The sequence below is a fragment of the Vigna angularis genome, chromosome 9 (assembly GCF_016808095.1).
Source record: "Vigna angularis cultivar LongXiaoDou No.4 chromosome 9, ASM1680809v1, whole genome shotgun sequence".
Taxonomy (NCBI): domain Eukaryota; kingdom Viridiplantae; phylum Streptophyta; class Magnoliopsida; order Fabales; family Fabaceae; genus Vigna; species Vigna angularis.
In genome coordinates, this window is record NC_068978.1 from 26,352,437 (window position 1) to 26,416,159 (window position 63,723).

The window sequence follows — 63,723 nt, forward strand, 5'->3', positions numbered from 1 at the left end:
GCTTGTTAAGCTTTTAATTTTCATGAACATTACTAGATAGAGGATGTTTTCTATAAAGTGAAACATCTACCTAATTCTAACTTAAATGTTTTTGTGAAATAAAATTTGAGCTTTATTTGAAAAAAGAAATTGCAATAAATCATTCAAATGCAAATCTAAAAATTAAATATAGTTTTAACTTAGTTTTGAGAGTGTCATGACTTATATCGTATTCGATTAAATGGATTAATGTGAAAATTTTCACACTGCCAGTACCATCGTATGTTCTAGTCAATGACTTAGGTGTTTAATTTTGTTTCAAAAACGGACAGACAATTAATAAATACGTTAATTTAAAAATGGATCTAAGATGGATTAATTAAAAAAAAAAGACATATCAATTCATTTTTTCATTTTAAGAAAATATATATTTTTTATTTTAATCAAATTACTTTAATGAAAAAGTTTGTTGATTTGAACTATAAATTAGATAAAAAAAAGAATTAATAATTAACATCAAATATTATCAACCAATGAAAAAAAATTGTTTGGTTTGTTTTTTTTTAAGAATATCTTATTATAATATAAACAAATTAAGAAAGATTAATAAATAATTGTACATAAAATATAATAATAATAATAATAAATTAAACAATAAAAAATATTTTCAATTAATAAATAATTGAAAAAATATATAATATTCAAAATTTAATAATGAACATTTATTTAAATCAGAGGGAAAAGTTTTAAATTGAACTTATTTTCAAATTGTAATTTTCAGTTCCAACTATGAATTTGTCTTAGTTCCAAGATTCACGAGTAAAAACAAATTTGTTTAATTATTGAGAAAAAAATATGTCGAAATATATAAGTATAAGAAAGTCTGAATAAACAATTTCTCTTAAAATTAAGGATAATTTTGTAAATATACATTGAATAGTTAAAACATTAAAAATAAAAAGAATTAAATATATTTTTTGATAAAATTTGTAACATCCCAAAAATAAGTATAAAACCATACACGAGAATAATCACATATTAACAATACTACAGATACAGTTCACCAAAAAGCGAGATACTATTATGGCCGAACGACCTTACATAACAGCAGGAAATTAAAACCGTACGCTAGCTACCACTAGACCGAACGGTTTACAAAATACACTTTTACCGAACGATCTTACAAAAGATAAAGCTAACAATAGACCGAACGTCCCTAAGGTTCGGCCTTCACTTCCGCTGCATCTTCCAATACTTCTTTCAGCAACTCTTCTCCTTCTGCTCACATCCACACGGATGATCATTGCAACAGGACAACGACAAGATGCACAAAACAAACAAAAATGATAAACAGGGTAAACTTATGTAATTTAATTTATTCCATAACAACATACAACAATCATAATTAAACCAACAACACCCAAATCATCATTCATACATCAAGGCATGCAAATAACGACCACTTGACTCTGACTGTCCAGACTGTATGAACCCTGTGTAGCTACGACGTTCGTGCACCCGGGTGATGTAGTAACTGGGATACCCTCAACAGCTGCCACCCGAGGTTAATCCGTTCCGTCCAAGTTAACCTTATGGACTAGGATCTCCTGCCATTCCAACACGTGACTTACTCCTCTCTACTTGAGAATGAGTAATCATGGAATATCAGGATGAATGCCCGCTAAGCTTTGCCCACATTCATACTTTACCAATCAATAACCACTTTCTGAGATATTCCTCCCTGGAAATACTCGTTCATAATCAAACTATTTCATTCACATCACATTTCAAATTCCCTTACACTTCATCATTAATACATTCAACTGAAATACGATCACACTCTCTCATCATAGCATAAGTTCGACTGGAATAACACTTCTTAGAAACTAACATGACTGAGCGTTACTTATTCACTTAAATAAACCGACCACTAAGAGTTCAAAACAGACACCACGAAGCCTAGGCCGAGTACTAAGACTCTAGGTCGAACACCTTTTAAAGACCAACACTGTCTGACACACAATACTAATACTGATGAGAAATTATGAGTAACGAACGCTATCGATTTTGGCTGAAGACCCTTATTCTAAAACGGTAATAATAGATTAATGAAAATGAGACCCAGCGCTTGGTTTAAGACCGAGCCCTGTAGAAACCAAACACTATCGAACGAGCGCTGCTCCAAGACCAAGTACTTATCAGAAACGAGCGCTACTGAAATCGAACGCTTGGTCCAAGACCGAACACTAATAAACTTACATAAAACGAATGAATATATATATATATATATATATATATATATATATATATATATCCAATTGCGCCACACTTATTTATACATATCTAATATTATAACACGCTCTTCATTAACGAAATTCCTTGTAGAAGAAGAACTTAATATAGACGGACGCTCAAAGGAAAACTGAACGGTTAATACGAACTCTCTACCACAGTTTACCTAATCCTATATAGTATTACAAAAAGACTCTTAAACACTATCCCTAACGCATGAGAATTCAAGTAAGACCATGCACTCACAAGAAGAACCGAACGCTCACTAATGACGCTCGACCATACTATCACATTTACTCAGAATACTACAGTTTGAAGATCAAGCCCTATCTTAACTCAATTCACAACATGTATCAGTCATCCATCCACACGTCCAAACAAGAAGTACACGCATATTTCATACTCATCAAATAATCAAACAACGTATCATGCAACCAGACCAACGTTCAAAACAAGAATTTAATCAAATTATATAAGCTTCTCTTACCTCTATACGTAACCGAACACTCAATGAGGTAGAATAGAGCTTCCCACTACCAAAGACTTAACGTTCGACAGTCACCTTTTAGGAGTACTAAACCAAACAGAAAACCAGAAACACTCAGAATTATATGATTCACTCAGGCGACCAGAAATAGAAGGTTGCATGCGAGACTAAACGAACGTGCTAAGAGAAAGAAACTCACTGGCTCAGAATCACAAACCGATCGGTTTAAACGAAAGCTCTTGACGTCGGGAGTTTTCAAACGGTGCCTGAGAGGTGATCGGAAGAAGAAAATGTGAGTTTTTTCTTAGAGAGAAGGTGAAGATTTTAGAGAGAAGGAGGAGAAAACATTTTTCAGAAATTTGGAGAAGAAGGAGAGCATGTAGATAATGGCACGACATTTGAAATTTCGCATTAAGTACTGTCGTCACCCAAAACCGAACGACCACTCTCCTGCAGTCCACTAACTGAAACGTTTCACTCACTCCTTGGCACATGGATCCCACTACTTAGGGTTCTGGGTTTTTAAGAGTATGACAAAATTCTTCTTCAAAACTTTAATATATTTTGACCCTTCAACTTTTAAAAACAAGTAAATATAGTTTTTTAATTTAAATTTGTTAAGTTTTTTTTAATTAAACGACCTTTGAAAATGACATTTGAATGTTTCAAAACGTTATTTGATAGGTAAAAAAATTTAACGCAATTCAGTAAGAACTTAACGTAATTGAGTAAGAACATAAACAATTTAAATGTCAATCGATACTTCAAAAATATTTAACGCAATTAAATTAGAAGAATTATATTTATTAATTTTTGAAATTTAAAATCAAATTATATGAAAGTTTCAAATAAAAATGAATTACAATTTCATTTTAAAGTTTAGAAACTAAAAATATATTTAACTTAATAAAAGTAATAAAACATTAATAATTTTAAAATAAAAATGTAACATTAAAAATTAATAGTTAATAATTAACATTAATAGTTTTCCTTTTCAATGATAAATTTATCTTGATTCCGGCATTATCTCCAGAGTTTTACCAATGGCTAATTTTTATTTTCAGAAAAAATATATAAAAGTTGCATATTATAAAAATACATCATTTCTAATTATCTAGATTTAAAAAGTTAGTAAAAATAAGATTTAATAAAAAAAATATTATAGCAACTGAAAAATATGAAACATAAAAGAAAAAAAAGATTATTTAGTCTTAATGCAATAAAAATATATAAATAAATGAAAATATGAAAGAAAGATATTAAAATATGTCATAGAATTCGAAAATGTAAAGGTATTTAGGTCATCTTAAAAAATATAGTATATTAAATTTAATACACTATATTTTTAAAGCATCCATAAAAAAGAATAATATATATTTAAGGTTGCTTTTGTAAGGTTATATTGAATAAATAAATATATTAGTAAATACAGAAGGTTTAAACAACAATAAAATACTTATAATTACAATTTCGAAAGTAACATTGAAAAGTTGATTATAATTAGTTTTATTATAATTTGGTAATGAAAAGAGAATATTTTAAATTAAATGGTTAAATATATATTTAGTTTTTAAATTTGAAGTAAAATTATAATTTGTTAGGTTTTAAATTTTAATACATTTTGATCTTAAATATAAAAGATGAATGAATATTATATTTTTAATCCAATTATATTATTTTTTTCTTTATCAAATTATATAAATAACTTAAATATCAATCTCAAATATCATTTAATACAAAGAAAAATTAGTGTTATTGAATTAATAAAATTATATTTATTCAATTTTTAATTTTGAGAACATAAATATATTTTAATTTAGTACATTTAATCCTAAATTAAATTATTTTCATATTTTAAAATTAAACTCCCTTATTCTATTTATGATCTGTCACACTTTTTCTCAAGCACAATTATAATAACATTTTCTTGATTTTTCTCTACTAGCCTCAGTAGTTAGCCCTTTAACTTTCCTCTACATCACTGTTAAATGTCATAAATATTTACTTCCGAATTGAAACAAATCCATATGACTTTAATGAGAGATTTTTCAATAAATAAATTAAATAATTAAAATTTAAAGTCAATACAACAAGTATAATGGATAAAACATAATTACGATTTATCACAGATATAATATTTTGTAAAATTTACGACCGTTAAGAAAAATTGGAAAGAATAACATTAATGATATAAACATAAAATTAAAAAATTAAATATTAGAATTTATAATATTTTATATATAAATATTAAGAATGACAAATACTGTAATGTGAATATTGTTTCAAATCATTTTTACTTTTTAACATGAAATTTTCGTATTAACTGAGTAAGGATATGAATATCGATAATATCCATTTTTTTAATTATATGTTTTTTGTCTCATTTATATTTTCATACTTGTCTTAATATTTATTGTGAGGACCACAGCGGAATGCACACATCAAACATATGGAGAAGGGGCACCACTGCCACGTTCACATGGGTTTCCAAAATGATAAGAAAGATAGAGATCCGGGACAACAACTGAAGCAAATTCAGCGCTGGAACAACCACAATTCAGTACGCTCATCTTCCAGGAGAAATCACGGAGCAGCTAGCTTCTCTGTCACAGCAGCTCCGTCTAGCAGGTGTCCAGTTTGGAGAAGCCACGTCCTTGAGGGAGAAGCACACGATCTTCACGTCCAAGTTGGTTGCATACAGCTCCAACATCCAGCAAAGATGAAGCAACGCGTCCAAGAACATCCAACAAGCAACACACGGATCCAGCACGTTCAGCTTGGGAGGTGTCACGGCTACACCTTGGAAGAACACGTCTAGCAGGCCTTCACTAACCAGTAAACGGTCCAGCAAAAATTGAAGGGAGTCTACAACAATGGAAGCAACTCTATCACGGCTAGCTGGATTGAATAAGCAAGCAGGAGTGGTGTCATGTTTTGAGTGAATGAAAGCACACAGCAGCTTGGCACATCCATGAAAGTTGGATGGTTTCTTGGAGAAGCTTGGTAGCAGCTCACACCCAGCACACACGTGAAAGGAGAAGGGAGCCCACGACCAAAACAAAGAAGAAGAAGACAAAGAATGAAATGGTGAAGGGAGCCCACTGGAAGGATATTCACGTATTCATTAGGCTGAAAAGAAGAGTACCCATCTTATCTTATTTGGTACATGGATGAGATAAATTTAAAAAGGATGATAATGGGAGACAAAAAGGAAGAGGCAGCAAACATAATATCCCTGTCAGCATGCTCCACACAGCTCACGTTCAGCATAGGAGAGAAGCTTAAGGACCTCATTTTCTTAGTGGTGGGGACACCCACTTCTTGCATGATTAGAGTACAATTATTGGGGAAGGGGGCAACATTTTTGGTATAGAGGAGGGAGAGTTCACGGGGAGGAACCCATTTCTTCCTCACTCTAAGAACTTCATTTCCAAAATTCTCGCCCTTCTCTCTAAGATTCCAGCACCTTGAACCGTAGGAATTCTGTTCTGATACTACCATAGCCTTCGTGGAGTAGAGGGCTTCATTTCAACCGAACATTTACGTCGTTCCAATCGGGGTGTAGGATGGTTGTGCTTGGAGAAAAACCAAGTAAGGGGAGCTGGATTACCTTCTTCATATGTATTATGTATTAGGTGTATGAATTGAATTATGCATGGTTGGTTGTGTCGAAACTGTGTTATGCCGTTTGGAATTGACTTGGGTGAGTTTGAATTGTTATAATTGATCAATGGGAAGTGATTTATGTATGAAACCTTGTATGCTTTGGGTTGGAAGGAAATCTGGAAATTTTGGGGTTGAAAAATGGGGTTTTCTGGGCTTCTCTGGAATCTGCGCGATTCTGCAGAATTCTGCAGAATGCGCGTACGTCCAATTTTGGTGATTCAAAATTGGACGTTCGTCCCAACAGTGCTCGACCAAATAGTGGTCGGCCTAACGTTCGTTCAATTCTGGTGAAACCGGACGTTCGTACAATTTGTTGAGTGTTCGGCTGTTGAGTATTAGTGAGCGTTCGACTTTTGATTATTAGTGAGCGTTCGACATTCAAGCGTAAGTGAGCGTTCGGTTTTTGGGTGTTATGGAGTGTTCGGTATTAAGTGTTTCGTTGAGCGTTCGTCCTTAAGTGTTTTCGTTGAGCGTTCGTCCTTAGTGTTCGTTGAGCGTTCGTCCTTAGTGTTTTCGTTGAGCGTTCGTCCTTAGTGTTCGTTGAGCGTTCGTCCTTAGTGTTTCGTTGAGCGTTCGTCCTTAGTGTTCGTTGAGCGTTCGTCCTTAGTGTTTCGTTGAGCGTTCGTCCTTAGTGTTTCGTTGAGCGTTCGTCCTTAGTGTTTCGTTGAGCGTTCGTCCTTAAGTGTTTTCGTTGAGCGTTCGTCCTTAAGTGTTTTCGTTGAGCGTTCGTCCTTAAGTGTTTTCGTTGAGCGTTCGTCCTTAAGTGTTACGTTGAGCGTTCGTCCTTAAGTGTTACGTTGAGCGTTCGTCCTTAAGTGTTTCGTTGAGCGTTCGTCCTTGACTTTGTGAGCGTTCGTCCTTGACTTTGTGAGCGTTCGTCCTTGACTTTGTGAGCGTTCGTCCTTGACTTTGTGAGCGTTCGTCCTTGACTTTGTGAGCGTTCGTCCTTGACTTTGTGAGCGTTCGTCCTTGGCTTTGTGAGCTCGTCCTTGGCATTATGAGCGTTCGTCCAAATAGTGTTAATCCAAATAGTGTTCGTTCAAATAGTGTTCCTTCAAATAGTATTCGTTCAAATAGTATTCGTTCAAATAGTATTCGTTCAAATAGTATTCGTTCAAATAGTATTCGTTCAAATAGTATTCGTCCAAATAGTGTTCGTCCAAATAAGGTTCGGTAAACAGGGTTCGGTTCCATGGTTATTTTTGCTCTTATTTTAAGTGTGCAATGTGTTTTGTATATATATATATATATGCTCTGAGGTAAATTCATGTGAAACAAAAATATGTGAATGCATGAGATGTGATAAAAATTACTGTGATAAATGTATTTTGTTATGTTGATATGAAATTGTTCATTTGATCACGAAATGATTATTACGGGGAGTGTTAAGTAGAGGTGTAATGTGAGTTGAGGAATATGAGTATGGTATGAATCTCATGGAGAGATTCTATAAAAATTATGGTATTAGTGTGTATGTTGATGTTGAGGGTCCCGTAGTTGGAGGTTATCCTGATACTCTAATAATCATCCAGTCTCATGTAGAGAAGGATGAATTATGTGGTGAGAGGAGCAGGAGGTCCTGGTCTATGTTCCGGTTTGGACATAGTGAGGGGACTAACCTTGTGGATGGTATGAAGTATTTTGGAAGTGTAATTGTAAGGAAAAGTAGAAGTCATCACAAGTGCATAACCTCCCGTGACCGCTCATCAACGTATCATCCGGATGAGTGTCTAGTAGGAATTGTGGTATGATGGTATATGTGAATGTCTGACTTAAATTTTATATGATGTTTTTATCAAAGCAATTACGCATGTTTTATAATTGTGGTGTTGCATGTTAGCTCACCCTTACTTGTTTGTTTGTGCTGGGAAAATTATATTTTTGCGATGATCGTATAACGTATTTGTTATACGGGAGCAGAGGAAGGATTGTCGCATGATCTGGTGTAGATGAAGGAAGATTTGGAAGAACAGTTTAGCGGGATTCAACGTTATCTCTGCAGTCAACTATGAGCTTATGTATAGATTGTGTAGGAGGTTACGGGGTGTTACTGTAATTGTATGATTAGAACATTTCAAATTTGAATTTTAAAGAGTGAATTTTGGGATGTTACATTTATCTTGATTTAAATTATTAAAGTATTCATAATTTATTAAGTAATATAATATATAAAAATATATATCTAATATTTTTTTTCTTTCATCCTAGATGTATCTTATTTTATTTTTTATGAAATCTACTCACTTTAACCTTTGCCTAACTATGTTATGTATTATCAATAAGTTTAAAACAGAACATTTCACATAAAATATTTGAGTCAACAATTTTTATTATCTCTTAAAAGTTAAACTAGTTTAATATTGAATTTTTTTTTATATCGTAATGATACTTTTCTTATATTTGAATAATTTTGAATTTTTTTATGCAATTTAGTTAAATGATATATTAAATTGTTATTAAGATACATTTTTTTTAATATTTGTATTTATTATTTATTTTTATCAGGTAGAATATTGTTTTAATTAATTATACATTTTTTCTATATAATTTCGTTAAATAGTATATCAAGTTATTTTTAAGACACATTTAATTATTTTTACTTCTTTTTAATATTTTTATTAGTTATTAAAACATGTATAGTATTATTTTAATGAATTATTATATAATTATTTTTATTTTCTAATTATTTTAATGAATTATTATATAATTATTTTTATTTTCTAATTCATTATTATCATAAGGTAATTTTATCGTTATATAAACATTTTATTTACTATAATATAATAACTTGTATATGAAAAATTCATGTTTTTATTATTATTAGTTTAGTCTTTATCTTCATACTATTTCCTTCAAGTAAGATATTATAATTATATTTTTTATTAATTAATTTATAGAAAGAAATTAAAAAGATATTTAAAATATTTGTAAACATTAATAATTTTTTTCATAGTTTTTTAAAAATATTTTTTAATTTTGTTTTATTAACTTTTTCCATCTTAATAAATAATTTAATTCTCGTAACATTTCATTTTGTACTTTAATTTGAATTTTGAAATATAAATAATTGTAATTCTTTTTAAAATATTTGATATTAAAAAAATAAAAAAATAAATCTATTTGATATTAAATATTTGATAATATTATATGTGAGGTCCGTAAATTTTTGGAAGTGGGGCATGGAAATCAACCACCCATTGCATTATTAGAATGCAATAATTGGTGTGCATTATTGGGAGGTATTATTACTGGACGTAACATTCCATGAAGGGGCCACACTTGAAAGTCACGAGGGACATATCACCTTGGCCATTGTTTGTTCACGTGAAAGCCTAACTACAGAGAATGGATTGAGGAAAGTGAAGAAGTATCAGACATAGCCAATGGACATTACTCACTTTTTTGGTGGCATTGGATAGAAAGAAAAACACAGAGACCAAACATAGAGAATTTTTCCAGAGAGAACGTACAGAGCACTCACACGGTCTAATCCAGCTGCACTTTCACTTTTGTTTGCTTGAACTTGATGGAGAAGGAACAGCTGCATGGTGAATGAAGAAGTGTCGGTTTTGAAGGTGGGTTCTAGCTAAGCATCATCCACCACCGTGAAGAAGGAGGAGCACATACGTCCACCAGCCAACTGATCCAGTAGCGACAGCAGCTCCATCAACGCAGTCCAGCACGCTCATCTTCCAGGAGAAATCACGGTGAACAGCTAACTTCTCTGTCACAACAGCTCCGTCCAGCAGGTGTCCAGTTTGGAGAATCCACGTCCTTGAGGGAAGAGCGCACGGTCTTCACGTCCAAGCTGGTTGCACACAGCCCCAACATCCAACAACACGCAAGAAGAAGTCCAGCAGCAGACGGAGGCCACGTTCTAGCAAAGCCATGGCAGCAGCTTGGACCAGCACCAGCAGAGAAGTCACGTTCTAGTATGGAGAATGAAGAAGGAAAAGGTTTGCTGCTGTATTTTAATGAAGAGCGTGAAGTTCAAAGTTGCTGGGAGAGAAGAAGTGAAGAGCTATGGAGTTAGAAGGAGATCCAGACACTTGTATTTCTAGGTTCAAAATTCACAAAGGAAGTCTTCAAGAGTGGCCATATGCAGGTGCGGCGGAGGCGAAAACCCTCTCTGGGTTGCCCATGGATGGATCGAAGAAGCAGTGACGCGGAGGCGGGATCGCAGTGGTGAGCAACAGCCAGTTAGTCGGACACGGTGCAGAGACGCCGAGGGGAGCAGACAGATCGGAGGCTGGGTCGAGGTGGCTGGATCAGTGGCGTGATGGTCGATTTGGCAGTGTTGGAGCAAAAAGGGGGTGGTTATGGTGATGGAAGAAGCTGGAGGAAGTGAAGGTGCTAGTCCGGGATATGAGGTTGCGGGTGGTGGACATAGTTGTGCTTGGAAAAACCAGGTAAGGGGAGCTAAAATTGGATATATGAATCGTAGGAATAATATGTTTGATATCATATTAGGATTATTAATATTTTGATGAATAATTTTATGTTTAGAATATCCTTCTTTGCTATAAATCTGTATGGGTAATTGTAGAACTATCATGCTGTAAATCTGGGATAAGGGGTGAAAGGTACAGGTCTCTGGGTTTTTCTCTGCTTTCTGTGCAATTCTGCTGAATTCTGCAGAATGTACGCTCGTCCCATTTTGATGAGTCAAAATTGGACGTTCGTCCAATTTGTGCTCGACCGGTCGGCCAAAGTATATGAGCGTTCGGTTTGGTGCTCTCAGATAACGAACGTTCGCGTTCGTCATTGTTAAAGTTAGAAATCTTAAACGTTCGTCCTTAGTCAAGTTACCTCATTAATGACGAGCGTCCCCTGGCTGAACGAGCGTCCCCTGGCTGAACGAGCGTCCTGTCTGAACGAGCGTCCTGTCTGAACGAGCGTCCTCTGGCTGAACGAGCGTCCTGGCTGAACGAGCGTCCGCGTCCTGGCTGAACGAGCGTCCTCGGCCTGGCTGAACGAGCGTCCTCGGCCTGGCTGAACGAGCGTCCTCCTTTGTTGGACGAGCGTCCTCCTCTGTTGGACGAGCGTCCTCCACTGTTGGACGAGCGTCCTCCACTGTTGGACGAGCGTCCTCCACTGTTCTTGGTATTCTGAGACTCTGATTGTAAGCGTTCTGTATTAATGATAAGTAGTTCGGTTTTATTTATGTTCTTTTCCAGATAGAAATTGTCCATAGTGAACGTTCGATATTAATTTGATAGTCTTAAGTTCCAATCTTGAGCGTTCGTTATTATCATGTGATTAGTAAATTATAGCGTTCAATCTGGAATATGCTTAGGTTAGATTATAAGTGTTCGGTCTCGATGATGTATCACTCAGATAATGTTCATCATAGGCAGTGTTCGGTGAGATTTGACCTTTTAACATTTGTTCAACTGGGGCTCAACCTGGCGTTCGGCTTCGAGCGTTCGGTCTAGTGTTTGATCCATGTTTGTTTTAAGAGCATTTGGTTTGGGTCCCGAGTTTCAGTGTTCGGCTCAATAGTTCATTGATTTCCTAGCGTTCATTCAAATAGGATCTAATCAAACAGTGTTCAGTGAATAACGTTTGGCAGATAGCGATCGTCCAGTAGCTTTCGTCCATTTGAGTTGGTGAACAGTGCTCGTTCAAATGTATTCTACTTTTAGTATTGGATTCTAAGTTGGCTGAATCTATGCGTATAAATGTTTGGAATATAGGATATAATGTGATATGTGTAAATGCATGAGGTATGATAATTATTGTGATGTATGTATTCTATGACATTGATATGAGATCATGCATTTATGCATGATATGAGTATTGTGGGGAGGTTTTGTAATGGTATCATATGAGTTGAGGAACGAGTATGGTATGAATCTCATGGAGAGATTCTGAAATGTTATGTTGTTAGTGTATATGTTGATGTTGAGGGTCCCGTAGTTGGAGGTTATCCTGATACTCTAATAATTCATCCAGTCTCATGTAGAGAAGGATGAATTATGTGGTGAGAGGAGCAGGAGGTCCTGGTCTATGTGCCGGTGTTGGACATAGTGAGGGGACTAACCTTGTGAATGGTATGATTGTATTTTGGAAGTGTATTTGTAAGAAAAAGTAGGAGTCATCACAAGTGCATAACCTTCCGTGACCGCTCATCAACGTATCATCCGGATGAATGTCTAGTAAGAATTGTGGTAATCTGGTATATAGGGATGTCTGAGATAAATTTTATATGATGTTTACATCAAAGCATTTATGCATGTTTTATAATTGTTGTGTTGCATGTTAGCTAACCCTTACTTATTTGTGCATGTATCGGAAAAATCTTATTTTTGCGATGATCGTATAACATTTTTGTTGTACGGGAGCAGATGTAGGATTGTCGCGTGATCCGGTGCGAATGAAGATAGAGATGGAAGACCAAATTAGAAAGATTCAATGTTTTATATTTGTAGTTAAATTTGAGCTTAAAATATATGTATAGGGTTAGGTATGAGGTTACGGGGTGTTACTGTAAATGTATTATTATTATATTTTTTTGTTGAGTTTGAATTTGATATGGTGAATTTTTGGGATGTTACATTGATGGTATCAGAGCAGTTCATCCTTAGGATGACCTTTGTGTTGTGGGTTTACCATGTATTCTCTGTGAAGAATGGAGTGTAACTGGTATGATTTACCATTTCCTTTGAGTCTATATAGTAAGGTGTGTATCTAACTAGAAGTTTTAAGAACAGAAAATGTCTTGATAAGAGTAATGAGGGTGCACACTCGTGACTTTTACCAAAGATGATTTTCCTTTCTTAATCCTGAAGGTTAGAGTTAAGAAAGAGTTAGAGTTTTAGTGTAGTTTTCTATAATAATTTCTGTTTTGTTCTTGCTTTTGTAGTGGTGTATTATGCTTTATAGTAGTAGGGGAATGCATATTCAAGGACAACTTGAGTTGTATACCTTTAGTGAATTTGGTTTAAGCTTGTGAGACAAGTTCTTTCCTCGAAGGTAGGAGCTATAAGACTAAAAGTTAAGCTTCGGAGAGGGAGTGAGGGTATTGGAGTTTAGAAGTGATGTTTTGAGTGAAGAAAATTTCAAGAAACAAAGTCAGAAGATCTTATATCGTTCGCAAGAAGTTTAGAGGTTAGATTAAGAAAGCCGTGGATAAGCATGGTTGTAGCAAAGTTTGAGAATATAAGTTGGGTTTAGTATATCAGTGACGTCAGCAGTCAGAAGAAATGGAAGTGTTGGTGAGAAACGGAGTGACGCTGTAAGAGTTTGGTAAGATGAATCTAAGTATCTATAATGGTTGGAATCTGAACAAGAAAGTGATGGATGGCCTAAAGTTTAAGTTAAAAAAACAAAAAAAAAAAAAAAAAAAGAATAGGAATTCTATAGTGAACTAAGAGGAATAAGTATAAGAAAGGAAGTAGAAGGAGAAGATTTCGAGAGACAGTGAGACAAGACAGAACATGAGGCCTTTGAGGAAGAATGAAGTATTGTTAGGATCTTAGATTAAGTGAAAATTTTGAAAGAGATGATGAAATTTTATCAGCAAGTAGATTATTCAGAGCTATGGTTAGTTGGATACAAAGGTATGTCTCTGTCGATCGGTGTCTTGAGGGAAAACCTCCTGGAAGATGACAGTTGCTTCTCAGTGTTATCACTTATGGAAGCGACTCAAGTTTCAGATCTTGCGGCGCAGGAGAATCGGAGTGTAAACCTCGTGGTTGTGAATGACTTCTTAATTTTCCTGAAGAAGTTTCTGATTTACCTCCTTCACGTGAGCGTGAAGATCACCTTAGTACTGTGTTTGAGGTTGAGAATTGAAGACGAACTGTCAAACGAGTCAAAGTCACTTGGAATAGTATAACAGGCAACCCTATCTTGAAGTTAAAGGACGATATGGGAGAAACCTACCTTGACTAGTTCTGATAGGCTTAATTTTCGAGGACGAAAATTTTTGTTGTTGGGGAGAATGTGAGGTCCGTAAATTTTTGGAAGTGGGGCATGGAAATCAACCACCCATTGCATTATTAGAATGCAATAAATTGTGTGCATTATTGGGAGGTATTATTACTGGACGTAACATTCCATGAAGGGGCCACACTTGAAAGTCACGAGGGACATATCACCTTGGCCATTGTTTGTTCACGTGAAAGCCTAACTACAGAGAATGGATTGAGGAAAGTGAAGAAGTATCAGACATAGCCAATGGACATTACTCACTTTTTTGGTGGCATTGGATAGAAAGAAAAACACAGAGACCAAACATAGAGAATTTTTCCAGAGAGAACGTACAGAGCACTCACACGGTCTAATCCAGCTGCACTTTCACTTTTGTTTGCTTGAACTTGATGGAGAAGGAACAGCTGCATGGTGAATGAAGAAGTGTCGGTTTTGAAGGTGGGTTCTAGCTAAGCATCATCCACCACCGTGAAGAAGGAGGAGCACATACGTCCACCAGCCAACTGATCCAGTAGCGACAGCAGCTCCATCAACGCAGTCCAGCACGCTCATCTTCCAGGAGAAATCACGGTGAACAGCTAACTTCTCTGTCACAACAGCTCCGTCCAGCAGGTGTCCAGTTTGGAGAATCCACGTCCTTGAGGGAAGAGCGCACGGTCTTCACGTCCAAGCTGGTTGCACACAGCCCCAACATCCAACAACACGCAAGAAGAAGTCCAGCAGCAGACGGAGGCCACGTTCTAGCAAAGCCATGGCAGCAGCTTGGACCAGCACCAGCAGAGAAGTCACGTTCTAGTATGGAGAATGAAGAAGGAAAAGGTTTGCTGCTGTATTTTAATGAAGAGCGTGAAGTTCAAAGTTGCTGGGAGAGAAGAAGTGAAGAGCTATGGAGTTAGAAGGAGATCCAGACACTTGTATTTCTAGGTTCAAAATTCACAAAGGAAGTCTTCAAGAGTGGCCATATGCAGGTGCGGCGGAGGCGAAAACCCTCTCTGGGTTGCCCATGGATGGATCGAAGAAGCAGTGACGCGGAGGCGGGATCGCAGTGGTGAGCAACAGCCAGTTAGTCGGACACAGTGCAGAGACGCCGAGGGGAGCAGACAGATCGGAGGCTGGGTCGAGGTGGCTGGATCAGTGGCGTGATGGTCGATTTGGCAGTGTTGGAGCAAAAAGGGGGTGGTTATGGTGATGGAAGAAGCTGGAGGAAGTGAAGGTGCTAGTCCGGGATATGAGGTTGCGGGTGGTGGACATAGTTGTGCTTGGAAAAACCAGGTAAGGGGAGCTAAAATTGGATATATGAATCGTAGGAATAATATGTTTGATATCATATTAGGATTATTAATATTTTGATGAATAATTTTATGTTTAGAATATCCTTCTTTGCTATAAATCTGTATGGGTAATTGTAGAACTATCATGCTGTAAATCTGGGATAAGGGGTGAAAGGTACGGGTCTCTGGGTTTTTCTCTGCTTTCTGTGCAATTCTGCTGAATTCTGCAGAATGTACGCTCGTCCCATTTTGATGAGTCAAAATTGGACGTTCGTCCAATTTGTGCTCGACCGGTCGGCCAAAGTATATGAGCGTTCGGTTTGGTGCTCTCAGATAACGAACGTTCGCGTTCGTCATTGTTAAAGTCAGAAATCTTAAACGTTCGTCCTTAGTCAAGTTACCTCATTAATGACGAGCGTCCCCTGGCTGAACGAGCGTCCCCTGGCTGAACGAGCGTCCTGTCTGAACGAGCGTCCTGTCTGAACGAGCGTCCTCTGGCTGAACGAGCGTCCTGGCTGAACGAGCGTCCGCGTCCTGGCTGAACGAGCGTCCTCGGCCTGGCTGAACGAGCGTCCTCGGCCTGGCTGAACGAGCGTCCTCCTTTGTTGGACGAGCGTCCTCCTCTGTTGGACGAGCGTCCTCCACTGTTGGACGAGCGTCCTCCACTGTTGGACGAGCGTCCTCCACTGTTCTTGGTATTCTGAGACTCTGATTGTAAGCGTTCTGTATTAATGATAAGTAGTTCGGTTTTATTTATGTTCTTTTCCAGATAGAAATTGTCCATAGTGAACGTTCGATATTAATTTGATAGTCTTAAGTTCCAATCTTGAGCGTTCGTTATTATCATGTGATTAGTAAATTATAGCGTTCAATCTGGAATATGCTTAGGTTAGATTATAAGTGTTCGGTCTCGATGATGTATCACTCAGATAATGTTCATCATAGGCAGTGTTCGGTGAGATTTGACCTTTTAACATTTGTTCAACTGGGGCTCAACCTGGCGTTCGGCTTCGAGCGTTCGGTCTAGTGTTTGATCCATGTTTGTTTTAAGAGCATTTGGTTTGGGTCCCGAGTTTCAGTGTTCGGCTCAATAGTTCATTGATTTCCTAGCGTTCATTCAAATAGGATCTAATCAAACAGTGTTCAGTGAATAACGTTTGGCAGATAGCGATCGTCCAGTAGCTTTCGTCCATTTGAGTTGGTGAACAGTGCTCGTTCAAATGTATTCTACTTTTAGTATTGGATTCTAAGTTGGCTGAATCTATGCGTATAAATGTTTGGAATATAGGATATAATGTGATATGTGTAAATGCATGAGGTATGATAATTATTGTGATGTATGTATTCTATGACATTGATATGAGATCATGCATTTATGCATGATATGAGTATTGTGGGGAGGTTTTGTAATGGTATCATATGAGTTGAGGAACGAGTATGGTATGAATCTCATGGAGAGATTCTGAAATGTTATGTTGTTAGTGTATATGTTGATGTTGAGGGTCCCGTAGTTGGAGGTTATCCTGATACTCTAATAATTCATCCAGTCTCATGTAGAGAAGGATGAATTATGTGGTGAGAGGAGCAGGAGGTCCTGGTCTATGTGCCGGTGTTGGACATAGTGAGGGGACTAACCTTGTGAATGGTATGATTGTATTTTGGAAGTGTATTTGTAAGAAAAAGTAGGAGTCATCACAAGTGCATAACCTTCCGTGACCGCTCATCAACGTATCATCCGGATGAATGTCTAGTAAGAATTGTGGTAATCTGGTATATAGGGATGTCTGAGATAAATTTTATATGATGTTTACATCAAAGCATTTATGCATGTTTTATAATTGTTGTGTTGCATGTTAGCTAACCCTTACTTATTTGTGCATGTATCGGAAAAATCTTATTTTTGCGATGATCGTATAACATTTTTGTTGTACGGGAGCAGATGAAGGATTGTCGCGTGATCCGGTGCGAATGAAGATAGAGATGGAAGACCAAATTAGAAAGATTCAATGTTTTATATTTGTAGTTAAATTTGAGCTTAAAATATATGTATAGGGTTAGGTATGAGGTTACGGGGTGTTACTGTAAATGTATTATTATTATATTTTTTTGTTGAGTTTGAATTTGATATGGTGAATTTTTGGGATGTTACATTATATTTCTTTTGTTATATTTTTTTTATAAACATTAATTAATTAATATTTAAATAATAAGAAAACATATATAAACATGATCCAATATCTCATGAAAATAAGAATAAGATAAAAATGTGGAAATTAGAATAAGATAAAAATGTTATATCGGTTAGTAGGAGTATTTGATAAATTTTTGCTTTGGCGATGATATAAGATAATAAAACCACATTGCCATCTTAATAAATATACAATAGAAATTTTAAAAAATCTTATTGAAAACCTTTTTAATTATACTTTTCTTTAGTCACATAGTTACATGTCATTTACTTTATTTTTAAAAAGATAATGGACGAGGAAGAATAAATATATAATGTAATTTAATTCACTGACTCTAAATTAAAATACATTAATTTATTATATCTTTAACTTAATAGCATATTATTATTAAAAATTATTTCAATTATTTTCAATTATACATTCATCTTTTCAGTATATCTTCTCACAATATGATACTAAATATCATCTATTTCATTCCATGCATCACATGGTTCCCATTTTCTAGCAAAAAGGTACCTTAAAAAAATGTGGCCATTATGCTGTTGTTGCAGAGTTTATTTTTGATATAATGTACTTACAACAATAGTAATTTATTTATTTTTGAAATAACGAATTATCTCTCAAAATAGTGCAGGTTGATGAAATATCAGCTAAATTTTTTGTATGAAAATTTTTAAACATAATCTACATTATAAAAATCTACCTTTTGTATCCATGGCTGCATCAGTTAATTTGGTATAATTGTTAAGTGATGCAAACATGAAAGTTCAATACCTAATTGGTTCTGTTAGTAAAACTAAGTGTAGAAAGGTAAAAGAGTAATAAAAACTCTTTCACTTGCACAACATATAAACAACAAGGATACCAAACAAAAATAATCTGTATATTCAATTACAAAAGCTAAGGCAAGCTTAGTGAAATTGTCATTACAGACTATGAATGGTGGGGACTAATGATCTAAGATTCTCATCACAGACTTAGCTCAAAACAAAATCAAAAACCCCCCACAAAAAGAACAGCTATAAGATTATATCTAGATCCCACTGGAAAGAAAACACTAAGGTGGTGTAATATATGCATGTCAACAAGAAAGAAAATAGTTGCAGTATCAACTTCTATATCTGCCAGATATATTACAGAAAATGAAGTCAATCCCATATTAATGGGTGAGAAATGTTAGTAGTGAACAACTTATGCCTAACCTTTAGTTCTCATAATGGTGATGCTACCTTTTCCCCCTTCAGTGCGAATTTTTGTTTTACCAACCACAGGCTTCCCTGAGAAGGCTGACTTGGGGTAAGCAGATGGATCATCACCACTTTGCTTCGATTTCGACTGTGCCGGCGTCCGAATGCGCTGGTTTATTTCCTTCAGAGTTACATCTCCATGGGCACCACTTGGTTTAATGAAGGCAAATGGATATGCCACAGAAGAGGCAAGTTTGGTAGGAGTATGTATAAAAGATTTCCTACCTACACATGAAAAAGAAATCTGAATTAGTGTTCATGTCTAAGAATGTCTTCAAGGATGTCTGAAGCAGGTACAAGGTAATGTTGCTTTACCATATTCTGGTGCACAACTATAACACATTGGCATATACATCATATAGCATACAAGAGAAACCAAGCAGATACTTGTACATTTAACTCTGAAGAATGTTTATGCCATGAAAAATGTCAAACCTTTGATGATAATATTACGGGTGGTTCGAGGAACATGATGCATTTGAACTGCATTTTCTTGACGTGATGGTGTGATGGTCGTACTAAGCTCTGCAGGTGTAAACAAATATTTTGAATACAACCCATAGAGGAAAGAGTAAAAGAATGAAGGAAGAAACAAAATTAGCAAACAATAGTGGGTAGAAACAATGTCACCTACCTGCAACATCAATTTGAACATCATCTGCCCCAGAGAAATTCCTGAGTCAAAACATATAATCGTCAGATTATATTTTGCATAGCAAATATCCGAAACAAACCATTGGTCCAAAGAAGCATACAATTCATCAGGACTGAAATCCATCTCAGCATCATTGAAGTACTCTGCCAGCCACGTTTCGGTTGACTCCAGGTTCACATAATCAGATGCAGATGCATTTCCTACTGTGTAATCTATAACGAATGGGGGAACATGAGCAATGATATAGAAGTAAATTATAGAGGATATCACCTAGTAAAATATAAAGAAAAATCCTGCCAGAGGTAAACCTGATGTGCCCGACATCCATTGTGACACTTCTGGAAAAATATCCTTAGCTGGTTCTTTCCCCTGCATATGTAATGAAGTAACAGGCATAAATTAAGGAAAAACCAGAAGAAAAGAATCAAGAATCAGGATAGAGTCTTCCCAATATTTAGGGACAGTTACAACTAATCACAAAGAGGACCAGAGAAAAACAGAAATCTACCCTAAATAATGATCACTTGAAACAATATAAAAAGATTCAAGAACACACATCTTTAATAAATTCTGGTATCACATAGGATTAACACTCATCCTAAATGTTTAAGTTTACAGTATTCTACATCAAGCCATCGTGATATTACAATATACATTCACTGGAAATGCGAAAAAGCCCCAACTCACAGCTGAATCCAAGGAAGGTGGTAACAAGACAAAGTGTTAAGTAATTTTGAAATTTCATCAAGGATGGTTATGAAGTCTAGCATCAGAAAATGTTGATCGAATAGTAAGAACGAGGATAAGTGACTTTAAGTCAAGGCATTGAAGATATTATTTATTCTTTTATCAATCATGAATGAAATGTTAATATCAGCATGTAATTTACTTGAGGAAAAGTTCAAATATTTGCAAGATTTTGAACAATAAGAAAATCTGTATTTCACAAGTCCTTTATATAGTGTTAGAACCATCCAACAAAACTATGAATGTGAAAAGTTAATCCCAAAAGACTGCTGTGAGCACTGACATTTTGAAGATATGACAAAGGCATCTCTTCATTGGAAAGTGACTGATCACTATCTTGGCTGTTAAACTGTAGCATCCGGCGCCTCTTGGCTTGAGAATAAGTCTCTCTGCATTCCTCATCTTCCTTTTGCATATTATCTGAATCTAAAAATCAACCATTGTTTGGATTAGAAATAGAAAACTAATAACAACAACCATAAAGAAAATACAATTGATCAATTGGCATCATCCAATGTCAAGACAATGTTCATGCCAGAGAATCATCTTACCACAATTATTGACATTATATGCCAAATCACCACAAGCCTTAACTGGGGTTGTTTCATCATCCAACATGTAGGAAAGATCTTCTTTATTTTGAGGCACATCATTCCACAGATCTTCTGAAATTTCTGCTCAAAACAACACATTTCCCTCATGCATTGACTCAGTAGAAGTTACTAAAGTTACAGGAGAACTTACCAAAGTCAGAAGTCTTATTAAGACTATAATTCTCCCCTTGCCAATCCCATGGCTCTCTAGCTCCACTAAGAACAAGAGAAGACAAGTGTCATTGTTACTAAACAACATTGGCAAAGATTAACCAACAGAGGACATAAAAAGAGATAGAAAACACAAAAGAAACCCCCAATTCAAGAGCCAAAGTAAAAATCCCATTCCATAATTCATCTCAGTCCTCAAACAATGTTTGTACACATCATTATTAATACCATAGACAAAGGGAAGATTGACAACATGGAAAACTGAAGCAATTACCACCAAAAAAAGGTTAAAATAGAACAATCAGATTACATATTAGAAATCATATCCAATGAATAACAGAAAAAGCAGAAAAGAAAAAGGAGCAAAAATGAAAAGAAAAAATCAACCGAAAAATAGGGTAAAAAAGATGACCCACCAATTTAATCAAACAAGACCACATCCCTCATCCTACATTCTTTATCCATATCCCAAAAAACATCAAACAATCTCCAGAGCAAATCAAAACCACACACACCAGAAAAAAAGAAACAGCCCAATCAACTGCCATCATCTTCAATCACTTATTCTAATAATCAAAACCAAAATGTACCTAGCAACAGCAACACAAACAACCCCAGAAGCAACACAACAAGGTTGTCTCCAAAAGCAAATAAATTAAGGTAAAGAAAAACACAGACCCACCGTCAAAAAACAAATCACTACAACCACAACAGAAATTCATAAAGCAAAACACATGAACAACACAGCAAAAAAAGAAAACCCCACAACTCCAATCACAAAAATGCACCTCCCAAACCCACTTAAAACCCACCATCCGAACCAATCACAACCAAAATTAAAAGAAAGAAAATGAAAACAGATAAACAAGAAACACAAAGAGAGAGAGAGAGAGAGATTTACCCGTCATTGTTGTTATAATCCATCTCACCTAAGAAGAACCAAACTCCCCAATCACTCACTGATCAGAGAGAAGTAGAGAGTCTCAACTCTTTTTCTTATACTTTTTTTCTCACAACACAAACCACAAAAGTAACCGTTAAAGAGAGATCGGTTGTGGGGTGTGCCTTATAAACTGAAACACAAGTCAGTCCACTCTGCCTCTGCTTGAGATGTGTGCTGTGCAGTGCTTCATATATATAAATATTCTTTTTTTATCATCATATATATATATATATAAATATTTTGACCTTATTTTACCAAATCTACAATTTTCTTTCTTAATTTTTCTTAACGTAAATTTGATTTTTTTAATGTTTAATTATTTGTAATTTTGTTCAACCGTCGTTAGTATTTCTTCTTTTCTTTAAATGTGATATAATGAAAATGGAAGAAAAATGTATGACATTTGTTTCTTTTTTTACAGAACTTGCTTCTATATTAATGAATATTACAACTTAAAAACAAATTATAATATATTGAAAATAGAAGAAAAGGATATGATATTTGTGGATTTTTTTTTACAGAAGTTGCTACCATAGGATTGAAATTATAACTTCTCTTAAAAAATAATATTATATGATGCAGTAAAAATAGAAGAAAAGGATATGATATTTGTAGATTTTTCTTTTTTTTGCATAATTCATGATAGTTGTCACTGGAGCATTGAAAATTATAACTTTCAAACGTTAATCTTATATATAATTACAAATCAAAGAACTAAAATTGTTTAAACAAAATTAAGAATTGTTTAGAAAGTGAAATTAGAAAAAGAATTAAAATAGAAATTACAAATTTTATAAATTAAACACATGTTTTGATAACAAACCAAAGTCCAAAAACGTTGCCGACCCTTTCACCGTTTCCTACATATCCTAGTTAGCTTTTTCTAATTTTCCGGTTTTTTGTATTATTCTTTTACTTATTCAATGTCCTTTCAGCATTAATTAATTCATTAAAAAGTGGAAAATACAGAAAGTAAAAGGGAAAAGGGGAAAGAAAGAAATAATTAGACGAATATAAATCGTGCATGGTGCATTTTGAATCGATGTAATGGAGTCGTTGTTAACTTGCTCCGAATGGTCACGAAGAACTAGAATGTGGTAAAAAAAAAAAATATATTCATAATTCATAAATTTCTTTATAAATTGTAATAACTACTATTGTAGGTTGTAGGCTTTAGATTTTCTCTTAGTCTAATTGGTCAAATTTTAGAAATAAAAATATAAGAAATACCTTAATATTGACTGAATACATTTTCTTTATATTAATTAATACGTATACGTATTTAAAAGTTTTTTATTCTTTGATAATAAACTTAAATAACAGAAAATTTATTCAGTTGGAAATAAATACTTGACTATCAATTTAGATTCTTCATTTAGTAACTGGGAACATAATAAACTAATAATTATATTAAGTTTAAATATGGATAACAATTAATGTAATATTTTGAAAATGGATAATTACGTATATTTTACGGTTTAAAGTTGAAATAACTATTTTAAAGAAGTAATCGACAAATTCTTTATTTAAGGGACAAATAAATTTAAATGAGTCAATCTATTATGAAAAATTTATTAATGATCAATTTTTTAAGATTATTTTATTGAGATCAATATTTTACGATCGTTTTAATAAAGTCAATGTTTTATAACTATTTTGATGTTTGTCATTAATAATAGTTATTAAGAATTAAGAATAAGGTATTAAGAGCATTAATGAGTGGTTTTGAACTATAAGAACGTTTAGGCAACACACGTTACATCTTACACTAGACTTTTGGTTAAGATGTGATGTTTGTATAAAGGAATGACACGTCATTTCATGTATACTGTATTGAACTTTCGTTATTTAAATAATCATTTTTGTTTTTATGATTTTACATCTTCTCACATCAAATTATGTGTTTGTTTGAATTCATTGTCTATCTTGTTTCTCTAGTCACTACATGTACTTAGTCTATATAGGTACACCTTACCTTTCCATCATGTCTTCTACTTCTTTTTCATTTTCCAGTTCTTCTTGTAGGTGTTCCTTTAAGGAAAATCCCCAATATTAGTGAACAATCTTTCTTCTAGAGTCGTACTAACTCTTTTTCTATAGGATAGTAAAGGAAATATTAAAATCTTAGGGAAAAACTAGAAAGAAGGGGTGGAGAGGGAGGAGGTTTGTATATTATCAATAGTTTTTAGATGTTTATATATTTGAGAAAACGTTTTAAGCAGATAAAGTTATAACACAAGTATTTTACACTGGTTCACTCAATCTTGAGCTACGTCTAGTGTCCCTCAAGAACTCTTGAGATGTTCCACTTATCTTATCCAAGATTACAACCGAGTTCAAACCACTCTCGGTATACATCGAGTATACTTACCACTCATGGTCCCCTACTCAATCTTGACTAGTTCGAGTTTAACCACTCCTGGTATACAAGTAATCTAACCACTCTTGGTATCAACCCTAGATAACTGTCTAGTAAGTTTAACTCTCTTGAACTAAACAATATAAGTGTTTTAATCCTCTTTAGAATTCCTAAAAATAATCAGTGTTGGTTTACAAGTACAAATTCTAATAACTCTTAGTGAAAGGATAACTATAATACAAAGAAATATGAGAACTTGTGGAGTTCTTTCTTTTGTTATATGAATAGACTTAGACAATGTAAGCTTATTGTTAAGAGAAAATCTTTTATAAGACTAAATTGTCTAAACGTCCTCATATGTTTTGAAGTTTCATAAACAACATTAAACGAAATGAGCATATGACAGTGTCTGTTAAGATAAAATCGTCTATAAGACTTATTGGTCTAAACGATCTCATGTTTTGAAGTTTAATCAAATAACATTAAACGAGATAAGAATATTAAAATGTTTAACCAAAAGAATAGGATAGGCAGAAACATAAGTGTTAGGAACAAAATCCCCAATCAACTAGCAACATATAAAAGCCTTAAGAAAACACTTAGGATCATATGAAAACAACCAAGTTAAAACATCCAGACGCAACGCTAAACGACTTACAAATCAAAGCGTTTATGAGAATTATGCTAAATGTGTAAGCAATATTGTACCAAACGATAAACAATTAAACTCTCAAAAGGATAAGGATGTTGAAATATCGAGACAACGTTTTTGGTAAAATCCTCAAGTGTCTCAATCAATAATCAAAAAACATGTAGAAAACAAAACTTGCTAAATGCTCTAGCTCTAAAATGGCAATAACCCAAAAAGCGTTTACAACAGACTAGATGATACCATGAGCTAAAATCTTTACTTCGTCCAACGATGAAGTTCTTATTCAAAGCTTGGTATCGTAGAGAAAAACTTAAATGATAAATGCTACCTCAAAGGTAGAAAATGTAAAAGCACTTTGTTGTTCTAAACAAGCATTAAATGTCATTAAATGCTCAACGTTCAAAAACAACAAAAGTGATAAAAGATAAGCCATATTTGTTACATGCACAATATACTTTATTCTATGCAGATACCTACTACACGTACCCACCTGCTTTATTTGAAATATATCATAAGTGGACGTTAGAGACAAAGAATACATTCACGGTGTTCTCTTCATAAGAAGTCGTTTCTGAAAGATAGTACAACTTACTTCGAGCAAAGTACTGAAAAAGCAAGCATGCTCTGATAAATTAACTTTAACCAACAACTGCTTCACGTGCAAGACAGAGAAGACAATAGATTCAAGGCTAAGATCTCAGTCTAACAGATATCTTTTGAAAGAGCCTTTAAATAGAACATCATTCAAAGAAGAATCAAGAGGATAAATTACAATGAAAATATTAATCCTACGAAAAGCATTTAGAAGAAAATCACATAAAAGCTCAAGCTCAAAGAGAATATCTGAAAAGGGAAAAAGCAAAAACCAAGCAACACTCTCAAGCTTCATTGTAATATTTGCTTCCTATTGTAAGAAGAGAGAAAAAAGAAAAGAGAGAAATACCTAGCAAGTCTATAGATTGTATTGTATTGAACACTTATGCTCTCTGTGAGAGTAATCATCTAAACGACTTGTAAGCAATAAGTTGATTGCAATTCTAAAGAGAATTAAAACACTTGTTATGTAACTTAGGTGAGTTAAGGAAGTATAAGCAACATATTAGAGGATACCAAGATTGTCTAGTACCAGGAGTGGTGAAACTCAACTAGTCTAGGGTAACAAAAGTTATTCACTATTGGGATACCAAGAGTGGTGTAGAATATTGCATAACCAAGAGTGAGTGAAACTCAACTAGGTAGCATATCAAGGGATACTAGGAGTCCCTAGGGATACCAAGAGTGGTGAGAATACTCAATTGTAATCTTGTTGAAGATTATAGTGGAACCCTCTAAGGATAGAGGAGACTAGACGTAGTTCAATTGGAGAGAACCAATGTAAAAATATCCGTGTATTTATTGTTTACTTTTGTCTCATCGATTCTCTTATAAAATTTGTGGTTGCATTTTGGTTTTGAATACAAGAGTTTTCCATACTAAACGATTGTTTATTAAAAGGAAGTTCTTATATACACTGTAGTGAATATTCTGAATAGCACGTGAAAAGAATTTATTGTTTAAAATCATATACAAGGTCGAACGTTTAACAATTACTTGAAAAATCCTATACTTGATAAAGTGTTATATCGAAAAAGTTGCGAAAAAGTTTGTCCATTAACACTATTCAACCCCCTGTTTCTAGTGTTTTTAGGTACTTTAGTTGGTATCAAAGCTAACCTCGCAGGGTTAGTTCTTAGCAGGACTCGAGGAAACGATCCTGAGGAATCGAAAACGAAGGATACACAGTTAACCACCCTCTTCTATTCAAGGGTGAGAAGTTCGACTATTGGAAGCAAATAATGATTGAATTCTTTGAGTCATGTCATATTGACATGTAGGACGTCGTAGAAAATGACAATTATATACCCATTAATGAAGAAGGAGAGTCACTCTCAAGAAACAAATGGAGCGATAAGCAGAAGCAACGTTACCTGTTAAATCCCAAAGCTTGTAACTCTGATGTCCGCCTTCTCCAAAGAAGAGTATAGAAAGGTTCACACTTACCAAAGAGATAAAGAAATATGGGATACCTTGGTCGTTGTTAACTTACTCCGAATGGTCTCGAAGAACATGATATGATAAAAAAATGAAAATATTCATAATTCATAAATTTCTTTATAATTATAATAAGTAGGTTGCATGCTTTAGATATTCTCTTAGTCTAGTTGGTCAAACTTTAGAAATAAAAATATAACAAATACCTTAATATTGAGTGAATACTTTTTCTTTATATTAATTAATACGTATACGTATTTATAAGTTTTTTATTCTCTGATAATAAACTTAAATAACAGAAAATATATTAAGTTGGAAATAAATACTTGACTGTCATTAGGTTCTTTATTTATTACTTAAGAAACTAATAATTATCTTAAGTTTATATACATATATATAACAATTAATGTAAACTTCAATTAGAATATTTTGAATTATTTAAAAGAAGTAAGCTACACATTCTTTATTTAAAGGATAAATAACTTTAAATGAGTTAATCTATTACAAAAAATTTGTTAAGGATAATTTTTTTAGGATAATTTTATTGAGGTCAATTTTTTAACCACCTTTTTAATAAAGTCAATCTTTTACAACTATTTTGATGGAGAGTTTTGAATCATAAAAAATTTGTCATTAATAATAGTTATTAGGAATTAAAAATAAGGTATCATTACGAACATTAATGGAGAGTTTTGAATCATAAGAACTTTTTAGTGACACACAATTAATGTTTTCCGGTTTAAAGTTGAAATAACTATTTTAAAGAAGTAAGGGACACATTCTTTATTTAAGGGATAAACAAGTTTAAATGAGTCAATCTATTACGAACAAATTGTTAACGATCAATTCTTTTTTAGGATTATTTTATTGAGGTCAATCTTTTACGATTGTTTTAATAAAGTTAATCTTTTATGACTGTTTTGATGTTTGTCATTAATAATAGTTATTAAGAATTAAGAATAAGGTATAATTACGAGCATTAATGAGGGATTATGAATCCTAAGAACATTTAAGTGGCACACATTTCAACTTACACTAGACATTTCCTTAAGAGGTGATGTTTGCATAAAGGAATGACACGTCATTTCATGTGTACCATATTGAACTCTCGTTATTTAAATAATCATTTTTCTTTTTATGATTTTACATCTTCTTAATTTTAGCATCAAATTATGTGTTTGTTTGCATTCTTTGTCTATTTTGTTTCTCTAGTCACTTTGTATGTACTTTATGTATATAGGTACACCTTACCTTTCCATCATGTCTTCTACTTCTTTTTCATTTTCCAATTCTTCTTGTAGGTGTATCCCTTAAGGAAAATCCCCAATATTAGTGAACAATCTTTCTCCTAGAGTCGTACTAATTGTGTTTCTACAAGATAGTAAAGGAAATACTGAAATCGTAGGGAAAGACTAGAAAGGAGGGAGAGGGGGAGGTGGGGAGTTGAATATTGTTTCTAAACTCTTCTCGTAAATTAACACTTAATAACTGTTGCAGCGGTTAGACGGTCTGCATAAACTTTTAAATGTTTATATATTTGAGCAAGGATTTTATATTGGTTCACTCAGTCTAGGACTACGTCCAATGTCCCTCAAGAACTCTTAAGAGGTTTCACTAATCTTATCTAAGATTACAACCGAGTACAAACCACTCTCTGTATACACCGAGTATTCTCACCGTTCCTAGTCCCTTAGTCAATCTTGACTAGTTATAGTTTAACCACTCTTGGTATATAAGTAATTTAACCACTCTTAGTATCAACCTTAAACAACTATCTAGTAAGATTAGCTCTCCTGAGCTAAATGGTATAAGTGTTTTAATCCTGCTCATAATTCCTAAACACAATCAGTGTTGGCTTACAAGTGCAAATTTTGATAACTCTCAATGAAAGGAAAACTACAATATAAAGAAATAGAGAACTCGTGGAGTTCTTTCTTTTGTTCTATGAACAAACTTAGAAAATGTATGCTTGTTGTTAAGACAAGATTGTCTATAAGACTAAACATTCTAAAAGTCCTCATATATTTTGAAGTTTAACAAACAACATTAAATGAAATGAGCATATGACAATGTCATTTGTGAAAATGTTTTGAAAAATCTAAACATCTTGAGGAAGCTTTAGTTAAAACACCAAGGTATGAACATGCACACCATTAAATGATTTTCCTATTTAATGTGTCAATGAAAGTTTTGTTGAATGCAACTAGTGTTATACAACATTAAGCAATGATCAAACAAACTTTTGATATATCTTGGATAGATGAAAGTGTAAAAAATATTTTTGGAAAGCACGATAAAAGTCTTAAATGATATTCCAAAAACTATGTTGAAAGACACCTTGTTAAACGCGTCTTTGAATGAAACACAGAAAAAAAATTAGAGAAACATTTACATAGGCTAGACGATACCATGTGTCAAACTATCTACTTCATCCAACGATGAAGTCTTCATCAACTTTTTGTATCTTAGTAAAAATCTGAAATGCTCAATGTTGAAAAACGTAAAAAGCACTTTGTTATTCTGAACAGACATTAAATGTCATTAAATGCTCAATGTTGAAAAACAACAAAAGTGATGAGAGAAATGACATATTTGTTGTATGTATATATACTCTACTTTATGTAAGAGAAAGGCCAAGGATTTTGTTTTGGACAGTGACAACATTCTTCGTTTTCGAGGAAGAGTTTGTGTTCCGAATAGAGTAGAGTTGAGAACATTGATACTGGAGGAAGGCCACAAGAGTAGTCTCATCATACATCCGAGGATGACCAAGATGTATAAGGATTTGAAAGAATACTTTTGGTGGAGCGGGATGAAGAAGGACATTACTGAGTTTGTAGCTTCTTGCTTGGTGTGTCAGAAGACAAAAGTAGAACATCAGAGGCCGGGAGATTTGTTACAACAGTTTGACATTTCCTAGAGGAAATGGGATAACATATTGATGAACTTTGTAACTTATTTACCGAGATCATCAAAGGGTCACGATTCCATCTAGGTGATAGTTGATCGATTGACGAAGAATGCTCACCTTTTAGCAATGAATCAAAGGATGTCAATGGAGAAGTTGACAAAGTTGTACATCCGAGAGATTGTGAGGTTGCATGGTGTACCAGATAACATTGTCTTAGATCGGGATCCAAGGTTTACCTCGAGATTCTGGCAAAAATTACAGGAGGCGTTAGGTTCAAGGTTGAGGATGAGTTTAACATATCACACTTAAACAAATGAGCAGACTAAGAGGACTATGCAATCATTGGAAGACTTGTTGACGGCTTGTGTGTTGGATCATCTTGGAGGTTGGAGTGAGATCTTACTGGTTATAAAGTTTACCTACAATAACAACTATCATTCTAGCTCCGGGATGACACCTTTTAAAGCCTTGTATGGGCGGAGATGTTGGACTCCTTTGTGTTGGTTCCAAGATGGTGAATTTGTATTGGTGGGTCCTGAGTTCTTGCAGCAGACTACAAATAAGGTAAAGTTGATTCAAGAGAGGATGGGAGCAACTTAGAGTAGGGAAAAGTTATACGCGGATCAGAGGAGAAGACCGTTAGAGTTTAGTGAAGAAGATCATGTGTTATTACGTGTGACACCTATGTCAGGAGTGGGTAGAGTTATCAAGTCAAGGAAGTTGTCGCCTAAGTTTCTCGGTCCTTATGAAATTCTTAAGAGGATTGGGTCAGTAGCGTACGAATTAACACTACCACCTCAGTTGGAAAACCTACATAATGTGTTTCACGTGTCACAATTGAGGAAGTATGTTCCTGATTCAACTCATGTGTTGGAGTTAGATGACATACAAGTTCGTGAAGATGTCACTGTTGATGTTGGGCCAATAAGAGTGTTGGATGTTCAGAAAAAGGGGTTGTGAGGCAAAGAGATTCACACAGTGAAATATATATTGATTTAAGGAATTTTTTGTCAATAAAATTTTTTAAAGAGACCGTCCAACATTTTTTGTTTTAAAATTTAACAAACAATGTTGAACAAAATAAGCATTTATCAAATAAATCATCTATTCAATGACGTTTTCAAGATAGTATTTTCTAACTTATATCGCCAAACAAACAATGTTTAATTGCGTCTAACAAAAAGAAACGTTTAAGTGTACGGTTAATAAAATACGGAAGCTTAAAATTTTATATCTAAACAGTGTTGAACAGATAAGTATTTAAAGAAAAAATGTCTAGGAAAAACTCGCTAAACGATATAACCTACAAGCAGATTTATAAAATAAGCATTTAACGTTTTATGTCATCTAAAGATAACACATTAAACACTTTGCTTCGTAAACGGCATTTTTATCAACGAACTAACATGTGCCAAAATGTTTTAAACACGCAATATGCCTAAATGATTAACAACGTTTAAAACATTTATTGTATGTATGAAAAAATATCTCTTTGCTTGTATGTTTTGTCTTCTTTATCTGTGTAGATAATGAAAGTACAAGAGTTTATTCAAATTCCTGCACAAGACCGTTAAAGACGTTACGAGATAAGAAGACATTTTATGAATGTTTTTTTAAAGCTTCAAACTCTAGATAATTGTACAAGCTATTTTTGTTAAAGTTTTGATAAAGCACAATTTTGCAGCATATACCTGAGTTTGACTACCTACTTAACAAGGCTACAAAGTCTACATGGAAGTCAATTATATGTCTAACAAATCTTTCTCAAAGAAGGCTATATATAGATGATTACATGAAGAGAAGACAAGAGAATACATGCATATAATCAAGCTTGTTGTTAAGTTGTCTCTCTATATCATCAAACACTTTTTTAAAAGAGAAAATCTTTACAACTCTTTCATTTTTGCTTTGTATTGAAAACTTATTCTCTCTGAGAGTTATCAAATTTTTATCTTGTTTGAAAAACCTTTTCAGTTATGTTGTAAATTCAAAAGTGAATCAAAGCACTTGAAGTTTAGCTTAGTTAAGTTAAACAATCTAGTCAGTTAACTAGAGTTGAAATTAGGAGTGATTGATAATACTTATTGTAAACCAGGAACGGTAACATGTAACATTTTTAAACATTATGGAACCCCTTAAGTGGTTTTAAGGTAGAATTGGAAGTCGTTAAGTTGGAGCAAACTAGTATAAAAATCGTGAGTTATTGCTTTACTGTATAAAATGTTTTCCTAAATGCTCTTTTAAACACACTAAAATCTAACAACTATTGCAGACTGTTTAACCCTTACAAGATGTTGATTTGCAAAAATATTTTAAAAGATATTTAAATTATACAAAAGTCATGACGAATCATAACCACTTCAAATTATACAAAAGTCGTGAGGGTCATAATGACTTCTGTTTTGATGGGGGTTTTTCAAACTAGCATTTTTTTTTTTGTTTTTGGAATAATATTTGTTTAAGTTTTGAACTTAGATATGTTTGATTTGTTGAGAAAGAATAAGTGTAGTTTAAGAAGCATTAAGTTGAATTAATAATTTAAGATGTTCAAAAGTACAATATATGAAAACTTAATAACGAAAGGAACAAGTTCCCTTATGATGACCTTTATTGCGATAATAAGAACATTGTTTCAGCTTCTCGAGATTTGGTTGATACATTTCATTATGAATACGAGTAGTTTTTGGTCATTCCGATGTCCTAAGTCGCATGTGAGAGTCTGGTATAAAATTTGGCCAATATAGCTAAACTAATCATCTTTATTCTTAACCATGGAATTAGACTCCGTATACCTTGTTAATCACAAAAAGGTTTTATATAGAATGGAAATATGTCGTTAGGTCTAAATAGGAAAAAGAGAACACAACTGTTATATGATGACAAGACAATCAAAGAATTTGAAAATGACTATAATCACACCACCATACATTTAATCTAACACTGTAGGACATTGGTCGGAGGTAATGATGGAAAGAAAATATCTCTTGAACCTCAAATTCAAAATTTCTTTATCATATTAATGCAAATGGCATATGGCCGTTTGTTGTTAATTTTTTCTAGAAAGTGCATTTATATCTTCTGAATAGTGATGGTTAGCTCTTAACATTAATTTTGTTTTCAAACCTTGTTCAACAAACTATGATTTTATTTTTTTCAAAGATTGTCCTAATTAGAGCATAAATAGGCAATGACTGAGCTCCTTTTAGAATAGAATTTATACATTCAACCAAATTTATTGTTATATAGCCGACTATCCCTCCCATATAGGCTTGAATCCACTTTTCTAATAATATTTTGTCATAGATTTATTATCTTAAATTACTCTTCTTCTTTTTCAATTATTTAGGTACATGTAAGCTCACAACTTAAACAAATCTCATTATAAAAACATAAACTACTAATTTCCAAAAAAAAAAACCATAAAAAGAGAAGTCCTCGTAATCCCTCACAAATTCTATATAACTTGAAATCGTCGTAACTCTTCACGAATTCAGTTTTCATGTTCCTTCACGTTTTTCAATTTTAAAGATTAAATTGAAAATCATCACATGACCTAACAACTTTAATATTCAAATATTTATGCTAAAATCGTGGTTCTACCACACAACTTCACTTTTTCATAATTTTACACAAAAATTATGTTACATGCACGATTTCCATTTAGAAGTTGTATATCTACCACATGACTTAGTACAACCAATAATTTATTTTAAAGTTGTCTCTTGTAATAATTTGCAATTTGTTCCACTTATATAAAAGAACCAAACTATAGGGTGTAAAATGCAGTTTCTTTGAGAAAATAGATCATACTTTACTTGATAGTTTACCCTTTTGAACATTGAAGGATTGTGTACAATTTGTTCCAATAAAAGATCCAATTCTAGTGTTATCTGGTCGGAAAAACGGGACCCTCAGCTACATTTGCATATTGGTGCCTCTGGTCGTGGATTGAAGAGCAAAACTGTTCTTAACCATCATTATTTGATGCCTCTAGACTGCACCCGTTATTACTCCATAAGAACAAGCAAACCTCATAGTCGGACATTCAGTATCACTGTCCTTAAGTCAAAAGAATGTGCTCACTGTTAGTGCAAGGAAATGCACTTAGTTTCCCCAAAGGAGAAATGTTCACCAATGAAATATGGCAAACCATTGATTACAAAATTAACTGTTTATTAAAAATATGATTTTACTAAATATATATTTAATCAAAAAAATAAAAAATAAAAAATAAAAAAACTGTATAGTTATTAGTACACCTCCTCACTTAAGAGTAACCAAATCCTTCATCTACAAAACAAAAAAAAAAAACAAAATTACTGGCATCATTTTATTCTCTTCTGTTCAAATATAACCATGTAGGCAGTCGAATACAAAGTTCTGCGGCATATAGAAATTAATTTCCATCGACCAAGTCAGACCTAGAAATAGAATTAATAAACTGAACAAGGGCCAAAACTTATGCATCAACATGTTGATATTATTTTCTAACTAAATTAACAATTTTGTTTCCATCTTCCTACTTATTGCCCAAATTAACATAATGAGATTATAAATCACAGTCAAAAAGTCAAGATGCTAAATTAAAGAATCACTAGTAAAACCAATTATTCAAATATTTTACTAATATTGTGTGTTGATACTTTAATTATGTAAATATTTTTTGAATATTTAATTAATTTTACATCTTTAGTTCGGCAGCTGTGTAAGAGAAATACAGTAATACAGGCCAAAATGACAAATTACGATTCTAAGAATTACTGAATTTCATATCCTCGCCATAAATTATAATTACAAGATAGCATAAAGGAACGAATCTTAGAAACACAAATTAGGAAGTTGGCTATTCCTACTCACTTCAACAGAGTACAAGATAAATACAAAAATGTTGGTACATGACCAGTACGTATGTGAACTATGCTCTGTACGAATTACTTCAATAACCTTTTTTCCTTTGAATTAACTTCCTCGTAGTATTGGACTCCTATCATTCATAGAGACTCTGGACTAGTGGAAGGCCTGATTCTTGCTGGCATTCGCAAATGTTTCAAAGAATTTTTAGGCGTGATAGACATTTTGTTCAAGTTCGGGTTAAAATCAAGATCTTCAACAGTCACCATCATATCATCATCAATCATATCTTTCGTATTAGTGTCAACAAAATCATCATCTGTCACTTCACTGCCACTCTCACTGACTTCGGAAACGTTATCATCATCGTCATCGTATGTAGTTCTGACTTTTGACCACCGAACAAAATGTGGTCTTATGTAGCTGGTGATGGGATTGATAGTTGGAGTGGAGAGCAAAATCAGCATGAGCATAAAACTTAACCAGGTAACATTTCAAGGTCTAATGACATAAATTCAGATAAATAAAACTAACCTTTCACTTTTCTTCAATAAACATGGATCAAACGGAAAGAACATGTCAAGTCTATCCATCCCGCCAAAAGCCTTGGAAAGATCAGACTCGAGCATGTCATTGAAAACGAATGACTCTGATGCCATGAAAAGTTTAGCAGCCTTTGCCTGTCTAAGAAATTCCACAACTACAGTAGGCAAACACACCTGGTACATAAATTTATGTTAAACTTAAAAGTTTTGTTCAAAGAGTTCTGACAAAGTGCAAACCTTCACCCCATCAAAGGTCACGAGGAAAAGAATATGAAGTCTATCTGGATAATCTTTTCCATAAATAATTACAAAAAGAAAATAAACCTTCTATATGATAAAATTAGTTAATTTGTTAGCTAAAAATAAACTATTTGGAAAGGTTAATCCAACAAAACCTCAATAAATTAACTGTATATAAACTAATATTAGTTTGATGATTTAACTTTTTCTCATTTTCTTCACCTGAGTTCTTATAAAAAAGTTTCCTCATAATTTTATACACAACTATACAAGATGTTTATATTAAAAACCATCACTGTTAAAACTTAAAAGTGTCTTACCTTCAACGGACACAACTTATGTTTCCATATTGCCTCCATAGGCATATTAAGTAGCTGCAATTTAAGCCTAGGAACGTCCATGAGAGATCTCATGCGAAAACACAGAATGTACATGATAGCCTGCTCACACCAAAAAAAAAAATATATATATATAATGAACAATGAAGAATACTGAAAGACATCAGCTTTACGGTACCCCCTAACTAAAAAGGTCAAATGTGATAAGACTCACCTGACACCCAGAATAAAAAACTTGATGTGCTCGTGGGTTCATACCAGAATCACGTAACTTACAATAAGCATAACACTGATCAACCAAGCTGAAATCACGAAAAAAGACCATAAAATCAATTAATAACAATTTGCCTCTTCTAGTACAAGATAAAGATAACTTATTTGGTCATAAATAAACAGTTGACATTCAAAATGTTTTCAAACCTTTGTACGATGGTAGTGACCAACGCAGCCGAAAGGAACTTTGCACGAGAGAGATAACTAGCAAGATAAGCAACAGCACTCATCCTACAATGAATGAAGGCAATTACCAATGTCATGTTCTCTAAATATTGATTATAAAAAATATTTACATTTGAATATACATTTTATGCACATGTCAACATCCATGTCAGTCCAGTTTTTTAATCATAAAAAAGCATCTCATGATTAAGAGTAATAGAGCTCACATCTACAACAAAAGTAAGTTGCAGCAACAAGGGCCACCATTCTTATACAGTAATCAACACATAACAAAGTTATTAAGGGGTTATCATTCCAGTTGCAGCATAAACCACAAAAACAGTTTACAATGTTGTAACTTGACCAGTATTGGTACAAAGTTACACGTGATAAAATGAAAGAACACATTAAGGCAATCAAAACCAAGTCTAAAATATTTCTCAGCTGCACACATAAGCCCCATTTTACATATGTAGTTCATTGAATAGTCAAATGAGTGAATTTTAACTTTTTTACCACAACAAAAATACCTTGTTATAGGTGGATTAACATCAGAACCAAACATATCTGCAAGAACCATGGCAAACTTCACACCACATCCTTCAGGGTCCAGTGCACACGCATAGAACATCACAAACTGGAACAAAATAGAGCACTAATGAGAACACAATTCTCAGAAATAGTACCAGTAAGACAAGTTGTAACGACAGTACCTGGGTAAATTTTGACTTGTATGCATTCAGTACAGTTTTCTGGAATGAATGAAGTAGAATATCAAATACCTAACAGATGATAACAAGAGTATTAGGATGAAGCCATGTTGATGCACAGTTTAAATGCGTTTCGTGCCCTAATGTTGAAACTATGTGCATAATTTTATAGATGGGAATACCTCACCCAATCGGCCACTGCTTTGACATGATTCAAGGTGCAATAAAGCTAGCACAATTAGGTTATCTAATTTTTCAACAACCTTTTTGTCTTGGAAATTTTTCCTATTTAACAACTCTGACTGAGGCTGTAAAATGAAGACAAGAAATTCATGAGATAACACATAAGAAGCAGAAATTAAACAACTACAATACAGACATAAAAATGTACTAATAAACATAAATCAGGCAAAAAATACAGAACCGATAAGGATAGGAATAAGAGATTTCTCTCCTTCAAGAAAATATAATTTTTTTTATTGGCTCAAGCAAATATAATTAATTGACTTTATAACTTCTAAGCAACCAAATAAACTCGGCTCAGTCATTTCAATTGTCAAAGAACTCATCATTAAATCACAGTATGAACTTCAAATAAATTAATAAAAAGCATACCATACTATCAAAGTTCTCATCCTCCTCTACAAATTTAATAATATCTTCTAACTCCATATCAAATATGCCTTTGGTATCTTCTTGCAAGATTCCATCCCATCCAATTTCCACCTACAGCCATTTTAATAAATATGAATGGCCAAATGATCCCGCATTTCTTTGAGAAAAATTTCAAGGGAGAATTAACTAACTTACATCCAACTCTAGCAACCTATCCACAAGAGCAGGCAGCACTGTAGAACCGACAGTTTCTCCAATTGCACCACTCTCCAACTTTAACATATTCTCAACATATGGGACAATCTCCTACAAGCAACAAAAAAGTGAACCCTGATGAAAAAGACACTATCCATAGTCTATATCAATAAATAATGTATTTCTACAGACTGTTTTGAAATAAAAAATGCACATTAAGTGTAAATATAACTTAATTAACCACTACACTTTCTCCATAGTGAACAGTTTAGATACTGGTCACCGAATGCAAAGTTGACTAGATAAAAAAGTATAATGGCTAATTGACATCCAGCTAATTGACATGCAGCTAATTGATACACCAGTACATAATAGTGATACACAACAAATTCAATTAGTTGCCTCTGGAGAAAATCATATGAACTCACACGATCATAACTGAAGACACTGGGCATGTTCTGGACAACTATTGGACATAGTCGCAAGGGTGCAAGAGGCACCAAATCAGCTATCTCTTTCAAAGCCGCATGCACCCGAGACAGAACTTTATTTTTCCTGTTAATTCCATTCTCGTTATCCAGAGAATCATAAATGTTAAAAGGGGGCACAAAATGTTTCACAAGCATCTCCAAACACCAATCAATATATTTTCCATTAGTAGCAGCCTGCAGACAAATATACAAGCATCAAACTTAACAGAATTTGACAAGTGGCTCTATGATTACAAATATCCATTGGTGACACAAAAGAATCATGTACCAAAGATGTAATGAGTTCCAGCAGTGCATCCATAACTTCAGTTCCATAATTCCAGAGGCTCATTTTTGAAACCTGAGCAAAAATTCCACCAAAATCAATCATCCTTCAAGGAGGAAGAATTTGAAGTCCCAAACACGTCAGAGTAAATAAAATCTTACAGCAAAGAGAAGAGATTCGTGATGATCCGAATCTATATAGGACACTGCTCCAGAAAGTGCCTTCAAAGTAGTCTGCAGCCGTGGGATATAACATTACAAGACGAAATTAGCACAAAGACTTACATTTAAGCCCCCAAAAAAAGAAAAATAAATATGCAACAACATCTAACTTAGTTATGATCATTAAATCAAGAACCTACCACAAGAATTGCAACCTCATCAGGACTAAGATTCCTCTTCAGGTGCAAATAACTAACGAGCTCGTCGTAACTCCCTCTATCACCCTGCCACAATAACCCAGCTTTTATTCCCTTCGGCAATAGAAAGGTAAAATTTGAATTGAACAAAACCCATAACACTTTCCGAAATCTACAACAACTTACCGTTTTGACTGCATCAAGTACGCTTCTGAAGTGATGAACTAACTGCGAACCACTGTAACCACCGTTATCCATTACGGGACTTTCTTCCTTGTTACTTACACGAACCTTCACCATGCTCTCCTAAAACCCTAGACACAAACCCTAACACACCTACAACAAAAGCAAAAAAGGAATTATAATAAATTAATAACCACAAAACGCAATAAGCACATAACGCAAACCTAAATCAAACGGAGAACACTTACAGAAGCGCGTTGGTAACGGTGAGAAGAAGAAAAATCGGAGATTGGTTGAAAAATATAGGTGTGGCAGCAAAAACGACGACGTTGCGAAATCGAAGGAAGTGTGGATCGCTGTTACCTCTTCTTTGGTGAAGAGAGAGGAATTGCGGCTACGAAGAGGGAACAGCAACCACGAAGTTGTGACAGATAAACTCTACTTAAAGAGAATGTGTATGTAGTTAATTATTAATTATTAAATTGTTAAATTAATATTTTAATATTTTATTTTCAAAAAATAAATTGGATTGAAATTTAAAAAAAAAGATTTATTATAGCATCTTATAAGATTATTTTAAAAATACTTTTTGGGTTTTAACTGTTTATGTCGTCAGAATTGAAAATGTTTGGAAAGATTTTATTCGTTTACAAGAGTTGAAATAATTTTAGAATATTTTAGAAAAATACTCAAAGTTATACAGTGGATATCAAACCATACAGAATTATAGTATATCATACTTTTGTATCGCATAATTATATTTTCAATTTATGATAAATAATTTATGGTGTGATATATTTTTAAATTCCATTTAAAAAAAAATCCATCGTAGCACTAAACATGATAGATTAAGAAAGATATTATGTCAAGTAATGAATTAAAACTTCTAAAAATAGTTTATTATAAAAAGTCTAACGTAGAATTGTCGTAACTATATTTTTAAGACTTGTTTGACTTTTAATGGATTTATACTTTAAGAATTTAAAATATTTGGAAAGACTATATAGATAATATCTATCTCAATTTAGAAAATATTTAAAATATTTTAAAATATTTAAAATATTTAAACTGTTTAATTTAAATATTTAGAAAATATTTAAATAACTTATAAGATACGAAAATATTCTACAGATCTTTTTAGAATAATCAAAATTACAAATATCATTGGAAAAGAATAATATTTTTATAAAAAAAGTAAACTCAATATACTTTTAATCGATAATTAGTTTTAAACTTATGCCTTTAAGTCTTAGGTATCTTTTCATTTTAACTTCTAGTTTAAACCATGGATTCAAAATTATAGTATTTATTCATTGTTAATATTGAAGATAAAGATTATATTAATTATATAAGTCATTTAAAAAGTTATCAAAGAGCGAAGACAAGAATCAAATCCCCACTAAAGAATTTGCCTCTTAAAATATATATTATAACATTTGTACATCACTTATGATTAGTACATTATTAGTACAACATTATAGAATGTCAAGAAATTCATTTGAATACTTCTTAAAAGCAATTCATCAAAATTTCTATACTTGAAATGTATAAGATTTAATGCTGACAAACTTTTTACAGATGTGAAAAAACCTAATTAAATGAAACCATATTTCATTGTCCTCCCTAAAAATCATAATTATTCTAATTGATTAACAAAGGTTTTTTTTTTCAATTATTTAAAAGTTTTGACTGAATAGGATGATAACTTTTAACATAAATAAAATCTTTTAAACTGCTTTTATGTCACGTTTTATCTTTTTATAAGGATTTACATACTGCTTCTGAGCATAGTCTCCTTCGCAATGATTTCCTGTCTAATCTCATTTCTGCTCATATTCCATAGCTTTTCACTGAAGATGAAAATAATTATCTAGCAGTTGCCCTTCTAATGAAGATATTAAGAAAGCTGGTTTTTTTTTTTATCTTAATGCTAGTAGTGCTTCTGATCTTGATGACTTTGGTAGTTCTTTTTATCATGCTTGCCGGGATAGTGTTTGTATTGATGTTTGTAATCTTGTGAAGCAATTTTTTTCTCAAAAATTGAATTTTGTTTCATATGAATGTCAATGTGGTTTCTTTTATTCCTAAATTTCCAAGGACTGACTCTATTAAAGACTTCAGGCCGATTGTTGTTGCTAACTTGAGGTTTAAAATCATATCCAAAATTCTGGCTGATAGGTTGGCCTTGATTGCTAGCAGAATTGCCTCTTTTACTCAGAATGGCTTTATCAAAGGGCAGACAAAATAAATATTGTATCAGCATTGCTTCAGAGGCTATAAATGCTCAGCAAGAAAGTTCAAGGTGGTAATGTATCTTATAAAACTGACATCAAGAAAATCTTTAACACTCAGATAAGATTTTCTTATATAGGTGCTTCAGCGGTTTGGTTTTCATCAAATTTTCAACTCATGAATTCTGCAGATTCTTCAGTCTGCTCTTCTATCAATTAGGATTAATGGTAATCTTCTTGGTTACTTTTCTTACTGTAGAAGGGTTTGTCAGGGGATTTTCTCCCCTCTTCTGTTTTGTGTTGCTGAAGAAGTTTTGAGTGGGATTTCTCAACTTATCAGTTCTCAGAACATGCTCCCAATGGTTGGTCCTAAAAGAACTTTAATGACATCTTTGTTTTCTGCAGAGTTAAAAAGAGTACCCTAACTAACCTCATGAAACTACTCCATTCCTATGGTTCAGCCTCAGGCCAATGGATGAATTCCACTAAGAGTCTTTACTGCTGATTATTCTTCTGCCTTTAATAGGAGAGTTAAGTGTGTTCTTGGCTGCAATAGAGGTTTTATACCATTTAACAATTTATGGGTGCCTATTTTTGTGGGGGCTCCTAAATCTCGCTTCCTTTAACCTCTTGCTAATAAAGTTAGGCTCAGGCTTGCCTCTTGGAAAGGGAAAACTTTGAATATGATGGGAAAAATTCAGCTGGTAAACTCTGTCATTACTGATTTTCTTTCCTATAGTTTTAAAGTTTATAAATGACCAGCAAACTTGCTAAAAGAGGTGGATAAATGGTTAAAAATTTTATATGGACTGGTGATGTTAGCAAGCAAGCTCTTGTCGTTGTTAATTGGAATCAATTCTATGCCAGCAAATATGAAGGAGGGCTGCAAGTTGCTAATTTTCATGTGGAGAATAAAGCTTATCTTCTTCAGTTGGCTTGGTATTTTGCTTAGAGCTCTATGCCTTGGATTTTTCTAATAAGATCATGGATTTTAAGTCCAAATACCCAAAACTTGCTTCATATAAATCCTGTTGAATATGGCCCGGTATTAATAATTGGTAGGACACTGTTTTGGAAAACACTTCTTGGACTGTAGGTGATGTAAACCAAATACATTTTTGGAATGACCCATGGTGTTCCGGAGGTGTATTTCTTTGCTTGTTGGTGTTCCATATGAAGAGAGACCTAAACTCTCTGCTAAGGTTTCTCAAGTTTTGCATGGGTTTGGTTTGGTACGCCATGTTTTTGTATGTTATTTTCCTTTTGATATTTTTCATGAGATGATGGCAGATAACAAATGAACTCTAGAATGTTAATCGAGCTAAGATGTCATAGTTTATAGTGAGGCTTAACATGAATTTTATAAAATAAAATAAAATTTGCTTTAAACCCCTAATTAAATACCAGTCCTAAGTCTTAAATTAATCGTGAAATATATAATGCAAGTCATTAATTCTAGGAAACTTTATATACGTATGAATTTAATTGGGTCAATGACTAGTAAAATTATGGATCCCAAAAACAGATGTATAAATTGCATTTTATCCTTCTGCACTGTAGGAATTTAGGACGCTGAATTCAAAGACAAACACTGATTCTATTGAACTAAATTAAACAGTTTACAAAGCAAAGTAATTGAACAAGACCTAATCTTCAGCGACATGAGCAACCTACATCTATCAGACCAAACCAACTTCTAAACCTAATCTTATAGGCTAAACAAAAAACCTAGGAGTGACATCTTCACTTGACCAAAATTTCACCACCTTTTGAACTCACCTTTACTCATCATCAACCTCAATCTCTTCTGCACACCACCAAGAAACAGGGCCTAAACCATCATGATCTAACGAACCCTACAAAATAGAAACCATGATAGGTCACTATTCCATTAATGTGCAATACTAGTTAGTCATGACTATTTGTTTTAATACTGCTGATTAAATAGGGTTTCCGCCAATCTCTTCCCATAACAATGCCCAGAAGTTCAACTATAACTTTTTAGTCGTGAATAGAAGAGAATCAACTTTTTTCTTCTTCAAGAATTTTATTCCATAATTAAGATGTTGTGATGCATATGACACAGACAAAACTAAGGTGGAAGCACGGGGATAAATAATAAAGGAAGCCCTGAAAAGAATTCTTTTAAGACGAGGGTATGATCCTCTACAAAAAATATGCCCCCCTCAAAACAAGATGTTCGTAATGAAGAAATTAATAAGTCATCATCAATTATGCATAACAATACATTATAACACTGATATAATAAAAACATCCTAAATACATCAAAATGAAAGAATAAAAGAATGATTTGTACTTGTAATAAACCTCCAATATGAAAAACTATAATAAAAATATCTTAAAAATAAATAAAAAAATAACAAGACAATTTAAAGATGCTTAAATTTCCCATCTCAGTAATATAGCTCTACTATAATGTTCATATTTGCCTCTTTTAATATGTAGTACAGTTTAAGCATTCATATATACTTTGCTCCTTTCAATATGTAGCACATTTGGACCACCCTTCTCATCTTTCTTTCTAGTTTTAAGCATTCAAAAAAATTCATGATAAAGGTAGTACAATTCGACTATACATTGCATCACTCTTATATGGTTTTAAGTATTCATGAACCAAGGTAATTCTGAGATAAAACCAAATTAAAGTATATAAGTAAATGTAAATTTCACCTTATAAGTTGGTTTTATAAAATTAAGTTAGACTTAAAATTCACTTCTTAGCATGGTATCAGAGACATTATTTATTGCTTATCCTAGCGAAATTCATTGTTTGTTGGGTTTGACTGAATTAAAATATATAAATGAGTGTAAACCTCACCTTACAAGCTAGTTTTATAGAGTTGAGTTAAGTTTAAAGTCCTCTTCTTAAAAGTAAAGAATAAATTAAAGGCAAACAATGGTTTGATGATCAACAAAATACTTACAGTAACCAACATAGGTGCAAATGGCTTTGATTCTTTTGGTTGCTCGACCGGAATTTGTGGATAACTCACATTTTGAACACGAAATTTGATCTGCCAAATTGGTAATAAAAATTTAGCTTATTTGTTTTCTAATCAGATCTGACTTAAAATTTTTGGAGCCCTATTCTAATCATGAAAATTCAGCCTCTCTGCCCTTAATATTTAAAAGTAAAGATACAATTTTAATAAAAGGCTGGTACAAATTTGTGGACTTTTAAAATCTAGAAACCTCTATTTTTTGAGGCCTTATATAGACCATCTACTTGTACATTTCCAATCATATAATTTAACGAAAAAGGAAAAGAATTGCTAACCACGTCAGTTTCTTGAATAGGATATTCTTGTTCGTTAAAATCCCAAAACCATACGCCTTTCCTGATGAAATTTGAATAAGAACAGATAAGCATAATGTTTATCATACATAACAGGGTATGCATTACTTAAAAATAATAAATGAATGTAAGGAATACTACTGATGAGAGATGTCGGCTGTTGGTTCTTAAATAAATCTCAGTACCTAAAAGAATTAGTTGTTGACTCTTCGCTAAAGGATACCCTACATTCAACCAAAATAATAATAAAAGCAGAAATAATAATAATAATAAGAGATTGTTTGTATCAGGTTCAAAGATAATCCAAAAAGTCAAACTAGATAGTGGAAGCATCACCTTTTTCCTTGTTCATCCTCAACAAAGTGGTTTGGGTAGGGCATATGATGTGCAGGGACATAAATATCATCAAAGAATCCAAGACTTACTGCCAGCCACAGATTCAGAATTATTAAGCAGGACTATCTTGAATAAATCAATATTTGACAATCAATTAACATTTCAGATAATGCAGATAGTGGATGGTGTTGTTTCATGATGAAAAAAATAGGTTGTTTTCAGTGTCACATTAAAGATACAGAAATACAAAAACTAGCTCTGGTAACACTTGAAGAGTTGAGAGAAGATGAAAAGTCTTATATTTTTCACTTAGAAAGCCTAATAAAACTTACTACTGTATTTATAGGAGATAGTAGTTCTGAAAAGTAAAAGGGCGGAAAGTCCCTAACAAAACCCTAACATAAATATTAATAATAATAAAGACATTATTATACTTCAACACTCCCCCTCAAGCTGGAGCATATAGATCATATGCACCAAGCTTGGAACATATAAATTGAATTATAGGCCCCCTTAAAGATTTGATCAGAATGTCTGCGAGTTGTTCATTAGAGTCGACAAACTCAGTAACAAGATCCTTTGACAATAACTTCTCTCTAATAAAATGACAACCAATCTCTACGTGTTTTGTTCTTTCATGAAACACTGGATTGGAGGCAATGTGAAGGGCGACGTGATTGTCACAGTACAACTTCATCTCCTCATTTTCACAAAATTTCAACTCTTGAAGGAGTTGTCTAATCCACACAAATTCACATGTAGTTAGAGCCATAGATCGATACTCAGCTTCAGCACTAGATCGAGCAACAACACTTTGTTTCTTACTTTTCCAAGATACAAGGTTCCCTCCAAGTAAAACACAATATCCTGTGGTAGATCTTCTGTCAATTGGACAACCAACTTAATCTGCATCACAATATCCCTCAACTCGAGTGCTTCCCTTGTCCTCATACAACAATCCATGTCCTGGATTCCCTTTTACATATCTGAGAATGTGAATCACTACATTCCAATGATCAACATGTGGATTTTGCATAAATTGACTCACAACTCCAACCGGATAAGAAAGATCAGGTCTTGTTATGGTAAGATAGATGAGTTTTCCAACAAGCCTTCTATATATCTCTGGGTCTGAGAAAAGTTCACCTTGGTCTTTCATTAACTTTTTGATTTGAGTCCATAGGACTATCAATGGGCTTGCAATTTGTCAGGCCCGTTTCCTCTAAAATATCAAGAGCATATTTTCTCTGTGAAATGATGACACCTTCCTTTGATTGTGCCACTTCAATACCAAGAAAATATTTTAGTCAACCCAGATCTTTGTTTGAAAGTGGTTGAACAAATGATTCTTTAATTAAGCAATTCTAGTGACGTCATTTCCTGTAATGACAATATCATCAACATAGACCATAAGATAAACACATTTATCGAGAGAAGAGTGACTATAAAAAACTGAATGATCCGCCTCTCATCGTTTCAATCCAAAATTCTGCACAACCCGACTAAATTTACCAAACCAAGCTCGAGGTGATTGCTTCAAGCCATAGAGGGAACGATGTAATTTACAAACTAACCCAGACTCCCCCTGAGCAAGAAACCTAGGAGGTTGCTCCATGTATATCTCTTCTTCTAGATCACCATCAAGAAAGGCATTTTTAATGTCCAACTGGTAAAGGGGCCATTAACGGATGGCAGCCATAGCAAGCAAAATACGAACAGTATTGGTTTTAGCCACAGGAGAAAAGGTATCACAATAGTCAAGGCCATAGACTTGAGTATACCCCTTAGCTACCAAACGAGCTTTGAGACGATCGATTGCACCAATAGGACCAACCTAAATAGCATAGACCCATCTACAACCAACAGGCTTCTTACCAGGAGGAAGACGAACAAGGTCCCAAGTGCCATTGTGTTCAAGTGCTTGCATTTCATCAATCATGGCTTGTCGCCATCGAGGATGACCAAGTGCCTCATGATCATTATTAGGAACCTTAATGGAAGATAAGAAAGAAACAAAAGAGAAATATGGAGGAGACAAACGATGATAACTCAAAAATTTATAAACAGGATAAGGATTACGAGTAGATCGAATACCTTTTCGAAGGGCAATAGGCCAATTATTATCTGAGTCAAGAGAGGGTGAAGAGGATGAAGGATCCATGGCTTGGGAATCTGATGAAGGAGGATCTGAGTCTTGAGGATCTTCAGTGTTCTGAGTTTGAGATTGTGTCTGACGCTGATATGTGAGAAGAGGTGGAGGAACAAAGAATGTGACATCAGCAAACATATAATGGTAGAGGAAACATTTGTTGAACAGATGAACGGTCCTCCATGGAGGACAAGAAAAAAGGTGTATCCTCAAAGAATGTGACATCAGCAAACATATAATACCTCTTGGTTGAGGGAGAATAACATTTATACCCTTTCTGAAGGCGAGAGTATCCCAAAAAGACACACTTAATAGCTTTTGCAGAGAGTTTATCAAGACCTGGATAAACATTATGAACAAAACAAGTACACCCAAATATACAAGGAAAGACATGATAAAGAGGGTCATTTGGGAAAATGACAGAGTGAGGGACTTTATTCTCAAGAGAGGAAGAAGGCATCCTATTGATCAGAAAATAGGCAGTAAGGACTGCATCACCCCAATGATGAATAGTAACATTAGTATTCAACATCAGGCTGCGTGCAGTTTCAATGAGATGTCTATTCTTTCTCTCTGCAATGCCATTTTGTTGTGGAGTGTGGGGACATGTTGACTGGTGTAAAATTCCTTGGGAAGATAAGAATGAAGAAAATGTTGCAAAAAAGTATTCCTTGGGATTATCACTTCTGAGGATTTTAATTGTCTTTCCAAACTGGTTCTTAATTTCATTAAAAAAAGACACAAATATATCCAAAAGTTTAGATCTCTCTTTCATTAAATAAACCCAAGTACATCGAGAAAATTCATCAATGAAGGTTACAAAATAATTAAAACCAAAAGAAGTAACACAACTTGGTCCCCAAATATCAGAGTGAAGAGTTGAAAAGGAAAAATTACATCGTATCTCAGACTTTTTAGGATAAGAAGATCTAACATGCTTTCCTAACTGACAAGACTCACAATCTAAGACTTGAATGTGTTTGAGACTTGGAACCATCATCTTCAACTTGGATAAGCTTGGGTGGCCCAACCGATCATGCAAAAGTTTTGGGGATGAAGTTGCAAACAAGAAACTGAGGAGTTGGGTTTTAAGAAATAAAGTCCTCGTGACTCATGTCCTTCTCCAATCAGACAACCCGTACCATGTTCCTGTATAACAAAGGAATTAGCAGAAAAGGTTACAAAACAATTTAAGGAACGAGTTAATTGACTCAAAGAGACTAAATTGTAAGGACAATGAGGAATATACAAAACAGAATTCAATTTTAGTGAAGGAGATAGGGAAACTTTTCCAATCCCCTGAGATGCAACTTTGGATCCATTGGCAACAGTAATGAAATGAGGAGTTTTCGGAGAGGACATGGAAGAAAATTAATGGATGTTACCAAAGATATGATCTGAGGCACCTGAGTCAAGAATCCATGGACTATGACCTTCCACAGATTGAGAGATGCAGGCAATTGACACATTTGACATTGAGGAGGATTGGCCAGGATTAGAAGATTTTTCAGACTTGTACCTCAAAAACTCTTGGTACTCTTCATCAAAAATTCTAGATTCTGAATTTTCAGATTTAGACACATGAGCAGCATTGTCTGGAAAGCCATGCAAGGAATAACATTTATCTTGGGTATGACCCATTCTCTTACAATATGAGCATTGAGGACATCCACTTCGACCACCACGTCCTCCTCAGTTGCTCCTACCTCCTCCTCTTCCTCGTGGTGTCACCATTGCTGATGTTTCAACAGCATCACTTAAATTCTCGTCTTTTACCAATGTAGGTACCCGAAGGAGTCGAGTAACTAAGTCATCCATCGACGGGATTTGATCACCAGCTAAAACTTGATCACGTACATGATCAAAATCAGGGTGTAAACTTTTCAAAATTAAGACCATGTAAAACTTGTCAAGCTTTTTGTTGATATTTTCTAATGAATCAGCTACAAAGAAGTTCTTTAACTCTTCTACCGCAGCCCGAGCTTTTGTTATATGGGAAACCATATCATGGTTGACTTGTTTGAGAGAAGTTGCTCTTTGGGTTGCATTGAAAAGACGTTGTACATCATTAGCAAAAATATCTTGAGCCCTTTTCCAAAAAGAGGAGCATGTCTTATAGGGTCTCAAGATATCTAGAACCTCTTGCTCAACCGATAGCCACAAAACAGCACATAACTGAAAGTCTAATTTCTGCCACTGAGATTTTTCTTCATCTAGGACCATAGAAATATCTTGTTCAAGGTGATTATGGTGTCCTTGACCAAGAAACCACAATTCCACTGCAGAGGACCATGATAAATAATTTTTCCAATTCAGTTTTGCAGATGTAATGATAGGGGTAGTAGATAAAGAGGAATTAATTCCGGTAGAAGAGGCCATTTTAAAACTGTGAGAAGAAATGGGACTTAGGGTTAGCCCCGGCGAAACAAAACACACTCAAGAAGCCCCGGCGAGATGATTTGGAGTGACGCAGTGTAACTCCGACACCGGAAAGGCAACGCGTGCGGAACACGCGGCCGAGACTAGCTGGAAAGAAGCGGCGCGTGGCGGCTGGTGCGGAGGCTTCGGAGGACGGGACCACCAGGGTTGGGTTGCGCTTCTCAAGGCGCACCTGACCCTTGACTTCACCGGAGAAGCGATGCTTGGGGGCGGCGGCGGCAGCGGCGGCAGCGGCGGCGGACAGCGGAGCAAACGGCGGAAATGACTCTTGATACCAACTTGAAGAGTTGAGAGAAGATGAAAAGTCTTATATTTTTCACTTAGAAAGCCTAATACAACTTACTACTGTATTTATAGGAGACAATAGTTCCAAAAAGTAAAAGGGCAGGAAGCCCCTAACAAAACCCTAACATAAATATTAATAATAATAAAGACATTATACTTCAACAATAACAACTCCATAGAAAAGTCACATTATTCTTTTAGAACACACTTTTAGCGTCAATTAAATTCATAGTTCTCGATCCTAGATAGAAGCAGGGACCATGATAGGGTCTTAAGGGTTTATGTCATGAAAAAAGGGGGAAAAAACAGAACATAAAATATAATGGAGGGGGGAGTTGGTTAAGCAGTTACGTTAGGAGGTTGTTTTAGGAGTTAGCTATATAAGAGGGAATAACTGTCTGTCAGGGGACACGTTTTGTATTGTTTTGTAGTTGAGACAGGATCTGTGCATCCTGTGGGGAGGAAGACAGGCTTCCTTGGAAGTGTTGTACCTTGTGTTTTCAGAAATAAAGAAACAGTTGTTCTTTATTGTGTTTCGTTTTCCTCGAGTTAAACCAGAATAGTGTTCAAGGTTTCTTGCTCTCAAGAATCCTAACAGACCAGCTGACCCTATATTAGTGAATAGAATAGCATGATGACTGACTTTGAGGTTCCTAGATTGAGGAAACCAGGAAAAACCCACTGCAACCACCTATACTCACTGAATAGATCTTGTATTATTGATTCTAGGCAACAAGTACAGCATGAATGCAGCCAAGGGACAATGTCCCCTTCACAGGATGCCAATGATCCTGCCAACACTTCACCAAACTTTCAAAAACGTCCCGTGCATACAAAGACCCCCCACTATATATAGAAAGCCTCACTCCACCTAACAACCCCCTGACAACCCAACTAACAATTACTTCTATATATGTTTCCTCCTAACATACACATTACATATCCTATCATTACACGCCGCTGCAGAAACAACCTTGTCCTCAAGGTTGAAGTCTAGAAACTGGTCCATAATTTGTTGCAACAACTTCCCACAAGGCTTCCTTTCTGCCCTTGGATTAACACTTGCTGCAAGACTTGATCTCCCATCAGCCAATTCATCAAACTTGGGGAAGATTCATCAGCTTAGGTGGCCTTCTTCCCATCTTCTTCTTCAGTTTGGTAATTTGAGCTATCAAAAAACCTCCCCATATAAACTGGCAGATATTGTAGAACAGCAGCAACTGCACTTGTCCGTGATGCTTTAACTTTTCTGGATACTGTAAAAGATTCTGCTTCCATACTTTCCTCACTTTGTCCCCTGATTGGAGTAGTGAAAGGAGGGGACATGTACTTACTTTTCTTCCTTTCTCTAGACAAACTACCCTTCCTGCTTCGTTCTTCACTCTTCCCTTCAGCTAAAACTTCTTTTTTCCCCAATAGAAGAGTAGATTCAGATTCAAAACCTGTTCTCTTATCAACGATTAAACGACTCAGCTTTATAGACAGAAACCTTCCGACCTCACTTGCAGCTTCTTGCACAGCATTGGCAAAATCGATCCAGCTACTCTATTTAACCATATCCTCAAAGTAGTCCCCAAAACGCTTTAACTGTGATGGATGACACCATGCATAGGTTCCATGCCCAAATTAGGTAACCAATGGTCTGTTCTTTGGTTTCAGCTTCAATGTGTCATCATATGCATCAGATGGGTCATAAATTCGGTCAGGCCACCAAAGTTTACTCTTGGCTTGACCCCAAACAAAATGACCAATAGCAAAACCATACCCTTCATCACTCGAGTCCTCCATGTCTACATCCATGTTCTCACTTGTCTCAGCAATTGGAACCTCTATAATCACAATGTTCTCAAAACAATCTTTGTTTTTTTCTACCTCTTCACTACCTCCCACGTCTTTTGCTTCCTCAACACCAACCACTTTTGAACCATCCCCACTCAAAACAGTCTCATCTTCTACTCTATTCTCAAAAGTAATAGTCACAATGTTCCCACCACATTCTGCTTTCTTTCCTCTGTCTTCACCCTCCTCCACTGTTTTGACATACACACCAAGACCTACCACACTATCCCCTCTAAAATCAGCAACTTTTGCACCTTCACTCTGAGAAGTAAGAGTCATAGCCTTCCCATCACAGTCTTCACCTGATGTATTTTCCCCATCAACATTTGTCAAATTATCCACCCTTAAGGCAACAGCTTTTGCAACTTTCTCAGAAGCAACAGCAACAATGTCTCCATCACAGTCTTCATTTTTGTGTTCCTCTTCACGTATATTCTCTTCTCTCCTGTCTTGCCTTCCAATTCCTGCAAAACTATCAACACTCAAAACAGCAGCTTTCGACACTCTACTCCCAGAATTAATGGTCACAACATTTCCATCACGGTCTTGGTCTCCACCTTCCTCTTCACTGATATCCTTTTCTCTTTTCTTCTCCTAGTTGATTGAATTTTCTCTTCCATGTGAGGGTTTCTTTGCTTTCTTGATGTCTTGCAAACTATCTTTCTCAGCATCCATACCCTTTCTTGCCCTGTAAACAGATTCCTCACTTCCTTTTGAGCGCCTTTTGTGATTCTTGGATTTCAGCATCAGGACTTTCATCATATCTTTAAGTTCTTGGAAGCTCTCTCTGAATTCTTCCCTTAGGTCATTTATAGCCCTTCCCTGTTCGTTGGCCACCCTCCTTTCCAATGTACTGCCTCTCGCTTCCATGCTTCTCCTCCTTCTTGGCAGGTTGGACCAATTGTTAGGTTCCTAGATTGAGGAAACCAAGAAAAACCCACTGCAACCACCTATACTTATAGATCTTGTATTATTGATTCTAGGCAACAAGTACAGCATGAATGCAGCCAAGGGACATTGCACAGGACGCCAATGATCCTGCTAACACTTCTCCAAACTTTCAAAAACGCCCCCTGCGTACAAAGACCCCCCACTATATATAGAAAACCCCACTCCATCTAACAACCCAACTAACAATTACTTCTATATATTTTTCCTCCTAAAATACACATTACATATCCTATCACTGACATTCTGAAATTATTTTATTATTAATATTAATTAATTTATTATATTATTTGTTATCATTTATTTAGTCTTTTGTTACTAATTATTATTTAGTTTATGTTATATGTTACGCTTTAAATAGTTTATAATATTTATTTTTCATTTATCTTATTATTTTAATATCATGCTTTAAATTAAAAGAGAAAGAGAAACTAAGTTGAACACAAATTAAAGCCCAACCCAACAAACAAAAACATAAAAGGAAAAAAATACAAAAGCTTTAAGGCAATATTGACTATAAACAATTCCCTTCTCTAATCGGTATCTGAAAGTATTGTGCTACAAGGAAAATGTAACAGATAAATGAAACAGAAGTAAGACATAAAAGTAATTCTTCTCCAGCAATATGCATCACAGAACAGTATTGAGGAACTAAACCATGCATGTCAACTGAAACAAAACCAAGTAGCTAAAACAGAGACATACATTGTAAGCCATTAGAATCAGATGAAATAAGCCTCGCAGTAATAATTTCCCCCACAAATGGACGAAACATAATTAAATTGAATACAACCTGCCAGAAATATTGGAATTTAGTTACTGCATAGACACAATTAAATATATAATCATTTCTGCCATCATACCAAAAGCAGTGAGTTAAGCACTGCTTGGATAAACTTTACAACAAAAGAAAAAAAAAAGTATAATGAATCAAACTTTTTCCACAATTCAAAATCAATTTATGCACATTAATTTTGAAGAATTAGATGAGAACTTCTTCATAAGTCAAAGTGCATAAGTTGATTTTGAAATAAGCCTCGCAGTAATAATTTCCCCCACAAATGGACGAAACATAATTAAATTGAATACAACCTGCCAGAAATATTGGAATTTAGTTACTGCATAGACACAATTAAATATATAATCATTTCTGCCATCATACCAAAAGCAGTGATGAGTTAAGCACTGCTTGGATAAACTTTACAATAAAAGAAAAAAAAAGTATGATGAATCAAACTTTTTCCACAATTCAAAATCAATTTATGCACATTAATTTTGAAGAATTAGATGAGAACTTCTTCATAAGTCAAAGTGCATAAGTTGATTTTAACTTCCTGAAGTTAAATTCATTTTAACTCATTTTCCTTTATAAATACTTACAAATTTTTTTATCTAAATATGACCTTACAATACATCATAAATTGTAAATAAGGGATGCTAAGAAAGTACAACCGTTTTGCAGGTTCCAGTATGCTGAAAAAGACTCATTACAACTCAATAGAATATCAACAATTTTGCGGCCATTAATCAAAATTTAAGGATTAAACTTTAGGTCAGCCAACAATTCTTTCCTAATAAAGTCAAACTACTTTGTTAAGAGAAGCAAACATGACTTTCAAAGATAAAAGTTTGGTTCAACTTTGAACTCTCATCACATACAGGACAACAAGTTCAAAACAAACCCATGAATTCATACCGTGTAGGTCGGAGCCCCATCACCTGGGAAGATAAATCCACCATCAATGGATATGATATCATATACAGAAATGCAAAGGCCCAAGTTTGCTATAACCTGGCATGATTATAGAAACCAAAAAGAAGCCAAGGAAATTAAGTCAATTACACAATAATGGTTCAATAGGGAAACAGAAAACAGTAGCAACAAAAAACCTTATCTAAGAAAAGTTTTTCAAGCTCCATGTGAATGGCTTCTCGAATGGGAAGAACAAGACGAGGAGGAGGCAGGGGCAATTTGTGTTCAATTTTACTGAGATAGAACATTGAGCCTGAACCAAATTACAGAATATTAAGGTCCAGAGTAAATACAACCAAAAAAGAATGAAAGTGTACATTGTGTTAACCAAAAGAGCATTAAGCTTATAGGAGATCAAAGTTCTTCTGATTCTGATTCTGTAGTAATGTAAGCAAGCTTATATGTGGTTTTAGCATATAACTTGGGGGCTAGGGAGAAGAACATGATCCAGAACGTCCATATTGTAATCAAGGATTCAAAGAAAATAAAAAATTTACACATTTTAGTCATAATACTTCATTGTTCAATCAGTAAGTAATTCCACAATGCCATTGATTATAGATTAAATCCTCTACCAGGATCTTGTAAACAAGTATCAGTGTTTAGTATAGTAGATCATACCAATAATTTTAAAGGAAAAAATAAAATATAAAATAATAATAAAATCACAGGCTTACAGAGAATTGAGGATGCACCAGGCTTTTTTGGGCACCATTGGCGTTTGTACACTAAACTAATATTTGAGTCAATGGGAAATCTGTTTTCTTACTTGTCTTGAACTTTCATGACATGTTTTTATAAAATTTGATACAATACGAAACCATGGGTAGTGAGATAGCTTACAAAATCATTGGCCAACTAAAAGGTACAATTAGAAGCAGAGCATGTTGCACAGGTGCAGGCACTCATATGTAAATTGAATGAGCAAATGATTCAATGACAGGCCATACCATGTAAGCACTATATTCCAAATAATCAACAACAACAATTATAACAATAACCATGGCTATCAAACTCAGTTCATACGGAAGTAAAGTCGTTATTGGAGCAGGACCGATAGGCTCACTGTAAACTCGGTGAGCTCGGCCAAACTCGCCAGCTTGCAATCGAGTTGGCGAGTCCAGAGGGGTTTTCATTTTTAACGCAATTGATCGCTGTTGCTTGAGCGGAAATAAAAAACTTACAGTGATTAGGTTCCTTCTTCTCCTCACCTGGCAGATTAAGGTTCGCCGTTCTGGTTTCTATTCGCCGCGCCGTGTCGTTCCCTTCTCCGGTCGCGCAAAAATCACGGCCGTTTCGCTGCGTGGTGGTGCGTCGGATTCTCTGGTCGCGGTTTCCTCTGCTGGAGATTCTCTTTGCTTTGCTTGCAGTTATCCACCACGGGGTTCTGTTTTGCTCGCGGGTGGTGTACCTCTTTTTTGTTTGAATCCAAGCACGGAAAAACAAGATTCTAAGGAGAATGACTGAGTTAAAGTACTAAGGAAATAAAATATTAAAAATCATGAAAAACAAAACGAATAAAGTGTTAAATTTACAATTGAGAAAAAAATCACACACAATCAATCATTTGTTTTAAAAATAATTAATTAATCATGACTTTTTAGACGAAAATATAACATGTATAACATTAGGTTAGGTTATATATAAATTATATTTATATATATATTATTATAAAATGAACAATTAAAATAATAAACAAAATAAATTAATTTAAAATTTGATATTTTGTCAAAATATTTTAATTTATTAATTTAAATATAATTTATTATTATTATTTAATAACTATTTTTTTAATTTAAATCTTATTTTAATTTATTTCATATTTCTAAAAATATTTACGTATATTAAATTATTTTAATTTTTTTTATCACATCAATCAAATCATTTAAAAAAATTTCGCTCATTTCTCGTCACTTTCTCCTCGTATATTTCTATTTTGTTTTGGTTTAATATCTCCTAAGGTTCCTATTTTTGTCTAGAATTTCAAATAGCTCTCCTTCTTGTTCGGCGTCTCAATTAGGTCCTTATTTTATGAAAATTACAACAATTAGATCCTTACCGTTAAATTGGGCTTAACGGCGTTAAGCAAATGTTAAGGTGGCATGCTGATGTCGGTGTTTTAATGACGTGGCAAATTGTTAGATGTATATGTGAGTCTGACGTGAATTTTTGCGTTTTTAAAATTAAAAAAATGAGAAAAAGATAATTAAACAGATTTGTATATAAGAATTAGGAATTTAAAATCACACAATCAAACGTCATAGTGGTTTAAGGAAAAACAAAAAATATAAAAACGACCAATTTTTGTTTTTGATTTGTAAGAGAGATAAAAAAAAAGTAATTTTTACAAGAACAAGCCATTGTCGAGCAGAACGGAGCAAAATGGTATGCTAAAAGCCATGAAAAACTACGAATCGGGTAAGAAAAAAAAACTTTTTTAGTGAAAAGAAGAGGAGAGGAGAATACACTTGAAAGAAGGGATGGATTAAGGAAGAGATCAATCTAAGAGATTTCGGTGGGAGTGGGCTTGCGGGGGTTATCAGAGGGGAATCTGTAGGGAATGGTGCAAGCTCTGTAGTGGGAATCGATTGGTGTCAACAACAATGGAAATTCCACAAGCTCTGATGCGCTTTCCATTTTTCAGAGCAAGAAGGAATGAATGTGATTGCGTTGTGAGTTTAATTCGCCAACAAAAATTGCAGAGAGAAAGCGTGACGGAGTGGCGCTTCTCTCCTCACTTTCACTTCCCACACGAGTTGAAACTCTCAGCTTCTTTTCTTTTCTGCTAAAACAAATTAAAGAGGATTGAAAAAGAACGTGATTTAGGATTTGAAAGGTTTTTCAAATTGAGAATTTTTCTGGATTAGAGCTCCTCTGCGTTTGATATGCAGGTGATGAAATTGATTTGGGTTTTCTATGATTAGGTCTGGGTTTTCTATGATTAGGTCTGGTAGTGTTTCATGGAGGTTGACGCGCTGCAATGGTGCTCGCGATTTAGGTTGCGTTAATGGAGGCTTGTATGGTGGTTATCAGTCCAAAGAAGATGGCGGCGGCGACCTGAGGGTTTAGAAGCGTGAAGAAGATGATGCACGAAGATGGTGACGGCGCGAGAACAATTTATGAAATTAATTCCCAATTTGGATGAACCCTAAAATCAAACTTTCTTTTCCCAATTCCTAATTCCTAATTCGAATAAAGGATGCAGTTTAATCTTTAATTCATCTTTACAAATTTTTTTTATTTAAAAAAAAAATCAAAAGACACATTAGAATCTGATCCATCAAATAAGTTATTCTACGTCATTTAAAAATGAAAATTAGCATGCCACGTCAACCATACATTAACACTGTTTGACCTAATTTAACGGTAGGGGTTTAATTGTAGCAATTTTTATAAAATAAGAACCTAATTGAGACGCCGAACAAAAAGGGTACCTATTTGACATTGTGAACAAAAATAGGGACCTTAGGAGACATTAAACCTTTTGTTTTTCTTCCTCTTATTTCTTTTCTATTATTCCCTCCATCCAAACAATAGAATTTAAATTTTTTTTATATCTGGCCACGGTTTTATGATTATATGATAGTATAAAAAACTTTTTCTTTTGTTAGTAAAGAAACTGGTTTGCAACGATTCCACCAAAATTATATTGATATCCTCACCTTAACGAGAATGTTGCATGTGAGGACCGTAAATTTTGGAGAGATGGGGACAGGGCAGTCACCCACTCCTTGCATTATTGGAATGCATTATTGGAGTACAATTATTGGGGGAAGCTTGGAAGGGGGGGTTTCATTATTGGCATGTGAGAGGGAGAGAGAGAGCAGATTGGGAGTAACATCCAGCCATTTCCAGCAGCACCATGGGAAGATGAAGTGGTGATCTCGGTCAAGCAGAAATAGCTTGAGTAAGGAGCATCCAAGGCTTGGAGATGAAGCACTTGCTGCCACGACCCACACCAACTGGAAGGAAATAACACACGTTTGGAGAGCTTCATTATGGTTTGGAGAGATCACTGTCCAACGTTCCAGCAGCTTGGAGAATAATTCACATTTCCAGCCGCCACCATGGTGGGAGACTTTGGTCCTTCAAGCGTCCAACAACCTTGAACATCCAACATCTCCAATCTTCCCAACGTAACTATCCAGTAGAAAGGACAATCAACAACTGCACCGTCCTCCATCAGCACTAGCCTTCAACCATAGGAGCAGCGAACACATTAAGAATTCACGGCTGGAAGAAAAATCAAGTGGTTGGGCATCCTGTGAGATTGGAATCCTTATAACAAAAATCTGGGAGAGGAAGGGGAGATCTTAAACTGCACGTCTGAGGGAGATTAATCCCAAATTTTTTAAGGAAGTCTTCAAGAGGTAAGGGGAGCTAGATCCATTTGTTAGATTGTTAAATCATACTATATTTGATGCAGATCTGGGAATTTGGGGATCAAAAATGGGGTTTTCTGGTTTCTGGAAAACCTGGTGCGATTCTGCAGAATTCTGCAGAAACGCGCGTACGCCCATTTCGGTGAGTCAAAATTGGACGTTCGTCCAATTTGCTCGACCGTGGTCGGCCAAAGTATATGAGCGTTCGGTTTTGTGTTTCAAGGTAACGAACGTTCGCGTTCGTCTTAGGTAAAGTTAGTACTATATTAGACGCTCGTCCAAATCGTATTCAAATAGTGAATTAATGACCTCAGACGTTCGTCCTTAACTTAGTATTCTAGTGAAGTAATCTCCGGCGTTCGGTTTTGTTAGATTAATAATAGTGAGTGTTCGGTTTTGGCTATTAATGATTGTAGACGTTCGTCCTTCAATTGGTATTATGAGGAATAATCTTTAGCGTTCGGTCTTCGTGTATTATTGATTGTAAGTGTTCGGCCTTAAGTTGGCATTCTTAAGTTTGAATCCTGAATGTTCGGTTTTGATGTATTAGAGTACGTTCGGCCTTAGTGTATTAGTGATTTATAGCGTTCAATCTGAATCAGGTGTTCTAAGGTTTAGATTATTAGCGTTCGGTCAATATGGAATTGTGTTCAGCGTTCGACCTATAGAGTATGATTTTCTAGCGTTCGCGCAAATAGTGATCAGTCAAATGGTGTTCAGAAAATATGTTGGTAGTTAGTGTTCGTTCTTAACTTAGTATCCTCGGGTAGCATTGTTGAGCGTTCGTTTAACTTAGTATCCTCTGGTAGCATTGTTGAGCGTTCGGTCTTAATTTGACAAGTCTTAAGTTTGGATCTTGAGCGTTCGGCAGTATTATGTGATCAGTGATTTTAAGCGTTCGGTCTTAATCTAATAGTCTCAGGCTTCAATTTAATGTGTTCAATCATATTATGTGTTAGTGAAAGTTCGGTCGTGTTAGAGTTTTGCAATTAGTGATCGTCCTTAGTGAACGTCCAATCTTGGTGATGTTTTCTGGTGATCGTTCATATGGAACGGTCGTTCTCGATGAGTTGTAGTACACTCCTTAGGCAGCATTCGATCTTGATGTTGTTTGATCTTTGAGCACTCGTCCAAACAGTGTGCAATGTAAAATGGTGTTTGATGGTTAGCGTTCGGTCTAAGTACTCGATTATAGCGTTCGGCTGAATAGTGTTTGATCAAGTGAGACGTTCGGTTGTAGCGTTCGGCCGATAGCGTTCGATCAGATGGCGTTCGTTTAAATAGTGATCAATATAGAACGTTCGGCCAGATTGGTTTAGGTCTCATAGCGTTCGTCCAAGTGGTGTCGGCCTTATATTGTTGAATCCAGTAGCGTTCGTCCAATAGTGTTCGTATAATATTCAACCAAATAGCGTTCGGTCAGTTAGCGTCCGGTCAGATGGTGTTCGTTCAAATAGTGTTCGTCCAAATAGTTTTCGTCCAAATAGTGCTTGGTAAATAGGGTTCGGTTCCATGGTTATTTTTGCTCTTATTTTAACTGTGCAATGTGTTTTGTATATATATATATATATATATATATATATATATATATATATATATATATATATATATATATATATATATATATATATATACTCTAAGGTAAATTCATGTGAAACAAAAATATGTGAATGCATGAGATGTGATAAAATTACTGTGATAAATGTATTTTATTATGTTGATATGAAATTGTGCATTTGATCACGAAATGAGTATTATGGGAAGACTTTTGTAGAGGTGTAATGTGAGTTGAGGAATATGAGTATGGTATGAATCTCATGGAGAGATTCTATAAAATTATGGTATTAGTGTGTATGTTGATGTTGAGGGTCCCGTAGTTGGAGGTTATCCTGATACTCTAATAATCATCCAGTCTCATGTAGAGAAGGATGAATTATGTGGTGAGAGGAGCAGGAGGTCCTGGTCTATGTGCCGGTTTTGGACATAGTGAGGGGACTAATCTTGTGAGTGGTATGAATTATTTTGGAAGTGTATTTGTAAGAAAAAGTAGAAGTCATCACAAGTGCATAACCTCCCGTGACTGCTCATCAACGTATCATCCGGATGAGTGTCAAGTAGGAATTGTGGTATGATGGTATATGAGGATGTCTGACATAAATTTTATATGATGTTTATATCAAAGCATTTATGCATGTTTTATAATTGTGGTGTTGCATGTTAGCTCACCCTTACTTGTTTGTTTGTGCCGGAAAATCATATTTTTGCGATGATCGTATAACGTATTTGTTATACGGGAGCAGAGGAAGGACTGTCGCATGATCTGGTGTAGATGAAGGAAGATTTGGAAGAACATATTAGAGGGATTCAATGATATCTTTGTAGTCAACTATGAGCTTAAAACTTATGTATAGATTTAAGTTTGAGGTTACATGGTGTTAATGTAATTGTATTATTACAATATTTTAAATTTTGAATTTTAAAGGGAGAATTTTTGGGATGTTACATTGCATTACTCAAAAGATCATAGTCAAATGTAGTATTAGAAATGTAGTATTAGAAATTTAAGCGTGAGTCTAAGTCCTACGGATAAAAATAAAAAATGAGAAAGTATAGGTGAAAGATCCAACATGCAGGTAAATCGATCTACAAATTTCATGATCATTGAGTAAAGGACTTGGCTGTGTCTTATATATGTTTTGCATGAATCTTCAAGACTGTATCTAGTATACCCTGAATCTTTAACTTTTCTAGCTAAAATTGTTTGATGAAACACGATGAAACTTACACATCCAAAAAAAATGTTTTGCTTAGAAAAAACATGTCTTGATAATTACCAGCAATAATGGATTATTCAGTCGTATTTTCCTGTACTTTTTGTAAGATCCTTGAAAATATTTGTAAGTCAGATACTAGATTAAAGAAAAAAAAGTAAAAAGTGAATAGTAAATTGTGAATAGTAAAAAGTGAATAGTAAAAAAAATATTTTTGGAAGGGATAAGTATTCAACGTAGCTTTGAGTCATAAGAGATCAGAATTCATCAAATTGTAAATAAAAAAAATTATTTTTGTAATAGTAAAATGAATAAAAAAATGAATAGTTAAAATGAATAGTAAAAATGAATAGTAAATTTTGTTGCTATAAATAGCCAAGGGGGGAGGCTGAAAATTTACACCAAAAAACTTAGAAAAATTTTGAGAGAAGAGAGTTGGAAGAATTTCTAGTTGCAAAGGGGATATTCTGGAAGCTTTCAGAGAACGAGGAGATTAAGTCTGTAATAGAGGTAAGGGGAGCTAACCTTGAGTATTTCGTTTTGTATTATCTTGAGTCTTGAATATGCAATATTTTGCTCTTGTATGATCTTCAATCTTGAATATGAAGTATCTTGTTTCTGTATGATCTTGAATTTTGAATGAGAACATGCTTCTGCGTTTAGATCCAAGTGTGATAGTTGTAAAATATGATGTTGATTATGTTATGCCATTTGTATGTTATTAGTTGTTTATTTTTGTATTTTTGGATGGATTAGAAGTTGTCTAACCGGCTCTGCCAGATTCAACTTCTTGTTTCCCCATACTTTTTATTGTTTTCCTTATTCGTTTTATTTTTGGAAGGATTAGAAGTTGTCTAACCGGCTCTGTCAGATTCAACTTCTTATTTCCCGAGACCTGTTATTGTTCTTATTATTTAATTACATTGTATTTTTGGAAGGATTAGAAGTTGTCTAACCTGCTCTGCCAGATTCAACTTCTTATTTCCCCATACTTTTTATTTCTTATTTATATTGTATTTTTGGAAGGATGAGAAGTTGTCTAACGGCTCTGCCAGATTCAACTTCTTGTTTCCCCAGAAATTTTATTGTTTTATCCATTTTTTATTGCTCCTTTTTGGAAGGATGAGAAGTTGTCTAACCGGCTCTGCCAGATTCAACTTCTTGTTTCCCCTGAATTTTATATTAAGATTAATTTGATGGTAAAGGGAAGCTAATTATTTTTGTATGAATTTATTTTATAAAAATATATGCTTGTGAATGTTGAACTGGTGTGCTCTTGTGAAACTGTTTTATGACTTTTATTATATTGGATGTTATAACTAAAACTGTAAAATAGTACATATTGTAATGTGATGAATTTAATCTATTTTGAATGAGTTTGTTGGCTGAAATTGATCTTGTTGGAAGGTCTGGAGTAAGGGTTCTGTAATAGCTTGTATATGGGTATTAAATAGATGTATAGATACTGTTTGAGGTTGCTGTGAGAGGAAGTGAAAATATTAAAATTTGGCATTTCAGATTTAGAGCATAAGAGAACAGGGTAGATAATTTAAATAAATCAATTGTTAATTATTGAGGGCCTTTCTTTGTTGGTAGGATAGAGGAACCTTAAAAACCTGAGTTGGCACATCCCTGATCATAGAGCAGCCCTGGCCTGGTCCAGTCAGTTGTGACTAGTCATATGTGCTGGCATTGAAGGTGAGTTTGATGCGTTCAGACATCTGGGTCCTCTCCGGTGACCAATTGGGGTAAAGAAAGATCTCTACTAGGATGAAAATAAAATAAAACAAGTTGATTATAGATGCATAAAGTTATCATGGTAAAAACTTCATATATATTTACCGCTACATTGAGCCCAAATTTTAATATGTAGTTCCTAAGACATGTTGATGTATTTTGGCTGATCTATGACCTTTG

The 63,723-nt window shown here is 34.3% G+C and overlaps 3 protein-coding genes and 1 long non-coding RNA gene across 9 annotated transcripts; 1 reads left to right on the plus strand and 3 right to left on the minus strand.

Annotated features, from left to right (window-relative positions):
* The first annotated feature begins 5,143 nt into the window (after positions 1-5,143).
* On the plus strand, positions 5,144-8,536 carry LOC128194049 (uncharacterized). The gene is made up of 2 exons (XR_008245337.1): positions 5,144-6,349; positions 8,345-8,536. It is a non-coding gene; the product is annotated as an uncharacterized LOC128194049 (long non-coding RNA).
* Positions 8,537-18,681: 10,145 nt separating this feature from the next.
* LOC108347018 (protein XRI1) lies at positions 18,682-22,349 on the minus strand. Its single transcript, XM_017586109.2, has 9 exons — positions 22,134-22,349; positions 21,213-21,277; positions 21,020-21,142; positions 20,752-20,894; positions 20,030-20,090; positions 19,822-19,933; positions 19,701-19,741; positions 19,502-19,591; positions 18,682-19,291 (listed from the first exon to the last, which is right to left on the minus strand). Exons 1-9 carry the CDS (start codon positions 22,154-22,156, stop codon positions 19,017-19,019), a joined length of 933 nt encoding a protein of 310 aa, XP_017441598.1. The 5' UTR covers positions 22,157-22,349; the 3' UTR covers positions 18,682-19,016.
* A 12,502-nt stretch (positions 22,350-34,851) lies between these two features.
* LOC108347665 (uncharacterized) lies at positions 34,852-39,796 on the minus strand. 5 transcript variants are annotated; one of them, XM_017587058.2, is made up of 16 exons: positions 39,606-39,796; positions 39,361-39,510; positions 39,178-39,261; positions 38,978-39,049; positions 38,820-38,891; positions 38,489-38,725; positions 38,061-38,171; positions 37,866-37,976; positions 37,433-37,558; positions 37,254-37,292; positions 37,071-37,177; positions 36,523-36,606; positions 36,317-36,404; positions 36,085-36,204; positions 35,514-35,698; positions 34,852-35,402 (listed from the first exon to the last, which is right to left on the minus strand). In XM_017587058.2, the coding sequence occupies exons 2-16, from the start codon at positions 39,472-39,474 to the stop codon at positions 35,120-35,122; spliced, it is 1,833 nt and encodes a 610-aa protein (XP_017442547.1). In that variant the 5' UTR covers positions 39,475-39,510; positions 39,606-39,796; the 3' UTR covers positions 34,852-35,119. The 5 variants fall into 5 exon arrangements, with proteins under 5 accessions (XP_017442547.1, XP_017442546.1, XP_052724175.1 ...); XM_017587057.2 differs by having other exon boundaries at positions 37,254-37,322; XM_052868215.1 differs by lacking the exon at positions 38,489-38,725 and having other exon boundaries at positions 37,254-37,322.
* A 3,298-nt stretch (positions 39,797-43,094) lies between these two features.
* Positions 43,095-56,105, minus strand: LOC108346235 (uncharacterized). Of its 2 annotated transcripts, none has more exons than XM_052868216.1 (9): positions 55,865-56,105; positions 54,791-54,906; positions 54,597-54,692; positions 53,606-53,693; positions 45,241-45,328; positions 45,090-45,128; positions 44,887-44,947; positions 44,534-44,623; positions 43,095-43,444 (listed from the first exon to the last, which is right to left on the minus strand). In XM_052868216.1, exons 2-9 carry the CDS (start codon positions 54,899-54,901, stop codon positions 43,370-43,372), a joined length of 648 nt encoding a protein of 215 aa, XP_052724176.1. In that variant the 5' UTR covers positions 54,902-54,906; positions 55,865-56,105; the 3' UTR covers positions 43,095-43,369. The 2 variants fall into 2 exon arrangements, with proteins under 2 accessions (XP_052724176.1, XP_052724177.1); XM_052868217.1 differs by having other exon boundaries at positions 55,838-56,105.
* Between the last annotated feature and the right edge of the window lie 7,618 nt (positions 56,106-63,723).

What these genes read in the sequence shown, in the direction of transcription:
- LOC108347018 (XM_017586109.2), bottom strand. Translation starts at nt 22,156, where the DNA reads ATGGATTATAACAACAATGACGG. An exon ending in ATGGATGTCGGGCACATCAG is followed by an intron (nt 19,934 to 20,029) that starts GTTTACCTCTGG and finishes CATTCGTTATAG; the next exon opens with ATTACACAGTAGGAAATGCA. An exon ending in TGTTCAAATTGATGTTGCAG is followed by an intron (nt 19,592 to 19,700) that starts GTAGGTGACATT and finishes TTACACCTGCAG; the next exon opens with AGCTTAGTACGACCATCACA.
- LOC108347665 (XM_017587057.2), bottom strand. Translation starts at nt 39,474, where the DNA reads ATGGTGAAGGTTCGTGTAAGTAACAAGGAAGAAAGTCCCGTAATGGAT. An exon ending in ACGAATCTCTTCTCTTTGCT is followed by an intron (nt 38,892 to 38,977) that starts GTAAGATTTTAT and finishes ATTTTTGCTCAG; the next exon opens with GTTTCAAAAATGAGCCTCTG. An exon ending in ACAAGTCAAAATTTACCCAG is followed by an intron (nt 37,178 to 37,253) that starts GTACTGTCGTTA and finishes ATTTTGTTCCAG; the next exon opens with TTTGTGATGTTCTATGCGTG.
- LOC108346235 (XM_052868216.1), bottom strand. Translation starts at nt 54,901, where the DNA reads ATGTTCTATCTCAGTAAAATTGAACACAAATTGCCCCTGCCTCCTCCT. An exon ending in AAAAACTTTTCTTAGATAAG is followed by an intron (nt 54,693 to 54,790) that starts GTTTTTTGTTGC and finishes TAATCATGCCAG; the next exon opens with GTTATAGCAAACTTGGGCCT. An exon ending in TGATTCTAATGGCTTACAAT is followed by an intron (nt 45,329 to 53,605) that starts GTATGTCTCTGT and finishes TGTGGCTGGCAG; the next exon opens with TAAGTCTTGGATTCTTTGAT.